Here is a 72,089-nt window from a genome sequence, read left to right as displayed (position 1 = left end):
GGGGGGGGGGGTTCATCGTCCCTCCGCCGCGGGTCCGCCTCCTCCTCCGTCTGATGGGTGTCTCCGTCGTCCTCCTCCGTGTCGAGCACCGTGGGGCTGTCGCTCCACGCCCGTTGCTGGGGTGCGATGTGGGGCGCGGGGTCCTCCGCTGGTTTCGGAAGTCGTGCTGCTCCCTCCCGCGGTCGGGTTGCCTCCGTCGCCATCTCCCCTTGGGGTTGGAGCTGAGGCTCGGGTCGGGTGGGGCGGGCGTCCATGGCTCCGGGAGTCCGCGGTGCCTCTGGCCTCGGTCGGTCCTCCTCTGTCTCTTGCCGCGCGGCTCGCCCTCCTTGCCCGCGCCGTTCCGGCCTCATCTTGCTGGTCTTCTCGCCGTCTACTCCTCCCGCGGCTCGTTGTCGTCCGGTGGGGCTCGGCGAGGCTGAGTTTATGACTCTCAGCTTTATGTCATGCGCTGCCTACCTCTGAATAACGTTCAGACACTGGGTTGCAAAGCAGGCTCTGGTTTATTTCAGGATAGGTACAACGTTGTTAGAAAAAGCTGAGAGTGACAGGAGCGCGCCGGTGCGGGGTTTAAATACCCCGCGCCGGTCAGCGCCCCCTCGCTCTCGGTCACGTCACCCCCCTTTGTCCCATGCGTTGCCCTGCCATTGGTTGAGGGTTTCTAGGATCGCCCATCCTCAGGTTTTCATTCTTCTGCTGATTGCTTTCAGCTGGGCGATCCCCGTGGTATTGCTGCTGATGGCTTGGGTGGCTCCGTGATCCGTTTATCTATTGTTTGTTAGCCGTTAGTCGTTGTGGGTTGATGGCTACTTAACTTGTACCCCTTCACCTATTTCCTTGTCATTGTCATGAGTGCCATTGCGCTGATTACTTTAGCTCAACGGCACTCATGACAGGGAGTTATGCCCAATTAGATGCAAAATTCCAGAGGTTAGCCAGAAGAGATAAGGAATTATTTTTAAACAAGCAACGTGCGGAAGTGGAAGAAGACAATAGAATAGGAAGGACAAAGAGACCTCTTCCAGAAAATTAGAAACATTGGAGGTAAATTCCAGGCAAAAATGGGTATGATCAAAAACAAAGATGGCAAGGACCTAACAGAAGAAGAAGAGATCAAGAAAAGGTGGCAAGAATATACAGAAGACCTGTATAGGAAGGATAACAATATTGGGGATAGCTTTGACGGTGTGGTCAGTGAGCTGGAGCCAGACATCCTGAAGAGTGAGGTTGAATGGGCCTTAAGAAGCATTGCTAATAAGAAGGCAGCAGGAGACAACGGCATCCCAGCTGAACTGGGATCATCTTGCGAGATGATGCTGTCAAGGTAATGCATGCTATATGCCAGCAAATTTGGAAAACACAAGAATGGCCATCAGATTGGAAAAAATCAAGTTATATCCCCAATACCAAAAAAGGGGAACACTAAAGAATGTTCAAACTATCAAACAGTGGCACTCATTTCACATGCCAGTAAGGTAATGCTCAAGATTCTGCAAGGTAGTCTTCAGCAATTCATGGAGCGAGAATTGCCAGATGCACAAGCTGGGTTTAGAAAAGGCAGAGGAACTAGGGACCAAACTGCCAATATCCGCTGGATAATGGAAAAAGCCAGGGAGTTTCAGAAAAACATCTATTTCTCTTTTATTGACTATTCTAAAGCCTTTGACTGTGTGGACCACAACAAATTGTGGCAAGTTCTTAGTGGTATGGGGATACCAAGTCATCTTGTCTGCCTCCTGAAGAATCTGTATAACAACCAAGTAGCAACAGTAAGAACAGACCACGGAACAATGGTTTAAGGTTCGGAAAGGAGTACGGCAGGGCTGTATACTCTCACCCTACCTATTCAACTTGTACGCAGAACACATCATGCGACATGCTGGGCTTGAGGAATCCAAGGCTGGAGTTAAAATCTCTGGAAGAAACATTAACAATCTCAGATATGCAGATGATACCACTTTGATGGCTGAAAGTGAAGAGGAACTGAGGAGCCTTATGATGAAGGTGAAAGAAGAAAGTGCAAAAGCTGGCTTGCAGCTAAACCTCAAAAAAACCAAGATTATGGCAACCAGCTTGATTGATAACTGGCAAATAGAGGGAGAAAATGTAGAAGCAGTGAAAGACTTTGTATTTCTAGGTGCAAAGATTACTGCAGATGCTGACTGCAGTCAGGAAATCAGAAGACGTTTAATCCTTGGGAGAAGAGCAATGACAAATCTCAATAAAATAGTTAAGAGCAGAGACATCACACTGACAACAAAGGTCCGCATAGTTAAAGCAATGGTGTTCCCTGTAGTAACAAATGGCTGCGAGAGCTGGACCATAAGGAAGGCTGAGAGAAGGAAGATCGATGCTTTTGAACTGTGGTGTTGCGAGGAAAATTCTGGGAGTGCCTTGGACTGCAAGAAGATCAAACCAGTCCATACTCCAGGAAATAAAAGACTGCTCACTTGAGGGAATGATATTAAAGGCAAAACTGAAATACTTTGGCCACATAATGAGAAGACAGGACACCCTGGAGAAGATGCTGATGCTAGGGAGAGTGGAAGGCAAAAGGAAGAGGGGCCGACCAAGGGCAAGATGGATGGATGATATTCTAGAGGTGACGGACTCGTCCCTGGGGAAGCTGGGGGTGTTGACGACCGACAGGAAGCTCTGGCGTGGGCTGGTCCACGAAGTCACGAAGAGTTGGAAGCGACTAAATAAACAACAACAACAAGTTAGAAGGCTGCTGGAATTGAGAGACTATCTAAAGAAATATGGCAAGGAAGAGAGGAACAACCAAACTATGCCAACAAATCTGGAGAATGACACAGAGGCCAAAAGATTGGAAGAGGTCAGTTGGCATCCCAATGCCAAGGAAAGGAGCCTTAACAGAGTGTGCAAACTACTGTACAATCTCCTTCATTTCACATGCTAGCAAAATAATGCTTAGGATCATCCAAAGCAGACTTGAATGCTATGTGGAAAGGGAGATGCCAGATGTTCAAGCTGTCTTTAGAAAAGGACAAGGAACACAAGATGTTACTGGTCGTGCATGCTGCGTAATTGAGAAAGTCAATGATTATGAAAAAAGTCAGTATGTACAGGTAATACTCAAATTAACAACCATTCATTCAGCGACTGCTCAAAGTTATGACGCTGCTGAACAAAGGGATTACGACTGGTCCCTGAAGTTACAGCCATTACAGTGCCCACACAGTCATATGATCACAATCTGGGTGCTGGGCAGCCCATTTGCACTTCGAAGAGGTTGCCAAGCACCCCGCGATCACGTGGTCACCATTTTCAACCTTCTCTGCCTGCTTCCCCAGAAAGTCAATGGGGAAGCTCACAGGGAAGGTTGCAAGTCACTGGGGTAAGTCCCCTACCTGCACACCCTCCCCAGCCCCTCTGCGCTCTAATTTAAAAGATATTTAAATGCTGCAGTGTGTCTATACCTACAAAGATCAGAATAATGCAGATAATTTTTCCCTGTGACACTCTATGGAAGCAAAAGTTACTTTGAAGTAGCAGGAGAGAAAATGTATTGACGCTTTGGAACTCCTGACCAATACCATGGATAGCCAAGAAAACAAACGAACAGAACTTTGAACAAATCAACCCAGGGTTCTCACTCAAGGCATAAATGACCAGGCTTAAATTATACTTTGGATATATTATTTATTTTATTTATTTCTCAGATTTGTGCTACCACCCATCTCCCCCCAGAGAGGGACTCTGAGCGGTCTACAATAAGTTAATCAATCAAGCATTAAAAACAGTAATTATAATAAGCATAAAATATAATACAATACAATATAAAATTAAAAAATTAAAGTCCAGATGGCTACAAAAGATCACAAAGATGAAGGGAGCACTCTAAGGTGCCACCCACCCCCAGGAATGACCACCCCACTCCCCGCCCCAGGCATGGCGGCAGAGCCAGGTCTTCAGGGACTTCAGAAGGTCAGGAGGGATGGAGCTTGCCTGACCTCCAGTGGCAGGATGTTCCAGAGGGCAGGGGCCACTGCAGAGAAGGCCTGTTTCCTGGACCCCGCCAAATGGAATTCTTTTACTGACGGGGTCCATAACATGCCCTCTCTGCATGACCGGGTGGGATGGGTTGATGTCGTGGGGACAAGACGGTCCCTCAGGTAACCTGGACCCATGCCATAGTATGTGTCATGTTTCCCCTTTCAATGTTCTGTTAACATTGTAACGTTTCACATGTCAAGTCATTTTCCGTGTATACTCGCTTGGCTCGTTCGGGGTTTTTCCATTCCTGCGCTCTCCTTTGTTTTGGATCTTTGGAATGTATGTTTGGGTTTGCAATCCTGTTCAAGGTTACTTTCCCAGGCGCGTGTAACGGTTCCTAGCACCTGGGAGGGGGTGCGTGCTGACGGGTGCTTGGGGCGGGACTGGATTGAAGGCAAGGCTTTTAAGTTTGTATTTGGCGTGCTTTTGCTCATTCTCAGCTTTCTCTGTATTTGCATACTATTCCTTCAATAAATCAGTTATCTTTAAGCCCGAGCTTGTGAGACGGAGTATTTGGGATTAGGCAACCATTACAGTATGTAAAGACCTAGCTCTCTCATATAGACCTAGTCTATAACACTGGGAAAGGTGGAAGGAAACTGAAGAGAATGACTAGCAGCAGGGTAGATGGAATCAGTTACAGTGGTGATGGGTGCACTGTTGGGAGAGCTGAAGGGCCAGGTTGGGGACAGAACATTTTGGAGAAGGTCACTAAGTGTCAACACTGACTTAATCAATATAATCAATAAATCTATAAATTTTCCTCTTTCAACAAGAGGGCAGGGAGCAGCTAAACAGCAGTCCAGGGCTCATGTGGTATCTGTGATTTTACTGTACTCTGGAAAGAAATTAATGTGACAGGTTTTGTCTTGGAAAGCAATGTTCCTCCAACTGTTAAATATTTACCCATCTGATGAGGTGACAAGAAACAGAATGTACAGTAAAGTGCTCTGCTTTCCTATGTGAAATGAACTCTTGTCACCAAAAAATGAAAATAGTTCCGCAGACAATTATTCACAACCCTCCCACTGAATGGATTGGCTCATAACTGCATCTGACACTGAGTCAGAAGTCAAGTCTTACAAATGAAAAGGTCAGAGTACATAATTATGGAACAGGAACTGCAGCATTCCATAGTAGCAGTGATTTCAGGAGAAGCAATGTGTACTTACATTTGTATAAAGCTGCCCACTCTGGTGTTCTTTTTTCTTTTATGCAGATATTTTTAAAATGCATATTGCATTATTTCTTGGCATCTTTCAGTGCTTTTTAGCAAAAGGCTAGAATGGAAATATCTTGGGTCTAGTGACTTAACGTATATACAGGTGAGTGTAACATGTAGAACAGTCTTCCTTAACAGGTAAAGAAAGAAAACCCAGAGACCATTGGTCAGCCTGGATTAGTCGTCGTAGTGTCTGTAGCATAAATTATTTGACATGCTGTCCAAATCTTTGTTAAAAATTAAAGCTATTTCTAGGCTACACTGTGTCAATAATAGTAACAAATGCATGTCAGCAATGACACACTTAAATGGTTCAAGATGGATGGAATGGAGTTTGGTAGAACAGCTGAACTTAGAGCCTCTGTCATTATGGCAGGTTAAAATGTGGTGACTTGGTGAATAATTTAATAAACAGCACATGGCATGTGAATGGGAGAAAGGATTACTAATTTTAAAATATTGGAACAACTGTATATTTAAAATGCAAGTTTCAGCTCTACCCCAATACAGACTTACTCTTTAATGTTAACTCTAACCCTAAGGACAACATTAAATTCCAACTGTAAAGTTAGCATTAATATTAATCATGAAAGCTACCATAATGTTAACCCTACATCTAGTTCTTACATTGAACCAAACAAAATTGCAACCCTTAAATTAAGTTTAACACAATAAAATATTAAACCTAACCTCAACACTAAGTCTGAACCATAAATTAGTACCAGCACAATCATAAAAATTAACATCAATGGTAGCTGTAAACCTTACAATTACCCCTAACTTTGTCCCAAACTAAACCTAACACTATACATGTCTTAAGGGACGCGGTGGCGCTGCGGGTTAAACCGCTGAGCTGTCGATCGGAAGGTCGGCGGTTCGAAACCGCGCGGCGGGGTGAGCTCCTGTTGCTCGTCCCAGCTTCTGCACACCAAGCAGTTCGAAAACATGCAAATGTGAGTAGATTAATTGGTACCGCTTCGGCGGGAAGGTAACGGCGTTCCGTGAGTCATGCTGGCCACATGACCCGGAAGTGTCCTATGGACAACGCCGGCTCCAAGGCTTTGAAACGGAGATGAGCACCGCCCCCTAGAGTCGGACACGACTGGACTTTACGTCAAGGGAAACCTTTACCTTTACCTATACATGTCTTAACTCTAATACCAATACAAACATGAAACTTAACCCTAACCACAACACTAAATCCTAATGGTTACCGAATGTTGGTAGGTTGGTTGGTTGGTTGGCTGATTGATTAACTGATTATGTGCCAATCATAATGCACAATCACATACTAACCCATATGCAAGACAAATCCAAAGCTGACATAATACATTAACTCTAACCCCAACCCTCACACTAAATAGAAATTGTAATTTAGTATTAAGAATAACACTATCCATAGTAACTATCCCAAACGGTAACTTTAACACTAATCCTAACCTTGCTTTAAATCTAAGTACTTATAATGATCAGAGTTGGTGCAGGTGGTCACCTCTAGCATGAAACTAGAGAGCAATTGAAAGGACTGAGGTAGACCTAGTTCACGCCCAGGAGCAGAAGACAACTTATATGGGAGCCGTTGCCTGGCAGCCATGCCAAGACTGCTAGACAATGCCATGGTTAATTATGTAGCCAGTGAACCTGTATATTCTGTAGTTCTTATCACACAATAGCAGCACTAATCCTAATCTAATTGAACTCTAATACCAACAGAAAATTTTACCCTGAGCCCTATACTAAAACCCAGCTGTAATTTAACGTTAAGTATCACTAAGCTAGGGGACATGGTGGCGCTGCGGGTTAAACTGCTGAGCTGCTGAGCTTGCCAATCAGGAGGTTGGCGGTTTGAATCCGTGTGGCCGGGTGAGCTCCTGTTGCTAGTCCCAGCTCCTGCCAACCTAGCAGTTCGAAAATGTGCAAATGTGAGTAGATTAATAGGTACCGCTTCGGCGGGCAGGTAATGGCGTTCCGTGTAGTCATGCTGGCCACATGACCACGGAAGTGTCTACGGACAAACGCCGGCTCTTTGGCTTTGAAACGGAGATGAGCACCGCCTCCTAGAGTCGAACATGACTGGACTTAATGTCAAGGGAAACCTTTACCTTTACCTATCACTAAGCTAACACTAATGCTAATCTTAACTCCATGGTGCTAGAAACCCAATTTTTCTTCTAAACATCATCTCTGAATACAGACATTCACTTGCTATATTCTTCTGTTTCCAGACCTCTTTCATGGATTGCACATCTGGAAATACTATCTCTGCTCTCAGGTTTGCGGGTTCCCTTCCTAGAGTTCCAAAGTCTAGAATGATTGTAGCTGCTTTTAGCATGAACCTTTGTCAGCGTGCATGGATGAGTGGGAAAGGATAGCTATCAGCGGAGTTCCCAGAACATCTGATCAGACTCTCATGCATGAATGAAGTCAACATGTGTCAAGACTTGCGAGTCAGTAGAAGCAGGAGGGGGCATGCCAGGAGTGTGAAATCATAATGTTTGGGCTATCTCTGGCATCCAAGGTTAAGCTGCTGAGCTGTTGGAGACATCTGCACAGAACTGAACGAACTGGCATGAGAAAGGGGGGCTGCATACTGAAGAAGGGGGATGGGGTTGTTTAACTGAGAGAAAGTGTGGGAACTTCTATTCGCAACTTTTTCCACTGTACTGCATACTACACTCCATTAAAGAGATTTCTACTTAACCATGTATGAATCAAATTTAATGGCAAGCTGAGTAAGGCAGTCATCACATAAAGTTGCGAATCCAAGCCTGACTCTACCTGGAGACGCAAGTACCCAGAAGAGAGTCCAGATTCTATAAGCATGTCAAAGGGAACAGCTGGAGATCCAACTCCATTGATGGAGAAAGAACCAGAGGTGATGGCTGAATCGATAGCTGGATCTGACGGAGATTCGGAAACAGAAGGAGCTGTGGGAAGCTTCCTCCCTCCACAAAGTTGTACTGTGGAGTTAGACATGGAACTAATTACTCTAGATGTCACACAAGGTTCTAGAGCAACTGCATCTTAGCTTCAGCTGTCAGGCCACCTGGATCTCAAGGGAGTGGAATGGACGCCACCTGGAGATCAATGACAAAGCACCCGAGCCTGGGAGGAAGGGATGGAGGGCGAAGTCACACCAACTCCTTGCCAGTCAACAGATGTGCGAACAAAGAGTGTGAGATCCAGTTCCAAGGACTCTGAAACTGAATGAGGAACTACCCCAGATCGAATGCAAAACTTGGAAGCTTGGGTAGCCTCCATGGAAACCATACTGCAGATCATCTCACTGTCACTGTATTGGGTGTTACGCCAGACAGAGGTGGAATCCAGTGTGTCATCCAAAAGATCAACACCCGAGCCAACCCCAGGGTCAAGACAACCATCTCCAACATCAGAGACCAGGAAAAGCAGCCAGCCTTCAGTAACCTGGGGAGAACTGCTGACAGGGCATGTAAGTCTCCCCCCCCCCCAAAGGTGGGCACCACAAGCTGCATGTAAAGTTTAATGGGGACCCCCAGAAATTGTCTTTCTTCATAACTAATGTGAGACCCTACATGGACATCTTTCCATGTTCCACCTTTGGGGACACTTTCCCACAGAATATTTTAAGGTGAACTTAGTGGGTCCAGGCTGAAGTGGCCAGCAGCAGACTGGCTGGTGCAGTTGCACAATGCAGCAGCTCCTGAACTCCACAATTTAGATGACTTCATGAGAGTACTGAGAGAATGCTTCGAAGACCCACTGGTGAAGCTACAGGTCAAAAGAGCAATCCAACAACTCAGACAAGGGTCCAGAACTGTGTCTGAATATGCTATGGAATTTAAAGCCTTGGCTGGGAAGGTGACTGATTGGTTGGAATCTACCAAGGTGGAGTACTTACTACTACTTTGACTGCAACCAGAGCTATTACACTGGGCATTGGGATGAGGAGACCCCAGCACGGTGAGAGAAAGGATCTGCTTAGCAGGAGAAGTAGAGAACACTCAATTCCAAATCAGATGGCAGGTGTGAGCTCAAACAGTGGGGAAGAACACAGGTGCTCCAGCTAATTTACAGGCAGTGATGAGAAAGCCAAGCCAACCATGGGAGGAAGAAAGAGAGCGATGAGTTAAAAAGGGACTATGTTTTAAATGTGGGAAAGACAGACCTCAGATTGGCCTCGTGCAGGATCAGCCACAACCACCAAGCCCAGGACTAAAGTGGTGAAATCCCCATCTGTCAAGTGCAAGAGCACAGAGGCTAGTGCGACTGCCCGCAAAGAGGAGTCCTTGCTGTTTTCAGAGGATTCCGGAAGGAACTCTGAAGATGAAAACCCCCAACCAGTGGGAAATGAGGCACGCCTGCTCTGAAACACACCAACAGGCAGGCAGGGAATGATGGGCACGAGGACCCACTGGTAAGTGATGATTGTCCAACGTTGTTAGTGGGGGTTCAGTTAAAGAACTTAAGAACTAATCACAAGGCTGACTTAATGGCCATGTTGGACTTGGGGTGCACAAGATGTTTAATTCATCCTGTTATAGAAAAGGGACTAGACTTAAATCTGAAGAAGCTAAAGCAACCCATAGTCTTTATACAATTGGATGGATCAGAAGGCCATGGGGGTCTAGTGGAATATTATACAAAGAATGTAGCCATGAGGATAGGCAGCCATACAGAGACTTTACAGTTCATCGTGGTGCCTATTGCTAATTGTGCTATGATTTTAGAGTTGCCGTGGTTATGGAGCCGAAAACCCCATGTAGATTGGGAAGTGGGAAGCTTGAAATTCAAGGATAGATTTTATCCAGGTTTACCCCAAGAGAGTCTGGCTGTAAGGAATGCCTAAGACTAAATAAAAGACTCAGACTCTAAATCAAGGTTAAGCTCTGGCTTTTATTTAGAATAGAATGCACACCAATAAAAAGCTGAGAGTGAGGGAAGCGCGCCAAAAGTTGAATTAAATATTCTCGCGCCAAACAGCGCTCCACCCCACACTCTCCGGGTGTGCCCCACGAGTTCTACGGAGTGACAGGTCATCCAGACTTGATAGGTGAGAGGTCATCCAGCCCCATTCACCCCTGGCATTGCTCCGTTTATCTTCCTGCGAGGTAATGGTCCATTACCGGGCCATTAGACTTCGATATTCCTCGAAAGCCGGCCGCGCCCTTCCGAACCTCGCCCTGGTTATTTCTTTGACAATGGTGTCAATGGTTGTGAGACCTTGTTGTTCAATAGATCTCCCAAACCCATTACCTTATTTGTCCGGTTTATCGCCCGCACCTCTCCAGTCATTGACACGCATCTGTGCTTTGTCATGCAAGCCGTTATGAGAGGTGCAACTTTGCAAATGAGAGGATGCAAATGAGAGGATCAGAAATTTGACATCAGGATTCAAAACAGGACAGAGTAGTATCCGAGCATTTCAACCTCCTAAGACACTATTGCAGATCTCAGAGTGAATATTTTGGAAAAACAGGACTAATTTCACTATTGAGTAACAGGTTGCCAAAGTCACATACATCAGTGTGCTTCAGGCAAACCTAGAAGGTCTCAACATACCAACAGGTTTTTAACATAATACAATTCTTAATTGATAAAGTACTTTTAATGTGTCTCACATGTAACTCTGCATAACCAACTTGTCTTCCCTTCTCCTCACCCCCTGCCTCATCTAAAACAAAATCCTACATCAGCCTATCTATTCTATGCACCCATTGAAGTGAGTTGCAGCTCACAGAAGCTTTTGCCCTTTAATAAAACTTTGCAGGTTGATTTTTTGCCACCATTGACTAATATGGTGAGTCTCAGTTTTAGTGACACTGGCATTGCAGAGCAAAACTGTATTAGAAATGCATCCTAGAACTTGAAATATGTTAAGAATTTAGATTGTACCCTCTTCAAGAGGGTGAAGATGCTATACAGTCCCAATTGGGCTCTGAGCAGAAATTGTGCCCAGACTTTAGCCAAAAATACTTTTAGCACAGCAGGAATGAATAATGCACATCTAGAATAAAAAAAAAGATTGCACCATAATTTATTTATTCCATTTATATCCTGCCACAATCCAAAGAGACTCTCAGCATGATATTAAAATATTTTTAAAGTTAAAAACAAACAAACAAAAAATCCAAATAAAGAATAAAAATCAGGACTAAAAAGATGAAAGATGGCCACGTCTGACTAGAATGCTCTCTGGAACAGCTTGGTCTTCAGCATCCTCCTGAATGCCATCCAGGAGCAGGGGTACTCTGAGCTTTATGGTGAGACTAGGCAGAGAACTGTTGCTGCTTCCAAAAAGCAGCACCACCTGGCCTCAGCTCTTGTTACTTCCCAAGGTAACCTAACAGGTTGGGCCAATTCTGGTTGGAGCAAGCGGTTTTCTAGGTACCCTGATGCCAAATAAGAAACAGCTTTATGAATCAAAACCAGCACCTTAAGTTGCACCCAGAAGCCAACTGATAGCCAGTGCAAGGCCTAGAGCATGAGTGTAATGTGCTACCAGCACTGGATGCCAGCTAGCACAGTAGGCCACTGCATTTGGAACTAACTAGCTTCCAAGTGATCCTTAAAGACATCTCATGTAGAGCACATTGTGGCAATCTAATTGGGTGGAAATGAGGGCATGAGTTACTGTAGTTTCCCCTTCCCTGTATTCTTACCCAAATGCTCTCAGCTGAGACCCCTCCCAACTAATTCATAACTCTGAACTAATAGATAAACTGCTTGGCCATTCAGACCAATGGCATTTAGAATTTTTCATAAAAGTTAAGCATCCTGAAATCACCTGGCCAATAGCTAAATTGTGAGTCCAAGCCATAACATAAATAAGTGACTGACTGACTTAATGAGATTTTGTTGAATTTTTAAATTGTATTTGGTTGTTGTTTTAACTTGATCTGTTCTAGTTTTAACCAAGATCTGGGCTTGGATTGTAAGAAAATGTTCATTAATTCATTCTCTCCATGATCAGAAGAAAAAGAAAAAGAAAAAGAAAAAGAAAAAGAAAAAGAAAGCATCCCTCTTGATCTCCCCCTCCAAAGTCCTATTCATCTGCTTAGGGAAAGTATTCATTGCTTTCCACTGGCCCACAGGTGAGGGCAGCGAGTTTTCTGGAAGCAAAAGAAGAATCCTTATTTGCCCTAATCAGTGTTACTTTGCTAAGGACAGCTTGTACTTTGCCACTCCTTTGGCATGATTAATCAGATTAGACTCCCATAAAAGCAATGAATGGGGAAATAAAAAGAATATGATTCTAGGTATACAGCAATTTTCTTATCGTAAGGTACATTATTGAATGTTTATGAGGAACAAGGGCCAACGTTGCCTTTCCAAAGCTATGGTATACTCCTCCCCCCTCCTTCCCTGTCATAGATATCTAATTTGGCTCATAGATATCTTAGGCCTTTTGTAGCAGCTACAAATTTGCAAGAATAACAAGGATGGAAGTTGAGAAAACCTCCATATAGAAAGGAATTTGGGAAGGGTAAAACTTCTAATTCTACTGAATGTACTGAGAGTTTAAAATCAACTACAGAGACATTAGAACTTCTGTTTATTTCATTTCTATATCAACCTTCTTAAATAGCTGAGAGTGGTTTACATTAAAGTTTAAACAATTTAACTTCATTAAAGCTAAATTGAATAGATTAATATTGATGCAGAACTCATATTAAAGTCATTTACTAGTTTTAAAAGCTAGACTGAAAAGTTGGGTCTTGCATGCTATTTTTAAGGAGTGCATTCCACAACCTTCTAACCTTCTAAAAGTAAATTAGAGATCTTTATTTCAGTCAAAATTATATAAGCCACCGTTCTTACCATTATCTTATGAGCAATTAGGCAAGTCGGTCTTGAACAATCCAGGTCCCCATCTGAGTGGGCATATGGATACCCATCTTAAAAGTCAGCAGTAACTCAGGTAGTGAGATGGGCAGCACCTAACAGAAACTGTTTTGACTTGCAATGATGGACCAGCATTTGCTATCCTACCTGAGAGTCAAGTAACCTATACAGTATTGACTTATTCTGATTCCTGTGCATCTATTGCTTAGGTAGTTATGCTTGATGGCAGGGATGGCTTTGTGTTGAAAGTTGGTGGGTTTTCTCCAGAGCCTCTTGCACGTGGCTCAGATGATGATGATGTCATCAGTGGATCCCAGATAGTGGGATACATCATCTATGTATTTGATGATAAACAGAAGAAATATTACTTTAATTTTACAGTTGGTCATGCAAATAGCCTTTGCAATCTCATTGACCTAATGGTACAAGCCACTTCTAAATCTGAAATATTTGTGGAAGTGGACAACACGATAAAGGCTGGTGGCACATTTCAGTATGGAAAATATTTAACTTTGTAGCAGTTGTTTTATTTTATTCAGTTATAATCTTTCTCCCAAGTAGTTTGATGCAGCTTTCTAATATAGTTTCTCAATGTCTGAATTCCCAAATCCAAGTTTCAGGAAGGGAACAAATGTCCAAAAAAGAAGTTGAGGCTTCTGGGCATGAGAAGGCCACAAGGACCTCCCTCTAAGACAGGGGGAAAAAAGTACATAGGGGAAATTAGAAAGCAAAAACTGAGGTGACAGCTGTTTAAAAGATTTCCAAGGGAATAAATAGGAGCATCCGCACCTTTTCAAAGGGAGGATACCTGCCTCTAGGTGGGAATATTTTGATGGAAAGTCAGCAAAGAACCCTGGGCTCATAATAATAAATTTTGATGGTAAAGTAATATCCTGATTCTTTTAAAGTATGAGGGACATTTTGATTTCTGGTGGGGACATGGACTGAACAGCTGGGCCCGCGGGCTCAGCAGGCAGAACTGACAATGCGGCAGTTTTTTCAGGCTCAGGCAGGTTTTTCCTGAAGCCCAGGAGTGTTTTTCTGGAAAAAGGAAAACACCTGAAATCACCCCATTTGTTCTCCTGACAGCTGCTTGCAGTGAGAGGATCACAAGCAGCGTTCACGTTCGACTGGTAAGAGCTAGCCAGGAGGCTGGGATGTCACCATTTCCCAAGCTGCGCTGTAGCCTTAAAGGGACACTAAGACTGGCCACCCCATTTCTAAACCACCCAATTTATATTTCTTTTAAGTACGTGTGCCTTAAGAGAGGCTTTCTACAGCAAGGAGCTTGCTTATCATTATTTTTGGGATTAATTTTTTTTTAAAATTCTTTTAAGATTTGGGACTTTGTTTTCCATCCAAATATTAAGGAGGATTGAGAATAAATAATTGTCTCCTTGTTACTATTTTTGGACTAAATTTGAAGATATTAGCATTTTCCTACACATTGAATCAGCTGTTTTGAACCTTCAGTTTTCTGCTTCTACTGTGCCTGGGGAACTGTCTGCATATCTCACTTTCACTTGTGCAAACACATTCTGGAATTTTTTCATATCTTCAACTTTCACTGGTTAAACTCTTAGGGGGCACCATAATCTACTGCATGAGACATGGAGGATTTTAAACAGATTTTCTCTGACTTCCACCAAGATTTTAATCAGATTCTTTCTGATTCCTACCAAGTTTTTATGCAAGACATTCAGGACATTATGGAAAATATGAGGTCTAAAATGTGTCTTCTGATTGGGGATGTTGGGGGTGAAACTGAGGAATTGAACAGTGACAGAAATGTCTCTTCTAAGAGAGATCGGGATTTCTGTTGAAATGCTGGATGAAGATCAGATAGTCGAGTTGGAGAAATTTAAGGGAGAGATCAAGTTGCAAGCCATAAGTGAAATTGATCTTCTGATGGAACACCATGGAAAAAAAGGGGTTATTATGTATGGAAGTTCTCCTGAAGAGAAGTCGGAGTTTTTGAGGGGGGCAGTTGGGCTGTTCGATTTTTTAAAGAGAAAAGTTCTGTGTGCACTGTGGGGATATGTAACTGCTCTGGTTTCTTTTGAAGTGGGATAAGGGTTGAAGAATGTTTATCTGGATTGCTTTTAGGGTTTGGCTGATTTCATTTATCTTTAACGATTTGGAGTAAGATTATTAAGGTATAATAAAAAATAATAAATGTCTATTTGGATGGTATGATTAAGATTATTAAAATTGTTGTATTATCAAGTACAATGGCAGACAATTTATATGTTTTTTTAGTTTGATCTTTATTATAGGAGACAGAAATTTATAGAATAGTAGGAAGGAGATAATAAAATAAGTGTTATCTTTGGGAGGGAAGTTGATTAGGGGGTTTATATAATTATTCCTTTTTTTTTTCCTTTAATATCAGGGGAGGGAGCAACTGTATTTAGTGATTTTTATAATGTGCCAATGGAATGATTATAGAAATAATGTGATCTTGGTTTAATATAGAGTAAGGGATTGATTATGGAAATTTTTGTATATCCTTGCTGTTAAAAGTTGGGAGTCACCTCTTTTTGTAACTTTGAAAAATTTTTCTCTTGTGTTTCCACAATTCTTTAGTTTTTTCTCTTTTTTTGTAGTTTTTTTGTTTTTCTGTAGCTTTTATCTTTGCTTGAAACTTAATAAAATTCTTATAAAAAAAATAAAGTATGAGGGACATTTTAATGAGTTTGTTGTTACATAGATATCACATCATTTGATCCTCAGCCCAAAGCAGAGGGAAGCAGGATGCTCCGCTAGCCTTAGAAATATAGGATGGCAACTGTTCTTTCCGACACCCGTCCCCTTGCCTTGCTAATGGTTGTAGACCAGATGGAGGTGAACTAATGTGGTTTTTTTTATAAAACATACACAATTTTTCCATTTTTTATTCAACAGAATCATGCACATTGGTTAGACTGAGAAACAGTGGCTGACAAAGGTCAACCATTAAGCTTCATGGCTGAGTTGATTTGAACCTGGGTCTCCTTGGGCTGAGTCCAAAATTCTTAATTACTAAACCACGCTGGCTCTTTAAAGTTGATCTTTAACAAAACTTTCACATAAGTGTGAGATGGCTGTAAGTAGCTAAAACCTATTTTAGGTTTTAATAGCAAATGCTTTGCCATCCTAATATCCCATTTTCTGCCTATGTAATGGCAGCTGATGTAACAATTGACTGCCTAGCTTTGCTTACTAAGATTGCTCGGATCTTCTGACTTACTGGACGTAACTTGTTAGTTACGAGATACTATGCAATTGCATGGCTGTTAAGTAATGCTGACATCATGGCCTGCACTGGACACTGCTACTTAGAAACAGCTACAAAGCCACAGCTCCTGCATTTTTGCAACCATCTGATAATATTTTAGGGAAGAAAACTACCTTCTGAATTGTTGTAATGCTCAGTAACAGAAATGTTTATTTTATTTATTTATTTATTTATTTTCTATCCCGCCTTTATTATTTTTATAAATAACTCAAGGCAGCAAACATACCTAATGCTCCTTCCTCCTCCTGTTTTCCCCACAACAACCACTCTGTGAGGTGGGTTGGGCTGAGAGAGAGGGACTGGCCCAAGGTCACCCAGCCGGCTTTCACACCTAAGACGGGACTAGAACTCCTGGTTTCTAGCCTGTTGCCTTAACCACTAGACCATACTGGCTCTCCAAATGTTATTCACATAAGCTTTGGAGGTGGCAGTGCCCACACCTGAAGAGACCCAACTGTCTTTGTCAGCTATCACCTATCTCTAACCTTTACTTTGGGAGGAAATTTATTGAGACAATGCTCAGAGACAGCATGGGTTGCTCTTGTCAGGAGCTGGACCTGATCCCTGGTCCTCTTTACACCTCCTGATGGCCTTTGGTACCACTGACCATGTTATCCTTTTGGACCGACTGCACGGGTGGAAGATTGGAGGCACTGCAAGGGTTAGCCCTTTTATCCTCCCCTTTCTTAGTAGAGAGTTCCAGTTGAGGGGGGGAGGGGAGGAGAGATCAGTGGCTGCTCCCTTGTTTCCCTCCTCTACTGGCAGAAGCTATCCACTGCTTTGGAGTACAGTATCATCAATATACTGATGATACCCATCTATATAACCAGCCCAAGCCAGGATGCCATGGAAATCTTGACCTGATATCTGGAATCTGTTAAGGTCTGGAAGGGATGAAACTGGCTGAAGTGGAGTTGCTGTTCATCAAGGTCCTCTGACAGTCCCAGTTTTGTCAGTGGGATAGTATTACCTCAAGAGAGCAGGCCATGATTATAGCTGGATAGCCAGGTGGAGGCCATGGCCAGGGTGGGCCTTTGCCCAGCTCTGGCTGGTGTGCAGTTGCAGCCCTACCTGGAGTGGAAGGACTTCTAGATGGAGATTCACAGTCTCATCATCACTCACCAGAACTACTGTAATGTGCTCTCTATGAGGCTGCTTTTGAAGACCACCTAGGTGCTATGATTAGTCCAGAAAGCAGAAGCCCAGGTGTTGGCCAGTATACACAACCACTTCACACTGGTGCTGTGGGTCTTGCACTGGCTCCCTATGAGTTTCAAAGCATAAAGTTGGCACCAAGGCACCTGCAGGAATGTTTTCTCTAACTGGATTTGACTCATCTGAAAATCCAGGGGGAACTGTTGCTGTTCCCCCATTTTTATGAGGTAAGGGGGAGCTGAGGAAATGTGATTGGCCCCAGCATTGTTGACTTTCTGTAATCTTTTAAAAGCAACTATTCTGAAAAACCTTTGAAGTAGGTATGATCAGTTTCTTAGATTTGTAGGGAGGACTTTGTTGTTTTTATTGCTTCTGTAATTTGTTCTGTGAAAGTTTTATTGTTGGATGTTTAAATTATAATCTGCCAAGACTCTGACTGGGCAGATACAGGTTGAATGAATGATGAATGGATGAAGCCCAAATGTCTCCTTAAAGCACACAGGACAGATAAGGAGAGCGAGTGTTGGGCTTGTGCTGCATCTTGGAGGGCTGCCAGCCTTGTTCCCTGCTGACCTTACTTGGTATCAGAGCAGAACTTTGCTCTTATAAGGCAGGAGGACACATGACAGGGTTGGAGAAGGGTCCTCAAGCCTTCACTCTGATGTCGGCCACAGCGGCTTGAAGTGGCCTGGGAGAAAGAATCAGAAAATATGTATTGCGATTATTTATAATCCAGTATTTCAGGACAGAAATCCCGAAAATAAGAAAAATAACTGGAAGCAATTTAAGTCTTTGTCCTTCCCCAGGCAGCTGCTGGCAAATGACTCCATGATGGGAGAGCCGCAGGAGCAAGTGCAGAGTGGGGCCTTCTCTGGCTTGCCTCCTCCCCAGAGGGCAGGGGATGGTAGTTAGCATTGTGGGAAGGGAAGGTCTATTGGAGCAGATCTTCCTCGGGCCTTTATCTTCAAAACATGGAATGCATACTTTATGAAAAGTAGTGGTGGAAGGAAGAGGGCCTACCAGTGGTACAATTTTGCATATTGCTGATCTTTAACTTTGTTTTTAATGTCAGTCAGTCATTTTATTTCGGGCATTGAGCAGCAAAACAAATCTTTGAAAAAGAAGTCACATTTAACTCACTGAATATCAATGCAGCCTATACAGCACAGAAATTGACTAGAATAAAACAAGCTACAAAATCATATAACAATACAAGTGAAATTGTAAGTTTAAGAATTTTGGGCATAGAAAGTAATATGGTAAAGCATTATGCAATTTGAATGAGGCAATTACTGATTATTTAGAATAATAGAATAATAAAATTACTGATCTAAACTATAGAACCATTATAACGCTAAAATCCATGTGAAAAATTGTAATTAATATTAATATTATATCTAGAGAAAATGCAGTGATAGCTTCCAGGTAGAAACATGGCAGACTAGCATATCTCCGTGAAACTTCGGGGTTGACGCAGAGGCAAAGACCAACAGCCAGGCGATATACCTGAACTAATGGAGCCTCTCCAGACAAGGAGAAGCCATGAGACCCTGCGGGTGACCTGCGACTAGTGGGCCGGGAGCCGCGGAAGAAGGCACCATGCTGACAGCCTTGGGCCAAGCCTGTTTAAAGGACAGTGGGTCTGACTGATCCACTTTCTGAAGGATGTTTAAATGGAGCAAATTTGAAGTGTAAAGAGACCTGCAGAGCAGCAGAGCACTTAAAGCTACCTGGGTAAGTATACCTTTGATCTGGGAAAGATGAAAGTAAAAAGGAAGGAACCAGTTATAAAGAGCTAAAAGAATTAAATGAAAAATTAATTCTAAAAGAATTAAATGCAAAAAGCTTTTTCTTATTTTGGAATAAGAAAGTTAAAAAAACAACTAAAGGGACAGTTAAATTTGGAATATTGCCTCATTTAAAGTATTTTGTGAATTAAGTAAACAGATAATATATATCTCCATGGGAAAGAAGAATGTTTAAATTTGTTAAGGAAGCGGATTGGCTACGTGAAACAAAGATACTGTGAGCAGAAAAAGAAGGGGAACACAAAGTTCAGAGAAGACCGTGTGATTACAGAAGTATGAAGTGCTGAAAGGGACTAAAGTGTTATGGACATGGAGAGGAAAGCCTCTCTTCTATTTTTTACTCCCCTTTTAAGCTAGCTGGGTGACTTTGGGCCAGTCACTCTCTCAGCCCAACCCACCTCACAGGGTTGTTGTTGTGGGGAAAATAGGAAGAGGAAGGAGTATTAGATATGTTTGCCACCTTGAGTTGGCCAAATATATTTAAAAGGGGGGGGCACAATAAAGATCTAGTAATAGAGAAGAGTTTTGCTGCTTTCTTCCTCTTTTATTCTAGTTATGCTTAGCCTAAGGAAATATTTTTTTCCTATTTAAAAATCCTATTTTGTATGATTCCCATCAAATACTTAAAAGGATGCCACATGGAACATCAAGAATGATTCTCTGCCATTCAAGAGTGCAGGGCCGGGAGTACATCATGATTACTGCAACAGCTGGAGTTCTACAGCAGAGAAAACTATTACCCAGTGTGGTGGGGCACTCCCCTTCAGACCTGCTGCTCCAACTGGATCCAGGCAGCCATCTGCCTGGGATGCTTTCATCTGGATACTTGAGCAGGGAGTTAGACCTGATGGCTTCAGAACCACCTTCCAAACCTTTATGAGTCTATCAAAAGAAATGGTTATCTGAGCAGTTGCTAGGATACACATGTCGGAATGTTTGTATCTTTTGACAATGCCACATTTTAATACAACGCAATTAGGTAAAGCTTATATTCTCCATTTCTTGGAAGATGAGAACCCTACACTTTCAGATGTGATACCAAAATATGTAGAAATATATGCTTGTTTTATAATGTTTATAATAGATTTATCATATACCTATATGATTCCAGCCTTTTCTGGCTAGAAATAAATTCCAATTAACATTATTCTATAAAAGAACATCAAAGAAACCTCAGTAATACATTGTTCCAGATTCAGTCTGGACATTTTCCCCCCCAGATCCTATGTTCTTGATATACTTTCTCTAAATTGCTCTTTTATCCAAATTAAAAGTACCCAGACACATTTTATGCAGCTGATTTTATACCCAGAGATTAAATTTAGGTTTAAATATTCTTCATGTTTTCACAGGATCCTGTACAAACAATGCAACATTATTACCATAGACATCTGAATTAAAGTCACAGTTACTATAATTTCTCTACTTGAATGTAAGGTAACTCTCTCTGATTCATTTAGAAAGATACATTATATCAGATTTTATCTCAGCAATTGATACTGATGCTGTTGGATTTGCAAAAATCATTTTTCTCAATCTTGCAATATCTATATCTATCTATCTATCTATCTATCTATCTGTCAATCATATTTGATATTGCTGCAACTGATCAAATGCCTTCTTCTAAAAAGTCCATGAAGAGTGAAAGAATCGAGACAGAAAAAAATATATTTTATTTATTTATATTTAATTTATACATCGCCCATCTCACTATAAAAGTGACTCTGGGCAGCTTACAAATAAAAAAGTCATTAAAACATAAAAATACAAAAAATAGAAGATAAAAGAGGAAAACTAAAAGGCAAAGAGAATGTCTTTAAGCCACCAACCACCCCCAGGGCTGCCTATCGTGCGTGGATCCCCAGGCTAGTTGGCAGAACCAGGTTTTGATGCTCTTCCTGAAGGCCAGAAGAGTGGGGGCCAACCTCACTTCAGGGGGCAAGATGTTCCACAGGGCGGGGCAACAGCAGAAAAGGCTCTCCTCCTCGACCGCACCAGTCAGAATTCTTTAGCCAACGGGATCCGCATTCCTACAAGAAACCTGGCCCCCCGCAGTATAGAGCTTTAACACTGACAATCAGCACCTTGAAATGTACCCAGAAGCCTACTGGAAGCCAGTGTAGCTCTTGCAGCAGTGGTGATACATGAGCATATCATGGTACGCGCAATACTGCATGTGCTACTGCATTCTGGACCTGTCGAAACTTTTGAATGCTCTTCAAGGACAGTTCCATGTAGAATACGTTGCAGTAGTCCAATCAAGAGGTGATTAGGGCATGAATGACTGTAAGCAGTGCCTCTCGATCTAGGCATGGGTGCAACTAGTGCACAAGATGCATTTGTGCACCTGTGTAAACACCCTCCTGGCCAAAGTGGCCATCCGCTCCTCAAGGAGTTACAAGGAGCAGGTGGCAGTTGTGGCCAGGAGGGCATTTGCACAAATACAACTTTTTGCCAGTTGCACCCGGTTCTATTACCATCATCATAAAAATAATTCCTTGAGTTGAAAAACAGTTGGCTTAAGCTTTAAATACTAAATAACTGGATAGAATAACTGGATCCCTTGACTTTCCTCTGCAACAGTCTGTACACATAATCTCCAGCCCAATTATACAAATCAGTAGATTTATACAACAGAAACTAACCTGCAAAATTGGGATTAGTACACAATTCTTTGAATTTCAGTTACCTTATGTTTATAGACGTCTTTTCTGAAGAACTGCAGTTAAAGAACACCAACTATCAGGTCTCTGTCATGACATATTACATGTATTATTCAACTACTAGTTTAAAAGTTACCATGTTGCAATGTAATCTAATATTAATCATGTTTTATGCATTTTGTTTTATGCATTTTACCCTTGATAAACAATTTTATGAGTATATTTTTCCATATTTTGTAATTGAGGTTCTCTATTTTCTTGAATTCTGAGCACACTGGGAATTTTGTGAACATGTTTTCAGCAGCTATGACTGCAACAGGAGGCTTAGCCACGTGCACGGCTAGTCAGAGAACACCCAGTGACTAAAAGACTGTTTCCTGCAACCGCTTAGGATGCTTCCTGTTACCTCTAGCTTACCTGCCTTTTTTCTAGACAAACAATATAATCATCCTTTCATTGTGACAGAACTCTACAAAGATTTATTGTTTTATACAGCAGTACAACACAGATCAATTTTCTCCAAAAAGTGAGTTATTCCTTCCTCGTGAGGCCTTCTTCTAAATGCAGTGTATGCTAACACACACAAATACATGCAATAAGTGGAACAAAAAGATAATTGTAAACGTATGTGGGCATTGTTTAGCACTGATTCAAGGATGGATAGCACTTCATGTCCATAGTGGGGAAAGGCCCCCAGTGAGTCTATTGATTCTCATTTGTTCATTCCAAATGACAGTGAGGATATAATCTTTTCTCCACACTTGTTGGTTTTATCAACAAGAGCCTTTCCAGCTGATGAAACCCTCAGGCTCCACTGCCATATCAAGCTATGGTATGTTAAAGTATGGCTTATTGAATAAGCTATAATTAATTGGCTTTGCATTACACATTCAACCATTTATGTATCACAGGAGATAGATTTGCACAATATGCTACTGCAAAATTAACCAAATCTAATTATAACCTAGAGTACCTGTGAACTCAGTCAGTAAGACGCTCACACAATACCTTTAGATGTTTAATTAGACAACTGTTATTCTTGTTGCATAACCACATATTGAATTGGTTCACTCTCTAGAATATTGTCTAAAAGTTCCATGAAATGTGGAGTTCAGAGGTTACAAAAAAATATTCAGTGAACACACAAACTCTCTCCCCCCACCCCCAAAAGGAACTTCTAGTTTGTGAGGGTCTCAGTTTGGACAGATCGTCGACTCCTGAGTGTTGATGACCATACGTGGCTATACTAGAATTACCAGATGGGAGTTACAAGAATCTGAATGACGACCAGCAGATCTGGAGCCTTACTACTATTGCTGTAAAAAAGTTTCTGTTGCTTTAGAGATTAACAGATGGCTTTAAATACTCTGCCTCATCCACTGAGTGTTATGGGGAGAACAGAGAACATCATCTTCTGTGTTCAACTGTCCCATATTCTGACAATTTTTTTAACCAGAGAGAAACTCCCAAAGAGGAAGAAGTGGGAGGCTGTGCAATGCCTTTGATTTTGAAATGCTAGGGGCACTCTGTCTGGACTCACTTCTGGTCAGAGCCTTCCTTGACTCAACAATGATGAGCCATTTGAATGACATGTGACACAGCATGTCATTTGGCAGGATGGATGGTGTGAACTCTATTGCAGATGCCCTGTCCTGTGGCTGAACTGATGAAATTTCAAAAATTAGAAGACAAGAATCAGCTGAAACCCCAAGAAGCCTCTGCAATGTTGGATAAAAAATGGAGTGATGTACCTCTGAATTTCTGCTTTTGAGGGAATTTCACCATAGAAGAACAAAAATAGCGATTTATGTGGTATGCCAAAAGAAAATGAGGCTATATAGCACTGAAATGTTGTACTACAGCCTGCCTGCAAGCACTTAGAAAAGAATGCCACCTTTATCACAAGCTAGCATGAGCTCCTCAAGAATAGGTTTGTCAGACAAATATTTTATTATTTTATCACTGATGGGCCAAATGAAGTTTGTGGTTGTAGCATAGCCTGATCTTAGTAAAGCATTTGACAGGGTTTTTCATGATATCCTTGTGGGCAAGTTGGATAAATATGAGCAAGATGGCATTTCCTTGAAGAATGGAAGGGAGGGGATTGTGCAGTAACTTTGCAGAGGAAACCAAACACCTTAGAGTTCAGAATACCTTGACAGGTTTGAGTGTTGGGCCAAATCCAACAGGATGATGTTCAGCTGTAATAAACATGCAGTCCTGCATCAGGGTAGGAAAAATAAAGGGTATGGATATAGGATGGGAGAATATATATAAGAATAATCAAGGAGTACTAATGGATCACCAGCTGAACATTAAAAAGGCCAATGCAAGCCATGTCTGCATTAACAGCCAGCTCATGGGAAGTACTAGCTCCCTTGCACTCTGTAGTAATACAACCACGTTTAGAGGTCTGCATCCAGTTCTGGCCATGGCCCTTTAAAAGACACATGGAGAATCTAGAAGAGATTCACAGGAGAGCTGCCAGGACAATAAGTGGCCTACAAATCCTAAGGAGAACCATTAGAATAGCAGAGCCTGGAGCCTGGAAAAGAGAAGACTAAGGGGGCATACAATAGCAGTCTGCAAGTGTCAAAAAGGTTGACACATGCAAGCTGAGCAAGGGACCTGTTCTCTCTTGAAACCAAGGGCAGGACAATAGATTGAAATTAAAAGAAAGGAGATTAAGCCTGACAATAAATTCCTATAGGAAGAATGTCCTACCTATAACAGCTGTCAAGTGGTGGAACTCCCTTACTGTAGTTCTCAGGTGGGGCTGGATGGCAACCTATCAGGAATAGGTTACTGCTTTCAGCAGGGGGCTGGAATAGATGATCTATGAGGTCCCTTCTACATTCTACGATTCTCTTTCTGTTAAGGGCTATGCATTAACCTCCCATAAATTCACTCTTGTGGAATGTAATGAGCTCAGTTCTCATTCCTAGGGATTGATTTTGTTTCAAGGGTTTCACTTTTGCTTTAAAAGCCTTCCTGGCCCTCGAAATACTGCAACGCCACTGTGAATCCAGCCTTCTGCAAGAGTCTGCTCAGAAGCCTTGCACTAGCCAGTTTCAAAATTGCTCTTTTGGATATAAGGACCTGCCAGTCTGAGGAAACCACTTCTTTATTTACCCTGCTATCACCTATTCCAAAACTCTGCAGATCTACCAGCTGGTCTGCTGAGATTAGGAAGAAATCCAATACAAAGTAAAAGCATTTCCTTTGCCTGAGTTAACACTGTATGGGCTTGGAGCCTGATACATGATAGGGCACCCTGTGCTAGCTCAGGGCATGCCATCTGCCTCGGGTTGCACGCGAGCAGGCAGTGGCTTTCCCGGTGCTAATGAGAAGGGAGAGGCCTTGGCTTCGTGTTCCGCTGAGGAGGTCAGTCCTGGCATCTGGGGCTGCCAGCTCAGTGCACAGCCAAATGTGTATGGGCTTTGTGAGGGAAGGTGGTGTGGAGCATGAGGCCAAGTCACCTGATCCCTAACTGACCTATTCTTCTAAACTGTACCCTTGCAGCATGGCAACAAGCAGCTTCACTGAGGTACAGAAAAGAACCAAGCTCTTTGTCTGAGCAGTCGGAACAAAGGCCGTCCTGTGTGCACGTGGCTCCCTGTCAGCCCGCAGGGATCAGCTGGCCTGCAATTTGTTGCACAGCAATTCCTCAAGGCATCATTAGCAAAAGGCAGAAGGGTTATGGAAGCTTTTGAGATGTGGAATGAACACTGAGGCCCTGGATTACATCCCCATTTAAGCTATACAGCAAATGTCTTCTGTCTTCATTCTCCTTTGGTCCCTTATACACCCCTCTCCCTATTTTGCATTTGGGGAGGTACTGGGGATGTTCTTTAAAAAAATCTTTTTAAAAAAGGTTAAGTCAGCTCCAAAATTCTTAATTTGCAAGTTGTATAGAAGGTATGAGAGCCAGTTTGGTGTAGTGGTTAAGGCATCAGGCTAGAAATGGGAGACGTTCGTTCTAGTCCCGCCCTAGGCACAAAGCCAGCTGGGTGACCTTGGGCCAGTCACTCCCTCTCAGCCCTAGGAAGGAGGCAATGGCAAACCACTTCTGAAAAACCTTGCCAAGAATGCTTCAGGGACTTGTCCAGGCAGTCTCTGAGAATCAGACACAACTGAACGAATTAAAAAAAAAAAGGTATACAGTATGTATATACATTAACTACTCTGTCAGGGCCAGCCTTGCTTCACAATAAGACACAGACTCACTTAATGGGTATTAAGGATTTCTGGTTTATTGGAATGATAGCTGACAGAACGAAAAACGGGAACGGGGTAGGTAGTGTGGGGGTGCCCCTTTTATACCCTCCTGTATTGCCCCGGGCTTCCCCACCCCTCAATGCCTCGATCCCTCTTGATGGGACCCTTGATGTCTCGCGCTTCCTCTGGGGTTGCCTGCGGGCCTGGAGAGGGTCCCCTCATCTCACCCCCGGTGCCTCGCGGGCTCCGGGGCGCCGGGGTGGGTCCCTCCCCCGCCGCTTCTCCCCAGCTGGGTCCCATACTTACCGGGGCGTTGCATCGCCTGGACCTCAGCTGCATCCCGCCTGCGAGAGCGGGGCTTCGTCGCTGGGCGCCGAAGGGTTGCGCCTCCTCGGTTCCTGGTTCTCCATGCCTGGCTGGGTCCCTCACAAGCTTGTTGGATAGGTACCAGGTGAAAAAAATTTTGGGGGGGTTCCCGTTTTTATGTCAGGGCCAGCCTCGCTTCACAATAAGACACAGACTCACTTAATGGGTATTAAGGATTTCTGGTTTATTGGAATGATAGCTGACAGAACGAAAAATGGGAACGGGGTAGTGTGGGGGTGCCCCTTTTATACCCTCCTGTATTGCCCCGGGCTTCCCCACCCCTCAATGCCTCGATCCCTCTTGATGGGACCCTTGATGGCTGCCTGGGCGTTTTCCCCAGTGTCTTCTTTTGTCTCCCTGCGATGGTTGTGTCCTCCGGGGCACCATGTGCGTCTTATCTTTATTCCTCTGACGTCTCTCTTTTCAGTTGCTTATGGGTCCATGGGTGTGGGTGCCTTTGGGTGTTTGTGTTAATCCCTGGTTTGATTATCTCCTTCCTCTTTTCCTTAATGATCATGATCCACGTTGTGAGGCTCTTTGTGCCTTGCAATGAGGTCATGACATACTCTCATACAAAATGCCCATCTAACTTCTCTTTAGCTTCCAGTCAGCCATAATTCTTTCCCAGAATTATGCTGTTATAGAATATTTATAAGCTGTAGCTACTATAAGTTTATATGCATATATAAAATTGTTATATATTGTTTACCACCAGCCTGCTTCAAAGCTGCCTAGATAGGAAACAAGGGATTCATCAACAAGATCTCCCACATTAAAAAGTGATGAGTTTGAAAAGGCTATTACTGTAATCTCTGCTTCGTGCAGGAATCCAAATTAAAGCAATCTTGGCTTCTCCATGTAACAGCTAGTGAGAGGGGACCCATCTCCTATCTAGATAATTGGTTTCACATCTGCTTTTCTAAACCTTTTTTAAAAAAACATTATTCCTTGTCTTGCACTTTGGAACAAGAGAAATCTTGACATTCTGTATGACTTTCAGATATTTGAGAAAGTACTATCATATTCCCTTCAATCTTCTCCTCTCAAGCCTAATCAATTCCCAATGCCTTCTGTCTGAGCAGCCTAGTTATTCAAATCTCCACTTTCCCTGTATGGATTACATCTGCCCTTGTCCAGTTTTCCACAATTTTACAAACTGGATAGAGGTTCAGCTGGACCACCAAGAAGTTCCTTCAGAAGCTTAGCTTGCAATTTATCCAGTTCCGGAGAGTGGAACTCATCCATGGTAAATACTAATTTTCTATTATCCACAATGAGCAACATCCCTTCAATCTGCTCGTTAAAACTGCCTAGTTTAGCACATGCCTTTTTGTTGAAGACTGTTCCAAACTAAAAGCCAAGGTTGACTTAATATTTTGCCATTTCCAGTGAGCAGCTTCTTTTATTTTGAACACATCTAAAGAAGTATCCTTTGCTGTTGTTCTTAGCATCCTTCATTAATCCCAGCTTCTGAGCTTTAACTTTCCTGTTATCAGATCTACAACTTCAAGCAACTTGTATGTATTCTGTGGTGATGAATCTCCAGTTTGACCTTGCGCATGTGTCCTTTTTAATTTCACATAATTGAATCAGAGTTGGAAGGTCTAACTCAACTCCCTGCTCCCTCCCTTAGGTTCTGCTAAAGCATTTTAGATAGCTACCCAGTCTGTTTGAAGGCCTTTAGTGAATGAGAACAGACTACTTCATAACGTAATCTATTCCACTGGTTGATGGATCTTACCAACAGGAAATGTCTCCTACTATCTAAACTGAATCTAACTCCCTGTACTTTCCACCCATTGGTTAAGGCAACAGAGAATAAATCCATTCCCTCCATTACATGACCCTTTAAGTTTCTGAAGAATGCTTCCTCTAGGCCAAATACACCTAGTTCCTTTAACTGTTCTTCATGGGAGTTGATTTCTAGTTCCCTATCTTGATAGCTGTCCTCAGAACACACTCTAATCTGCTTTTTTTTTTTTTTTTTTTAAAGATTTGGGGCCCAGAACTTCAGTGTTCCAAGTTTCCTTGATCAAGGCAGAATACAATGGAGCAATTGCTTCCCATAGTAGATTTTATTTATTTATCAAATTTATCACCGTCCATCTCCCAAAATTTTACCTTTTCAGTAGCTGCACTGATGGCTCATCTTCAACTTGTGATCTATTTGAGCACTCTGATCCTTTTCCTATGTATACTGCCAAGCCAGGTCTTCCCCATCTTGTGCCTTTCTTTCTTCCCAGATGCAGGATTTCATATTTCTCCATTAAGTTCCCTATTATTCATGTTGGTTCACTTTTCAAGCCTGCTAGATAAGTTAGTCTGGCATAATTTTTTTGTGACAAACTCCTGTTGGCTTTTATTGATGCATTCATGTTGATGCATTCCCATCCAAGTGCTCACAAACATTTAATAATCTGTTTGAAAACCTGTCCAGTATTGATGTCAAGCTGACAAGTTTGTAATTTCCCAAGTCCTCCTCCTTTTTTTGAAGGTAGGGACATATGCTTTTGGGGCCTTACAGTATTCCAGGTCTCCAAAATTACTATTGTTAGTTTCTTCATTAGCACTTTGTTATTCGTTTAGTCACTTCCGACTCTTCGGGACTTCATGGACCAGCCCACGCCAGAGCTTCCTGTCGGTCAACACCCCCAGCTCCCCCAGGGACGAGTCCATCACCTCTAGAATATCATCCATCCATCTTGCCCTTGGTCGGCCCCTCTTCCTTTTGCCTTCCACTCTCCCTAGCATCAGCATCTTCTCCAGGGTGTCCTGTCTTCTCATTATGTGGCCAAAGCATTTCAGTTTTGCCTTTAATATCATTCCCTCAAGTGAGCAGTCTGGCTTTATTTCCTGGAGGATGGACTGGTTTGAACTTCTTGCAGTCCAAGGCACTCTCAGAATTTTCCTCCAACACCACAGTTCAAAAGCATCTATCTTCCTTCTCTCAGCCTTCCTTATGGTCCAGCTCTCGCAGCCATATGTCACTACGGGGAACACCATTGCTTTAACAATGCGGACTTTTGTTGTCAGTGTGATGTCTCTGCTCTTAACTATTTTATTGAGATTTGTCATTGCTCTCCTCCCAAGTATTAAGCGTCTTCTGATTTCCTGACTGCAGTCAGCATCTGCAGTAATCTTTGCACCTAGAAATACAAAGTCTTTCACTGCTTCTACATTTTCTCCCTCTATTTGCCAGTTATCAATCAAGCTGGTTGCCATAATCTTGGTTTTTTTGAGGTTTAGCTGCAAGCCAGCTTTTGCACTTTCTTCTTTCGCCTTCATCATAAGGCTCCTCAGTTCCTCTTCGCTTTCAGCCATCAAAGTGGTATCATCTGCATATCTGAGATTGTTAATGTTTCTTCCAGAGATTTTAACTCCAGCCTTGGATTCCTCAAGCCCAGCATGTCGCATGATGTGTTCTGCGTACAAGTTGAATAGGTAGGGTGAGAGTATACAGCCCTGCCGTACTCCTTTCCCAATCTTAAACCATTGTTCCGTGGTCTGTTCTTACCGTTGCTATTTGGTTGTTATACAGATTCTTCAGGAGGCAGACAAGATGACTTGGTATCCCCATACCACTAAGAACTTGCCACAATTTGTTGTGGTCCACACAGTCAAAGGCTTTAGAATAGTCAATAAAACAGAAATAGATGTTTTTCTGAAACTCCCTGGCTTTTTCCATTATCCAGCACATATTGGCAATTTGGTTCCTAGTTCCTCTGCCTTTTCTAAACCCAGCTTGTGCATCTGGCAATTCTTGCTCCATGAATTGCTGAAGTCTACCTTGCAGGATCTTGAGCATTACCTTACTGGCATGTGAAATGAGTGCCACTGTTTGATAGTTTGAACATTCTTTAGTGTTCCCCTTTTTTGGTATGGATATATAAGTTGATTTTTTCCAATCTGATGGCCATTCTTGTGTTTTCCAAATTTGCTGGCATATAGCATGCATTACCTTGACAGCATCATCTCGCAAGATGATCCCAGTTCAGCTGGGATGCCGTTGTCTCCTGCTGCCTTATTAGCAATGCTTCTTAAGGCCCATTCAACCTCACTCTTCAGGATGTCTGGCTCTAGCTCACTGACCACACCGTCAAAGCTATCCCCGATATTGTTATCCTTCCTATACAGGTCTTCTGTATATTCTTGCCACCTTTTCTTGATCTCTTTTTCTGTTAGGTCCTTGCCATCTTTGTTTTTGATCATACCCATTTTGGCCTGGAATTTACCTCCGATGTTTCTAATTTTCTGGAAGAGGTCTCTTGTCATTCCTATTCTATTTTCTTCCACTTCCACGCATTGTTTAAAAATAATTCATTGTCTCTTCTGGCTAACCTCTGGAATTTTGCATTTAATTGGGCATATCTCCCCCTATCACTGTTGCCTTTTGCTTTCCTTCTTTCTTGGGCTACTTCTAGTGTCTCAGCAGACAGCCATTTTGCCTTCTTGGTTTTCTCTTTCTTTGGGATGTATTTTGTTGCCGCCTCCTGAACAATGTTGCGAACTTCTGTCCAGAGTTCTTCCGGAACCCTATCTACTAAGTCCAGTCCCTTAAATTGATTCTTCACCTCCACTGCATATTCCTTAGGAATATTAGTGAGCTCATATCTAGCTGATCTGTGGGTCTTCCCTAATCTCTTTAGTCTGATCCTAAATTGTGCAATAAGAAGTTCGTGATCTGAACTACAGTCAGCTCCAGGTCTTGTTCTTACTGACTGTATAGATGTCCGCCACCTTTGGCTGCAAAGGATGTAGTTAATCTGAACTCGTTAGCACTAGTTCTACCAAATGAAATTGCCACTAAAGTTTTTGTTGAAGCCACATTAGTGGTCTTTCTTCCCCTTCACTGGTGTCTATTCAGTTTGAGCTACTTTTCCCATCAGCTTCTTCTGCCATGGAATCCTATTTATTGATGATCTGAGTTCATTAAAATCCATGAAAATTCACAAAAAGATATACATTTGACATTGTTCTAACTTCTTTAAATTAAGAATTCCGGTATTAAACAGAAAAGTGTATCAGACAAGTCGCTTGAAAAATTAGTAATAATAATAATAAAAAAAGAATTACGGTATTAACACAGTTGCTTTCTCCCAAATTATAGACTTGTTGCTTTCACTATCCTGCTGCTTCAACAGTGGTAGCCACTGTGGAATGCTGGATTAAATGGAAACCTGCTGATTTAACAAGTCACATCACTATTGCAGGTAGTATTAAAATAATCTGAGATCCCCAATCCCATTCTATAAATCCCACTCAGTGCAGGGGGGCTCACCTTCATTTAAATGTTTATAGGATTGTAGCTTCAGTATTATGACTATATTTATTTTAAACTTGATCTCTTCTTGCTATGGGAAACAAGTCCTTTAAGTCTGTTTTGGTTTCACATGTGACAGGTTTGCAAAGCTTGACTAGATGGTATCTTATGCTCATGACGTTCATACAGCTGTTCTATTAGTTCCCTGTGGCATTCTACAGATTACCAACAAGATAGGAAAAATAGCCACATGTTGGATAGCTGTGCAGGTTTAAGCGGAGAGGTATTGCTGCTCATAAAATGAGTAGCAAAAAATATCTTAAAATTCATTTCTCTAGCTTGCTGATGTTCTTTCACCCTTTTCTGAAGTATACTTACGAACAGGAGGTGTTTATGTTAACTAAGAAGCAAGTATAACATATCAGCTTGGAATTTAAGGTGAGGGTGATTAATACCACAGGACCTGCTACTGCATGAAGATGTTCAAGGGGAAGGCACAAGAAACTCTTTTATCCAGACAATTTGCCTTGATGCACCATGACTTATTTTGGGGTGCCTATTGTCTCACACACCAAATTAGGGCAGGACTTCCACACTGTCCATTTTGCTGCCATTATGTATCCTTTAAAGAAATCTCAAAGGCCTCCTGACTCTGGTCCACTTTGCTTGCCTTTCGGCTGGCCGACGTTCTGCTCTTCCATGGTGCACATGCCTACTTTCTTCTGAACTACCATGAATAAAAGACACAAATTCCTCTTCTGATCCATCTTTATTTGTAAAAGTCCAGATATAAAATCTTATCATTTCTTTAAAAAACCTGAAAAGGCACATTAAAAACTTGTATTTTTCACCCCAAAGCCTGGACTATATTAACACTACCCATTTTTTCCATTCCATTATTTTTCTTGCACTCTCCACTTGCTTTCATCCTCCAAAGCTTCCTTCTTCCTGCCTTTCAGGAGCAAAAGCATGGAAGAATGTCAAGAGTGCAAGTACATCTGGTCCTGCAGTCCTTTAGTAATAGGTTTCTTTTTCCACCCAGCCTACAGAGAAGAAAAACAAACACATCAAGTTGTATCTGCCATTGCTTAATGCAAATCCTTGATATCAAAGGCAAGTTAGAGAACAGAGAAGTACCGAGCTCTGAAAGCACAGGTGGGTAAGTTAAATATAATGTTATAATGTAAATTCATGCCACACACTAGCATGAACCACCTGGCCTTCCAAAGATGCTAATAGGAACCTGCCTCATTCATAAAGTTTATTATTATTATAAAACATATTTATGTTTCATGTCTGAATCCCTAGATAGCTTTCTAGATTATCACAATGAATCTACTACGCGCTAGAATGCTGTTGAGTATATAGTTGCTTACCTCCAGGGCTGCGTCTGAGGATTAGTTTTCTAACTTCATCATATACAAAGATGAGGAGAGAGTAGGGGAAGGCACAAAACCACCACAATGGTCTGCAAGGTTAGAAAAATCAGTTGTAGTACATAGCTGTATACGTCACTGAAGGAATTAAAAATGATCAAAATTATGCTAAATCCAGTAATAGCAACTGAGGGATAGTTGAGCTAATTATCAGCTTCAAAGACGCAACATTACTCAGTTTATTACTCACTTCAGTGGGTACATTCTCAAGGCAACATCCATTCCTGGGCAGTAAGAGAGGAAGGCAGCCAGAGCAGTTTCTTCAAAGAGACCAAATATTAGGATCTTGTTCCTGTGGAAGCATTAAGAGATCAAAGTTGATCTTAGATCCTAAGTGGAAGCACAACCTACTAGTTCAGCTTGTTAATTTTTTTCCCAAAGTTACTGGCCTATATTACTCCCAACTTTTGTGATATTCAACCAGGCAAAGGCCACAGAAAAAAATGTCCTTGTTAAGAGCCAGCTACTTACTTCATTCCTTGCTGGAAGACAGAATTCCTTCTGGTCTTACAGATAACTAAGTCTGCCCACTGTACCACCACAATGCTGACAAAGAATGCTGTGTGGCAAGTGAACTCTACGATTTTCCTTTGCTCATAAGTCTAAAGAAGATTCAGAGAGAAAGAATTGGTTATTGGGCTTGCTCCTTACTGCCAATGGGACAGAAATCCATCAGGAATGGGGTTTGTAATGTCTGGTAGCAGTCCCTTTAAGCTAAAGAGAAACTTACCCATTGCTGTCCATAGCTGTCTTCCACATCATTTACCCATCGGTCATCCCACATCACTCTAATCCCCAATAAGGAGGATGGCAAGAAGCCATTCTCTGCAAGGATTACAAAGTATGTGAAGAAGCCACCAAGGGCTTGGATCATCCCTAAAGGAACAGATGTAGGTGAGCAGATGTTAGAAGTAGTTTATGTTTAGTTCATACATATCTCTTTTGTGCCTAATTTTAACCCAACTTTTGAAACTGAAAATATTTCACCATCTCCCCCGTTGACATAAGAGTAGTCATATTTGTAGTGCACATTTATTCAAACGATTCATAAAAACAGTTACTAAGGACGAAATATCAGCTACTGCTGCACTTATCTCTGTAATAAAACACAAGACTGCGCCTTTCCAATTTTCAGCCAAGCCTATCTTCATCTTGTTGAAGGACTACAGTTTTGTTGAGGCCTCTTGCAAAGTAACTGTACAGAGGGGCATGCAAGATGGCCATTCCAGGAACAAGCACAGCCTTCTTAAAGGTACCTCCCACCCAGTTGCTAATATCTGGCCCGAATATCCAGTTGCTTCCCTTTTATCCCCTTAAATTCTTACCTCTTCTCACCTTTCCTACTGAAGAATTCACCTGTCTCTTTCCCTAGGCGTACAATACAATGTTCCTTCTTTTGCAGCTTCCCTTAGTTATGTTGGCTTTCAGTATTACTAACAAAACTAGATTTCCACAGTATGCAGGTCATGATTAGTGAATGTCTTTATCAGCCAGAATCCTGCAGATACTAACTGGATTGCCACTAGTAATTGTGTTTTTCCATGTGAGAAGTGCAAGAGGGCACACCTTCCCTAGCATGTGAGGAAATACAGAGACTTGCATGCCTTATCAGTGGAAACCGATCTCTGAAAACTGGTCCAGACTGCTCTGGATACTTCCACAATTGTGGCATCAAATTTCAAGGTGATAGGAGCAGCATTCTGTATGTGAGGTTAGAAAATTTGTCACAGTAGATATTTGGGGGGTTCACTGTTTCCCCCGTCCCCAAGAGTTGGATTCCAACGTGCAAAACAGAACTGGGGGGAGAAAATGTACACAGATGGAGGAATGCAGAGTAGTATGAATGGCATGTCCTGTGCCTATTTTAGATTTTATGTTCGCTCTTCCAGCATTCCTGCTTACCCTCCATTAAGGGACTGAAGTACTTTAAAAGGTCTCACACAAGGCATTTGCCATACTTCTGAGCAATTGCCCTTCCACAGAAAGCAGCCACATCCATTCACCGCAAAGAGGTACAGGCAGGTGCCTCACCGCTTACCAATCTGACCATAAGCCATGCTAATCAGCCTTTCGTTCACCAGTTTGTCTGTCTTGGGGTTTCTGGGCTGTCTCTTCATGATGTCACTTTCTGCTTGCTCATACGCCAGAGAGATTGCAGGAACCTTTGGGGCAGGAAACAGAAGTTGCAGGATTAATCAGACTTCACAATCTGTAAGCTGATTCATACATGAACCAGTATCATCCACACTGAAAAAACATTTGGACTCACCACAAATCATTTGTGCAACAGATCTGTGCAACTAATTTGTGGAACAAATACATCTCATTCTATGGGGTCGAGGGGGTTAGTTGCAGTGTGAATTAATAAAAAACCTGCCACATTTTACTAACCATATCAGTGCCCAGGTCAATGCATAAGATGGTGACTGTCCCCAGCGGTAAGGGGATGTTGGCAATTATGAAGATAAGGAAAGGCGTAATCTCAGGGATGTTACTGGTCAAGGTATAGGCAATTGATTTCTTCAGATTATCAAAAATCAGGCGACCTGCAAATAAAGAGCACTTTAACATAAAAAGAACCAGAAGATTGTCATACACCTGAGGCCAACCTTCCTTCCTGCACAAACTCCTTAGAATACAAGATTTAATTCACTCTGATGAAGGAAGACAAAAAGCCTCCATAGCAGAGCATACATTAACCAAAAGCAGAGGGAAAGTTAGCCAACTGACAGGTGGAGAACACGTCCACTTTTCCAAGTGCTAAACAGGGAGTTTCCTGGTCTTGTACCAACACACACAGTTCCACCCACAGAAACCTCTGGCACTTGGAATACAACATGGGGGGAGGGGAGGGAGACGAGTTCTTTTTCTCAGAAAACTGAGCTAGGAATTTACCTTCTTCAACTCCAGTAACAATGGAAGCAAAGTTGTCATCCAGCAGAATCATGTCAGCTGCCTGTTTAGAGACATCTGACCCAGCAATGCCCATGGCAACACCAATGTCTGCCTTCTTCAAAGCAGGGGAATCATTCACACCATCGCCAGTGACAGCTACAATAGCACCCTGGAGGATTAAACAAACCCTCTTTGTTTCTAGCCAATTTATTTCAAGGACAGTCTAAAATGATATGAGTTTTTCCTTTATGAGCAACTCCACCATTCCCTCCACTGCCACAGAAAAGGACAACTTCCACAAATATCAACGGTTCAACATCCAACAGTGCTCTCCGTTATTCCCCAATGGGGTGGGTATGTAGGTTCAGTGTTAAAGCACGTGATTGACACTGAGAGAGCAGACTGAATCTCCAGCTAAGAGTATTTTGGATCAGAACGGAAGAGACCTCCTGCCAGACAGTAATGGGCCACCAGATATGCAGTGAGGCATCAGGAAGTTATGCAAAGAAGATCAATGAAGGGAAAAAGCCCTGCAGATTTGCAGTGGATAGAAATGCAAGGGACGTATATTTTGGCTATACATTGAGGCAAGCTTATTAATTAACAATAGAACAGACTGCCTGGGGAAGTCATGGCCTCTCCATTACTGAAAGTAAGTAAACAGAGACTAGACACCAACAGTCAGGGTTTCACTTCACACTGACAATCAGCAGGTGGAGAGGGCAGATCATTTTCCAAGTCTCTACCGCTCTAAGATTTTATGCAGAATGGGCTGACTGACATTGTAGGGATCCCCCCTGCTTACCTGCCGTTGGCAGCCTTCTACGATAATCAGCTTCTGCTGTGGAGAAGTTCTAGCAAAGACTATTTCTGTATGGTGTTGCAGAATATCATCTAGTTGTTCACTGGTCATGTCCTTCAAGTCAGACCCATGAATCACACAGGCTTTGGCATCTCTGCAATTTAAAAGATTGGTAGGTTGAAAACTGCAGATTATTCCTTCAAACCTTGCTTTCCAATGAAAATGAAAAGACATCCTTGAACTTAGCTCAGGTCCTAGTGACTGTGCCCATGCAGTTTTCTTGGCAATACAGTGGAAGTACTTTGCCAACTGCCTTCTTCCAGTATCTCAATTTCTTACTCTAGCCAATAGTCCTGAACTTATCAGGTGATCCCTCAACCAGGTGTTAACCAGGGCTCAACCCTGCTTAGTTTCAGAGATCAGCCCCACATTGCTACATGCTGCCATCCCATGCAGCAATGTAAGCATTGAGCTTGCTTTGCTTTAGGGCTCTGCAAATCATTCTGTGCATGCAGAGTCCATGCCCAAACCCATTTCATGCATTTTTTAAATCAGAGCATGGAATGAAACAGAGGCTGTTTTTATAGGTAGAAGTTGCTTAGTGGCAGGGAGGAACCAGGGACCTGGGAAGCTAAAAGGGAGATTGAGGGCAAATGGGCCAGTGGGATATTCTGCACTGAGGTAACAGTGGTGATGGCAACTGAGATGGGAGAGGGGGAGTGGGGCCAGTGGAAGCTCCTGAGGGAAGGATTGTAGAGAGGGAGCCTTGCCCTACTTGCTCATCCAAAGTTTGCTTCATCTGAAACCTAGAACAGCCAAAGTGGTCCATGTTTTGGCTCTGCCAAACTGGCTGAACTGAAGCAATTGGTAGAACCAACACAAAGCATTTGTTTGCTCTGGGTTCAAAGCAAACATTTTCCCTTTGCATGCACACACCCTACTTTGTTTCCAAGTCTTCAGAAGGACACAGCTGCCTAAAACAATTAAATATTGTAAACAGCTCTTAATTTGACAAAAAAAGGGAACTAAATAAGGAAACAAAACAATATTGAAGCCCATTTTGGGTAAACAGTGTTAACAAACTTGTAGGCTTCAATGTTGTTCTGCTACTTTTCCTCATATCCTACCAACAGATATTGTTAAATGTTAGAATAAAGAAAATAATTAGCAGGCTTGCTCCAATCTCTCCCAGAAATGCTCTACATTTTTTGCTCCAGCTGGTCCAGTACCTGGGGTTGACCTGGCTGACAGGGATGTTGAGACGAAGAGCAATATCTTCCACAGTCTCATTTCCTTCAGAGATGATGCCTACGCCCTTGGCAATAGCTTTCGCCGTGATGGGATGGTCTCCTGTCACCATAATGACCTACGTGATGAAACAAGTCAACCTCAGCCAGTGGCAATGAAGACAAGGCCCAGAAGTCTGTTCAAAGGTCACTTGCCTGACCCCAAGCAGTGACAAAGAAGCTGGGGCTGGTGTCAGTTGTTTGAGAGAGAACCTAACCCTTTTGAGATGGAAAGGGAGGCTACCAATAGGCTTAATCTCAGTCTCTCTCTCTCTCTCCACCACTCTCATCCTTTACCTGTAAAGCTATCAAACAAGGGCCCTTTTCAGTTATTTGATGCTATGCTTAGCCTTAAATATTTGAGGGGATGGGTTAGTGATGCAGTTTTACCTTTATTCCAGCACTTCTGCATTTGCCAACAGCATCAGGCACAGCAGCACGTGGAGGATCAATCATAGAAATTAAGCCAACAAAGCATAACTTCTCTACAGGGAAGTTCACATCATCTGTGTCGAACTGGAAGCCTTCAGGGAACTGCGCATCAGGCAGAGCCAGGTGACAAAAGCCTGGAAGAAATCCCATTTCCATTATTTGCAGACAAACAGACCAGGGCAAGCATTTAGCAGGGATTATTGATGGCTAAGCCACCCAGCTCTGTTTGTGAAGACTTTGTGTATTTGACATGGGCACCTAGGAAGTCCATAGAAAATGTTCAGCTAGACACCCTCTCTGCCACGATACTGCAGTGAGTGCTGGACAGTTACATCAAAGCCATGCCATCATTTTAAGAGACAGTTCAAGTGCTGCTCACCCAGTGGCTAAGTCCCTTCATCATAGTTTACAAACATTTCACGCAATCTCTTGGCTATATAAAGGTGAGTCAGCAGGCAATGGAGTCCGGGCGGGAGGAGCTGTCTAAAGAGGTAGGCTGTCAAAAGAGGCAAGGTAATGCAACTGAAGCCCCACCTCTTTTGTACACATACCAGCATATACAAAGGGGTGGAGCTTTAACTGCACTGCCACAGCCACCAACTTACCTCTTGGGGGGCCCTGCAGACACCATGGCTGGCTGGCAGATTAGTCTAAGAGGAGGGGACCAAACAAAAATTCCGTCAGGCATCTTACCCAGAACTCTCTCCCCCAAGCCTCCCAATTCAAGATAGGCATTTTGAAATGCATCTTTGGCCTCCTCATCCAAGGGAACTTCTTTTCCATGCATCAGGATGGTACTGCAACGGTCTAGAATTCTCTCCGGTGCACCTTTCATCACCAACAGGTATCGTGATTCTGACGTGTTTGAATTCTTGTGGATTGACAGCTGCATATTTTTAATAACAGTGTTAGTTAACTGTCTTTTTGGATGGTGTTTCCTATACTGGTTTGGAATATGCTTTGCAGATGACAAAGATAGAGCACAAAAGAAGAGATCCCTCATAGCCAAAGCCATAAACTGACTGATCCATAACTTAGTCTGGCTGGGTCTGAAGAAAACAACAACACAGCCCAACATAAAAGATGCTGAATTTGTTCCCAGGAGTTGCCTCTGTGCAAAAAGCGGGGATTTCTTACTTGGTACTTATTGGTAGAGTTGAATGGGATCTCCACCACTTTGGGGTTCTTGTCCCTCAGTTCCTTGACAGATCCACAGCAAAGTTCAATGCATTTTAAGAGTGCAGATTCAGAAGCATCTCCTGCCACCGCTCTCTGGCAAATGACACAGCAGTTCACAATAAGGATTTAAGGTCTTTTGAAGGCAATCCCCCCCTCTTCCAAATAAACATAACTTCATAGACAAGGCGTGTTTCAGTATTCTGTGAAAGAAAATTAGTTAGGCTTCTCGCTTTTAAAGAGGTTACTGTTAGGTAGAAACTAACAAAGGTAAATATTTTTGCAGTAATATAGTAAACAGCAGATAGGCAGGCTTGATAATAACTACAGAGTGGAACACAATGTACTCAGTGCTAAGAGAAGGCAAAAGCCATCTGCAAATAACTTAACAAACACATGATGCCTCAAGTCTCTTTCTACAAGTTACTTTCAAGTTGTTAACATGCAAGTTCTCTTATTGCTGATGATACATCAGACTTGTTTCATCTCCACTTCAGCTAAATTTAATGCAATCCAGCAGCCATATGTGGTGGAGTATTATGGGACTGATATGCTGCCTGTGCTACTAGCAGAAACACATTATTTTCCAAGGTACCTTTTCTTCACGCTGCTTCACATTAACTCTAAGACCACCGATAGTAGGCAAACGTGTGCAGCTATGGCAACTAAACCAGGGGATTAACTCACCTTCAGAATGGGAACATTTTCTTGGTTAGCCTGAAATACAGCCCGGTTACACAGTCCTGCAATCTTGGCTAAAGCAGTCCATGTTGGAGATGTTTTGTCAAAAGAAGCACCTAAAGGGAAGCAGTCCAGATGTTCTACACAGTTCCATGCTCAAATAAGCACACAGTTCATTTCCTCTGCCACGCTTTCTCCTTATTTAAGCACACTATCATGCCAGACACAGCAGAGCAAAATTCCCTCCCGCATCTTCTTAATTACAAGCTTAGATGCAGAAGAAAGATCCATTCCTGCCCCAGTACAGCCATTAACAATAGCTGTAGGACTTCAGTCTTGAGTAACTGCCACTTTCTACATTTTCAGATGAACTATGACCATTCCTTGTGCATTTAGAAGGAACAATTTAAGGTCCATTCTACTAGACATAACCACTCAGGTGATGTGTGAAGAACTCCCTGGGTAATCATGGCTATTTTTATTTTTATTTACACCATACATACTTTATCCCATCCCATCTCTTTTCTTTTTTAACAGTAGTCTGTGGAAGGAATTTATGAAACTTCTAAGTTGGTTCTTCAACACTGCAATTTTAGCTGGTTACAGTAAAAGCAAGATGCTATGCTGCTGCTGCTGCGAAAATACTTATTACAATAGATTTATATAACTTCAAAAAATCTGGAAAAATACACTCTCTGAACAAATATATTTTCTCCCCCCCTTTTTCCCTTTTAATTAAAAATGTTGGCCAAGCAGAAAGATAAATATTTAGTGATATCTTTTTAATAGACCAAGTAAGAGTGGCGGATAAACTCATAACTTGACAGGGTTTTTTCCTTAATTTTATGGGAAAAGTGGGGGAGAATCTGAAAAAAGTCTCTTCTGCTCCATTGCATACAAAGAATACACTACTCTCTATTACACAGGGATGAAAATAGTTGGAAAAATGTCTATCAGCCTTCAGAAAACAGGATGAAAAGTCCTGCAAATTCTGGTGCAGGCTCATTCCCAGCTCTTTATCTTTCATTATAGTGACTTGGTTGTCTCCTTTGTCCTTGGAAGCGGAGGGAAATATTATAGCTGCTTCAAATGACAGGATTTCAGAATTAAAGGAATTTAGAATTTATTTTTTCTCTGCAATTAATCAACAAAATAATACCTCTTAAAAGGTGATCAAATTTCTTTTCAAATATATTTTATGCTTAATATTGTGCTTTAACATGAGGCTTCCTGTGGTAACCTAAGATGCTTCAGATGAGTCTAGACTGACTTTAATCAGTATGCGAAGCACTGCGAATGTATTCTTTTTGGCTATTCTGGAGACAAAGCAAAGTTTTTACATAATGATAGAAATTCAAGCTGCAGGTCTGGGCAAGTATTATCTTGACTACGAGCAGAGATCAGTATCAAATTATCTCTGACAGAGATCAGCCAGCTTACCACTCTGGTTTTCTGTCGTGTCAGCTTCATGGATCTGGTTATCGAACCACATGTGAGCGACCGTCATGCGGTTCTGGGTCAGGGTGCCTGTTTTGTCAGAACAAATGGTAGAAGTAGAACCCAGAGTCTCCACAGCTTCTAAGTTCTTCACAAGACAATTCTTACGAGCCATGCGCTTGGCTGTGAGTGTCAGACACACCTACAAAGTGAGGACAAGGGAGATGAAGGCTGCCTTCTGTCGTGATCCATTTCCTCAGACGTTTTGTTAAAAGAGTGTGCTGGCAACCTCTTTATGGCAACTTACTGTCACTGTAGCAAGCAGACCCTCAGGGACATTGGCAACAATGATGCCAATAAGAAAGATTACAGCTTCTAGCCAAGTGTACTCGAGGATCAATGAGAGGATAAAAAAGGAAACACCAAGGAACACGGCCACACCAGTAATGATGTGGATAAAATGCTCAATCTCCACAGCAATGGGAGTCTGTCCCCCTTCCAACCCAGACGCCAATGTAGCAATGCGGCCCATCACAGTGCGATCACCGGTGTTGATGACTACACCACGGGCAGTACCTGAAAGCAACAAGAAGGACTACAATTAAATTACCAGTTATCTCTACACTATGTGCAATGCAGACATAATGCATATAAAACAATGCTGGCTTTCAGCGCAAACTAGGACATCCTTCAGATGCTTCCCAGTCAAGTAGCTCAACGACATTGCAAATATCATCAGAATGGTGGTACATATGTTTTCATCTCTATCTTATTAAGAATGTTATACAGCCTTTTATTTATCCTTGTCTGTAGGTTGAGTCATGGCAACTGGATTTCTTTCTTTTTGGTTGAAACATTTCGCTGCTTGTCCAAGCAGCTTCTTCAGTCATCGTCTTCTTCAGTCTGAAGAAGCTGCTTGGACAAGCAGCGAAACATTTCAGCCAAAAAGAAAGAAATCCAGTTGCCATGACTCAACCTACAGACAATTCCATCTGGATGACTGAGAATCTTCATCGACATTTATCCTTGTTCTTTGTCCTCCTTGCAAAAATTGTCCCCTAATGTGACAACATAACAGCCATATAGGAATGATAGAAGATTCTTTAACAAAGCTTTCAAGTATGGCTACAGAAATGATGTTCCAGCAATAACACATTCATGCTTCAGTTCAAAGAGACTATATAGACAAACAACCACAACCACTCTTATACAAATTAACATCTATCAGTTCTAATATGTGCTGACAGAAGAGATACTTTGCCAACAGTTTTCCTAATTTTTCCTTGGTTTGAACAATCTATCATTTCTAGATCTGAGAACTGTTATATCCTACGAGCCTTGTTAATCAAATATTGGAAATTATATTTACCTTCAACACAATTAGTGGAGAAAAATGCAATATTTCTAGTCTCTAGTGGGTTATCATTAGTACGATCCGGAGACCTTGTCTGAGGCTCTGATTCACCTGTGAGAGATGAATTGTCCACCTGCATGAGAAAAAGAAAAGGTACACATATGGTTGCAGGCACTGGATGATGCCACGCCTGGGTCCCCCACAGGTCCTCCAGTGCAGTCTCTTGGTTTTTATTGCTAGAATATATACATACCTTACATCCATTGGCTGAAATAATTCTCAAATCAGCTGGGATTCTGTCTCCTCCCTTCACCTCCACTAGGTCTCCAACAACTACACCTTCAGCATTGATGCTCAGCTTCTCCCCATTTCGGATTACCAGAGCTTGCTGCAAGAGGAAGAAACAATTTTCAGTGCTTGACTATGTAGGCCAGCTTCACCACCAATTTGTGACTGAAGATACATAAAGAAACTGTTTTTTAAGAAAAGCTGAAATCAGAGCACTTCCATACCTGAGGCACCATGTTTTTGAAGGACTCCATGATTTTTGAACTCTTTGCTTCTTGGTAGTAAGAGAAGCAGCCAGTTATGATGACAACAGCAGCCAGCACAACACCTAGATACAACTACAAGCAGATGCAAGTATATGTGAGTCAGTTTTTTAAGTGATATTACTCACACATACACACACCCCACAATAAATTCTGCTCTGGGTTTGCAACATTAGTTGTAGGCAATCATTTTTACAACAGTGCCCTCAAGGATTATATGTTGCTGATGAAAAGAATACGTGAAGAGAAGAAATAAAAAAGGAAAAGAAATAGGGATGGCAAACTGTTTTCAGGTCAGAGGGAGAAGGGGCCAGTAACCTAATTCAATTCTTAAACTAAAGAGTTTGAGAGAAACCTGTAGTGAAATTTTAAGATTTTGGTGTCAAAGTAGGCCCAGCCTAAACTTAGCAGGCAAAGTGCACTAGAAACACACAAACCAAGCTTTTAAAAACTTCAGCAGGTACATAACAGAAGAATAAAAGTCAACATTCTTCAAACTCATACAGATGACAATAATGAAGTTCAGGCAGATCACAGGCTATGCAGAAACCTGAGTTCAAAGGGCAAAATGTAATTTGAGCATGTGTAGGTACACATGTAGCACCTGCTGGAACCACCTTAAAGCAACTGGGCTTGGATCGCTGAACTCAGCAGCTGCTACATAATCTTGGGAAAAGATGCATCTAGTTTAAGGTGTCCCTTATGGGTGATATATGTACACTCTAAATCACATTTTGCCACTCCAGTCTGGATTGCTGCATAGCTTTAGATCATAGCCACCATGTTTATACTTAGTCCAAGCAGAAAGGAAAGCCATGGCGAACAATATGTCAATGAAGATTCTCAGTCATCCAGGTGGAATTGTCTGTAGGATGAGTCATGACAACTGGATTTTTATTTTTGGTAGAAACGTTTTGCTGCTTGTCCAAGAAGAAGCTGCTTGAATGAGCAGCGAAACGTTCCTACCAAAAAGAAAGAAATCAAGTTGCCATGACTCAACCTACAGACATGGAGACCGAGGACAATTCAAAGCTCAGTTCCTTGATTTTTCACTAGAATGTACCTCCCTCCAATTCTGGATACTGACATTCTGGGCAAGTGTGAGTAGCTCTGAAGTAAATCTTCCAATAGCCTCTTCTGACAGACATATAACACTGAGGCCCACACCCAATGTGTTGACATATTGGGGCATCTTGATTTCCTGTTATATCTGAACTGAGGTATTCAGTAATACCTCCCATTCACCCTCCCCACCCCACCCCACCCCACCCCACTCACATTGTCATTATTAGCCTCTTCCCCTGTTGCAGCTTGAATACCAAACGCCAGAAAGCAAAGAAGAGCTCCAATCCAAAGCAGAAGAGAGAAGCCTCCAAAGAGCTGTCGGCAGAATTTAACCCATTCTGGGGTTGTGGGTGGGGGAGTCAGAGCATTGGGGCCATCACGGGCCAAGATTTCTGCAGCCCGTGCAACAGACAGTCCCTAAGATACAGAGAGGGAATGAGGAATTCAGTTACAGAAATGCAACATGGCAGTCAGTGTAGAGTAGCATAGTGGTCAACTGCAGAATAGCAGAGTTGCTTTCTTAAGTGACAGATAAACATGTTAGTTTTTCACTGATTCATATTTTCAAACAACATTTTCCAAATAACTTCTTAGTTGTTGAAAAATATGCTCCATTATGTTTATCTGTTACAATTATTTGTATGTGGCCTGCTTGAGCAACTCTTGGTAGCTAATAATATTACGTTAAAATCCATAAAATCCAAAATATTAAAACATTAAGTCTTAAAAAAATGTTGTGTTCCAATACTTTCACTGATAAAAGACTGCAGTCCATAATGTTATAATTACCCTATTGTTATCCATTTCAAGTATGCAACAGTCACAACCTCTGGATGATCTTCTAGCACCAGAATTTCACAACAAACGTTCAAGCCAACTTGGGGAAGGGAATATAACTTCTGAGAATTATAAAATGTAAAATAAACTGACATCCTATTCCTATTGGAAGCTGCTACCAGGTATATTTTCAAATCAGAAAATTCTTCCTTCTCCATCTAAAGCTGACCAACTTACCCGGCTGAGATCAGTTCCATATTTCCGATGAAGTTCATCAAGGCTGAGTTTGTGATCATCCTAAAAAGTCAAAAAGATTAGTGGAGCCTCATTTAGATATCCAAGAGTATTATCAGTATATCAATGAAGTTTAACCACAACAGCAGCTGGAAATAATTCCAAGCTGATAAACAATTTAAGTTTACCTGAAGTTTAAACCTGGGTGTGTCAAGGGGGAAGAAGGCACTATGTGGTGTCAATTATCAGAGTCATTTTTACTACCCATCAACCAGACTTTGACAACAATGAGATGGATTCTCCAAGTCCATTTGGAAAACCATTTAAATCCATCATAGACCCAAAATGGTCCAATCTGTATCAGGCAGCCAGCTTAAAATAGCTAGAAAATTGACAATTCATGCCAAGCCAAAAGTTATGTTAATTTCTTCGCCCCAATGTAGATAAAAATTGTTCTTACCAGTGAAACTTCCTTTTTTAGTTCATCCATATCCTTTTCTTTCTTTCCTTTTTTCTTCTTGGCTCCATTCTCAGACATAGCTGCAGGTTCATATTTGTCACGTCCAGTCTAGATGAAAATCAGAGACACAAGGATAAAGCGCTGCCTCACAATGAACCAGGCCACTGCTTTTATTTTATTTTACTTATTTATTTGAATTTATTAACCACCCAACTCCAATTGACTAGTCCATGCAGTTCGGTATTTTTAATTTCTGATCAGCTTTTCCAGAGCTTTGGGCAGAGGAGTTAATACTACATCTCCCCATCAGAGATCTTTGCTCTCCTATATAAGAATTCTAAAAACAGTCATTAAAGGATACCCAATCCTTGGGTCACAAAGCACATGTCACAAAACACAATCGTAAGAGTTTCATTTGTAAAGCTGATTTTCATCACTTGGGCCGGTCCCTCTCTCAGCCCAACTCACCTCACAGGGTGGTTGTTGTGGGGAAAATAGGAGGAGGAAAGAGTATTTGGTATGTTGGTATGTTCACTGCCTTGAGTTGTTTACGAAAATAATAAAGGCAGGATAAAAATTAATAAAAAAATAAAAAACGAAGCTGTTTGGAGCCTGAGTTTGGTTGAGGATGTTTAGCTATGCTTTGACACAATGTCTGTACTGATATGCCGTTGTTTGTGATCAGTTAGCAAAATAAATACTGCTTTTTAAGTGCTTGTTCTACTGGCTTGCTTCATACATGATACTACAGATAATGTAGTCTGCTTGACTATAGCTTGCTTAACTAATCATAGTTAAAACAAATAATAGCTTAATACAATTACAGTCATGGTTATTAGGCTACTCACTCTGGATATGGGAGTAAATTCATGAAAAAACAAATATAGCAGACAAGAAACCTTAGAAAAAGGTTTTGAAAAAAAAACGTTTCCATCTGAGGCTGGATGTTTACATCTGAGGCTGGAAAGATGACTCTTTAATCTTACTATGCCATTTGAAATTTATTTAATGTAATTGGTAAATCACTGTTATACATAAATACTTCAGTTCTAAAAGACTTCCCCTTTTCAGAAACTTCCTATTTTGAAAGGCAGCATGTGCATCTTTAAAATAAATAAAATGCAAATATTAATGAATGTTTTAATTAATTAATTTGTTTGTTCTGCATTTTATGAACTACAATTACTTCATGTATAATGCCTTTGCTTCAGGGAGGTTAAGTTATTTTTATCCATTTTTTTCCCCTAAGAATGTGGTAGTTTCTAAGATCAATATATGCAAATATTTACAAATCCTGTAACAAAGGAACTATTAAAACTTCAAACTAGATCATGATCTAGACAAGACATTCAAATACCTGTATTTTTTACTGTATCAAATGGACTGTGGGGAAGAAAAAAATGATCTGAGGTTGTACTGCTTGTACTCTTATTCTGCTCCAAGGAGCCTTCCCCTTCTCCTGACGGCTATTATTTGAAGAGCATGTGAAAATTCTTACATACAGTACTGACTGCATTCCAGGGGCTAGGCCTGTATAGATTAGGATGACCTCTTTTCCACTCCTCATCTCTCTGGGCATTAACTCCTTCCTCCAACTGCTGCTTGCAGGGTCCTACTTGGATCCTGCTGATAGAAAACTCCTCCTAGTCTTCACCCATTTGTGACTCCTGAGACATCTACATGAACATCCTATTTCACAAACAGAGTGAACAGTTCGATTAAGGTTTTAAAGTTTTATTTCATAAGCATATTCCTGAAAGGCGAAGCCTTAAGAATGGAAGAGCTGAGATTTAACATAGTAGAAAACTAACTTCAGTGCTATGCCTGTTGCCTAAGATGATAAACAGGGCCGCTCAGACTTTTTAAACAAGCTGTGTAAAATCTGGGTATGGTTGCCAATGGTATCCTTTCAAAGCTTTGCAGAGGATAGGATACTATCAGGAGAAAGCGGAGCCCAGCTACTTGTGGAAAGCATTATCAGCCATCCACATGCTTTGTTTTGATGTATTTCTCAACAACTAAATCAAGGAATAGTATTTTGTTCATGTTTTTCACAATATGCTCAGGTCTATGGAACATTTGGAATGGAGCTTTTGTTCTCTGCCTCTTATCTGTTAGAAGGTAAAGCAGAGCTGAACATTCCTGACATTCCCTTCACGGTACTATTTCCCTTCTAAAAAGTGGGGAAGGGGAAAACATTTCAGAAAAAGAAAACTACTACATTCTTTGGAAGAATGGCATTTCAGCTATCCCAGCTGCTTATTTTAAATACAAGCGAAATGCAAGAAATCTTAGGTTACAGTCAGGTAAGGGCACAGGAGACTGTTTCACTCAGGAGTGCTTTATTCCCCACCACCACTTCAGTTCAAACGGGAGCACAATCCATGAACAAGAATGTTATTTTTAATGTCCCCCAATTCTCTTCCTTCTTCACACCACTTTGGAACACACATTCCTCCTGAACTGCATGAACTACTGGCCTGAAGTGTAATATCATGGCTTTGTGTAAAATCACGGCTGAACAATTCCTTCCAACAGCCTCTCTATCAGAGGCTTCAGATATCTACATTGCAGCCTTACAAAATTTTCTATTTCGATATATGTAGATATTTAATTTAGATGCAGCATCGAGGTAGCACTTACCTACTTCCTTACCATGCATTTCAATCTGCAACAGGGCAGAGTTAATCAACAAGGTAAGGCCTCACTAAACCCACTAGTTTCTGGTAACTGTGCAAGAAATTCCTCCAATTAAGAGCAAACCTGAGCAGAACAAGGATTAGGATGCCTGCAACCAGGGCTGTGCATTCGAACAAACATTAGTCTATGATTGTATATGAGGAATGGAAATTGATCCAAGCATCCAATAAAATATCCAGATATTTTTCTTAGGGAGATACACCATTTTAAAGGACAGTAACGTTCTGTTTTCTGATGCCTAAAAAAAAACAACTGTCAAACTTCTCAAATATGAGCATGAAAAAAAACAAGAAAACCAAATTGCTGAATTACCAGACCCACAGTGCACTTGTTAATTATGAACTCTGATATTAAAGGGTATGCTTAGTCATGTGGATAGTCACCCAAATGGTAAAGTCTGCTCATACATGTAATTTCAACTAAAAGTCGGTACAGTCAAAACATTTACCTATGCAAAAATTATGCTAGTACTGTAACCCAGGCTATGCAAAACAGTATTATACACCCAGCCAAGCTGTATTTCAAAAAGATAGATACTATGAAAGTTTTAAAGATACCAAGAGTTCTTCCACATTTTATGATTTGCAAAATTAACACTGTGCCAAAACAAAAACCTGAGGAGTGCTACCCTTTCAATCTGGACAAGATAAGGGCAGAGAGGACATCGAACAAAGTCCCTGGGAATCTGTTCTGCTATTATAATGACATCATAAAAACAGCATCTCAAGGAGAGCTGGAGACACTACTGTTCTGTAGCCTCAGCCACTGATGCAGAACAATTATTTTCGTATGGTAAATCATGGGCAATGAACTTTTTCCCTAACAAGACTGGGAAGAAAAAAGCTACAGATGTTTTCTTGAAGTAGTGGCTTACACAGGGCACAGAGGAGGGAAGTGCAGCATTCCAGACCCAAAGCAGAAAAGATCTTGGGGGTGGGGGTGGGATGGCTATGTTGACAGTGCCTCCTTACTTCAAGCATGAATTTTTTTCCCCCTAGCATCAAATGGCTACCATGTGAAAAAAGGCACAGCGTCCCTTCCAAAGCACCTTTTCTGCTTCGGATCCAAAGGGCTGCATGTCCCTAACCCAGAGGATGCTATTTGAGAAGTCAAAACCAAAGATTAGCATTCAATCAGTCACAAGGCTAGTTTGCAATGAGGAAACGACTGGATACTGCAAACCTGAGAATAAAAAGGGATCTTTCATACAATCCAAGCTAATATTAACCTCTTCCTCTTTTTTTCTGGCCAAGAATAAACATACTTGGATCTTTATGCATACCATGATTTACTTCAGGGACAGGCAACTTACTTTCATTCTGGGAGCTAATTCCTCCCCACCGCCCCCCAAGCCTCTTCTGGCCTCCAAGGGCCACAAGAATTATAGAAATGACTTCACAGGAAAGTGAGCCAAGATTTCTTGCATTCTAGTGTGTGTTTGTGTGCTTACCACATCTATTTTCATGTTTTTTTAAACCCAACCCACCAAAAATTCTGTTGACAGGTATTTGTTATTTGCCACAGAATTTTTGGCAACCCAATCTTTGGGACTGCAAAACAGGCTGCATACCTCTAATTTTCCTCAGCAGAGACTTACACAGCCCTCTTGGCAGCCAGTCTTCAAAGCAGCCATGTCTTTTCCCAAGATTGCACAGCAGCTGCACAGGCAACCAGGAGATCCCAGGAAAAGACATGACTTCTTTAAAGAGCTGCAGATTGGGTCTCTATGCTGCAAAGCCTCTTTTTATGCTTCGATCCAAAGTATCACAGAGCCCTAAAGGTTAGTATCTGGAACTAGAGACCAGGGAATCCCAGGGTTGCAGACTAGACTAGGAAGTTGAGAAAACATCCTAGAAGGCAGTGGCAAATCACATTCCTACTGAGGCTGCAAAAAATACATTAAGGTGTCCATGAAGTCACCAGGAGCTTGATGTCAATAGCAGACTTCCTTTTTCTATCCCTACTTTCCTTGAATTGTTTTGGTTGCAATCAGGCACAATTTTTCCAGCTATTTCAAAAACAGAAACAAGTAATTTCCTTAGAATGGAGAGGCGTGACTCCTGACATGAGGTCAAAAACCACCGACGTGTACAGACTAGAAAGTAGGGATGTGCAAAGTGTTCTGCCTGAAACAACTTGTTTCAGGGAGCTGTGCCTAAACCAAAACATGCATGTTTGAGGTGTTTTGGTTCATGTACAGAACAAAAGAAGGGCTGTTTTGCTCCAGGCATGGACTGAAATGCAACGGTTCTGGGCAGAACTGGTTTGCAGGGTAAGGGTGGGGGGAAAGCCCAACCCCCTGGTGATGGCAGCTGAGGGGAGGGACAGAAGTGCCAGGAAGACAAGGGCATGGGGCCAGTGGGATATGCCCTGCTGCGACACTGCAGGTGGTGGCAGTGGCAGCAGCTGAGGGGATGGAAAGGAAGGAGCTGGGAAGGGCAGGGAGCAGTGCCAGTGGAATAGGCCGCTCCGGGAGCTGCTGAAGTAAGCAAGGGTGATACATGCCAGCCTAATCGACTTGCACCATCCAGATACTGCTTCACCTGAACCTCTGCACAACCAAGGCATTCTGGGTTTTTGGTTCTGCCAAACTGTGGCTAATCTAAAAGGATTTGGCAGAATTTTTGGGACACAATGGTTTGCTCCAGGTTCAAAACAAAATCAATTTTCCATTACGTGCACACCTCTACTGGAAATAAAGGACCTCATTTCCACAACAGGCTCCACTGCACCTGCTACAATCTTCTGTTTCAAGCACAATTGAAAACACTGGTTTTATATTACAAAGTCCTTACAACCTGAGAAGGCATTATTCTGAGCTTCATACAGTTCAGCAGCCACCTCACAAATGGCGCCTCCACACTGACTACTTTCTATTTCAGGACTTTCAGTTGTCTACTATAATATAATGCTACTGTAATTTCATCCAAAAAGAAGCCTTTGCTTCTACCTAATTTTTAGAACTAGTATTAGTAGCCACTGTCTACATGCAGCCTTTGCATTCATTTTTCTTTTAGTTCTTGAAGTCCCCAAGATCAGCATGGAGGAAACTAAAGTAAAACTGTGTTAAGCCTCTGACACATTTCACAAAACTGGAGTGCAAAAATTAATCCCTTTAAGCACCAAAAAGCCTACTCCAATTGTGGGACCTTGTGCAATTGTATCACCCCACTGCAATCCAATGTCTGCTCCCCAATAGTGCAATCCCTCCTAAAAATGGGCTACCTAGAGTACTTTTTGAAGATGAAGATGGACTGATTGCTGTTCAAAGCTCATTCCACTTCTCTTTCCTGTGTTGCCTGAAGTGGCATTTTTCAGATATAAATTGTATTATCAGCAAAGGATCAGCAACAACAATGAAATGCCACTTTTGTGTGCCAGGAAACCGAGGTGTGCAACATTTCTAGGCTAGGGGCCACACCTGGAGTTTGAGTGACAAGGAAAGAGGCACATGACAAAAAGCAGCAGGTGAGGTCAAGTTAAAAACAAATTCAATTTAGTATAAAAAGAGTCCCTCAAGCCATGCTCAATTCCTGGTGATTACATAAATATATGCATGATGTTTTCTGAGCAAGAAGTTGGAATGGTTCTGAGATTGTCATTCTATTTTTTTTTTTTTTTACTTCCCAATCTAGTCTGGGATTTCTTGATTGTCTCCCAGCTAAGTACTAATTATATCTGACCTTGGTTAGCTTTTTTCAGATCTGCCAAGATTGGCTAGGGTGGAACTGCTACTTATGTGAAATTTTTTCTCTTTTTCCAGCACTTCAGGGAAAGTGTGTCTTCCTTCATATGTTCCTTTGTGCCCTTCATGTCTTATATATGGCCACAGCTCTCCTCATGCTACTGTAACCATAAGCCAATGCTGGGTGCTCTCCATTTACATAAGCACAAAAGGGACCTGGGACATTCTTCCACAGCAGCAACTAGCTTGATTTGATTGATAATGGCAGGAAAAGCAAGACAGAATACTCCTCCTCATCTTGACATCCAAATCCTTTCCCCTAAATCAGGAGTGAGCAACTCACAGTAGTAAGAGGACCCCAACACTGCCAGAGAACAGATCAAGTGAACAGGGTCAATAATTTCAATTTGGTTATTTCTCACAGGGGGGCAGATCAAGGGACAGAATGGGAGCTTCCCTCCATCAGATCAAATTTCTCTGTTTCAGATGCTCTTTTTTCCATTTGGAGGGTTATGGAAGAAAAACAGGGGCTTAATGCAGCTATTTTGCCACTTAGATGCCTATGAAACATGTATGATCAAAATATCTGATTATGTGCAATCCAGATTTTTACAACTTGTTCAACCAATTGTACTTTAACAAATGTGGCTTAGTATTATATGTTAAAATCTCTGGAAGAAACATTAACAATCTCAGATATGCAGATGATACCACTTTGATGGCTGAAAGTGAAGAGGAACTGAGGAGCCTTATGATGAAGGTGAAAGAAGAAAGTGCAAAAGCTGGCTTGCAGCTAAACCTCAAAAAAACCAAGATTATGGTAACCAGCTTGATTGATAACTGGCAAATAGAGGGAGAAAATGTAAAAGCAGTGAAAGACTTTGTATTCCTAGGTGCAAAGATTACTGCAGATGCTGACTGCAGTCAGGAAATCAGAAGATGCTTAATCCTTGGGAGAAGAGCAATGACAAATCTCGATAAAATAGTTAAGAGCAGAGACATCACACTGACAACAAAGGCCCGCATAGTTAAAGCAATGGTGTTCCCTGTAGTAACATATGGCTGCGAGAGCTGGACCATAAGGAAGGCTGAGCGAAGGAAGATCGATGCTTTTGAACTGTGGTGTTGGAGGAAAATTCTGAGAGTGCCTTGGACTGCAAGAAGATCCAACCAGTCCATCCTCCAGGAAATAAAGCCAGACTGCTCACTTGAGGGAATGATATTAAAGGCAAAACTGAAATACTTTGGCCACATAATGAGAAGACAGGACACCCTGGAGAAGATGCTGATGCTAGGGAGAGTGGAAGGCAAAAGGAAGAGGGGCCGACCAAGGGCAAGATGGATGGATGATATTCTAGAGGTGATGGACTCGTCCCTGGGGGAGCTGGGGGTGTTGACCGACAGGAAGCTCTGGCGTGGGCTGGTCCATGAAGTCACGAAGAGTCGGAAGCGACTAAACGAATAAACAACAAAATTATATGTGACAATAGCTACAGTCAATGTTAGGAGATAACAGCTGCGGAAGTCTATTCCCCTGGCAAAAATGGTCCCTTGGTACAAGCCATTACCTTTAAACTTCTATGAAGAGTGAGATGCAGGAACAACTTACAGCACAAACACCTTGACTACGGTCTTGTTATTTCATGCCCAAATGCAGCAATTAAAGTGCTGCACTGGGTCACAACACAATGGCAAGTATACAGTATATATGCAGTATAATGCTTTTCTTTTCCTGCAATGAAATTAAAATTCACTCATAAGCATGTTCATTTTATTGAAGATAAAACGCATAGCTTTTACAATCTTTTTTTAAAACTTAATTTGAATCCTGTAAGAAAACAGACTAATATAGATCAAGGACTCTATCTCAAGATACAGTTGAAAGCACTCTTGAAATCAGGTGTTGCAAAAAATGCCCTTTAACTGGAAAAAATGAAAGGGAAGAGAAGGATGATTCTGTACATTTATACCATGCCTCTCCTACCTATTTCGTTTAATATATAGCAATTGTACAGATTAGAATAAATCATCTAAGGCTGCAAGATGTTTTGGCTACATCTCTCATCCCAGGCATGCTTGGCTAGGCCTGAAGAGACTTGTAGAACAGTTCTCCAGAACAAACCGTTTCCCTCTGAAGTAAATCCTATGTTCCAGGAGTGCTTCAAGGTATTCTGGACACAGTGTTGTGGGTAAAACATATCCATTCCTGGTTTCCATTTCCAGATCAACCATTCTTTTCATAGCCCTGCTTTTGATTACGTGTGAAAGCTTCCAAGATCATTTTGGTTTCTTAGATGGAAGTGAACAACTCTGTAGACATTAAGAGAGCTTTTCTGAGTATTTCAGTATGTTATAGGAACATCACTTGTGGAAATATTTCTCTCTGTACTTATGAGAGGTAGGAGGGAGAAGACGTTGGAGATCCTAAAAAGAACAGGCGCTATGGGTAGATGTTAAAAAATTCTTTACCTTTTTTTTTAAACTACAAGGATATACATTTGAATGAGTTCTTAAAATATGCTTGCTTTTAGAATCACCTCTTCTGTAATTTTTATGTACCATTAACACAACTGTTTTGTTTTCTCCCAAAGGGTACAAATACTTTGCTACAAAGGGATTTTAGTTACAAAAGGGGAGGGCTGTTCATTTATACGTCAAACCCGAGAGACATGAGCCATCCTGAAATGAGGCAAACATAGCTCAACTTCATAATGTTTCATAAAACTGAAAATAGTGCACTCAAGAAGAAAAAAAATTACTGGCTAATATCCATAACCCCAATTAGAAGGGAAAGTTCCCATTTACATTTACAGTAATAATCTGTGCAGGAAGGTTATGCCTTGCAACTATACTTGAATTGCTGCTTACATAAGAGCCAAACCCAAGGATCTAACCAGCTCAAAGAGCAACAAGATAGGTTCAAGTAATTTTCCATTTCTCTTGTGTTGAAATATATTCATCTGAGTCTTTAGTACAGCATTTGAAATCCAATCTGATTCTTCTGAATCAGAGATCCCTCTGTGATTTGCTTAACGAAGCCAGTGCTAACAAGGAGAATTCCCAAACTACAGACTCTCAACTTTGTTTATTTTACCAGGGAAATAACAGAGCATTCAAAAAAAGCTCTTACATTTCTTGCAATAAAGATACAGCTTCATAGCTGCAAGTTGCAATGAATTAAGAAATCTCGTTGTTACTCGTAGAAGTGAAGCCAGTTCAAAACCTATGTTCCTGAGCCTTAACTAATTTTTTTTTTCCTGGGAAGCTGCCAACTGCTAATATAAATCTAGAATCACAGAGGTAGGTATAGTTTATAAACATATTAAAATTTTTACAGGCAGGCCTCTGTGCTGAGATCTTTCCAGACTTTGCCATCGAGGACCATGCTAAAAGAAAAGCTGATCGAATTCTAATCAAGTCAGCCAATGCATACCTCCTTTGCCATTAACATTGCTTCTTCAACACAGCATAACTGCTGTGGACTACACAACAGAACTATCTGCAGTACTCAACATTATTTTGAGGCAGTAAATCCTATAAATTTGGTACATCTTGACTTTCAGTGAGGATTAATGGTGAACTAGACATCCCTGAAGGGATGGGGACAGCATTGTGGCAGAGATCAGTGGCCAGATGGTGAATTCCGGCCAGCGAAATCTCTCCAGAAAAAGGAGAGATTGTGAGATCGCCCACTTGTACTCCGGACAGCTGCTTCTTGTGAGTAGACTGCAGGAACTGAGGTTTTTGTGGTTGATTTGTGAGTCAAGTGACAGGGAGTTGAGGGATTTCAAACAAGCTCACATAAGGTTCACCAGAGCCACCAGAGCCTTCTTATTCACCTTTGAAAATTGCTTCTTAACTGATTTTTAGCTACCAGGAACCTTTGCAATGAAAAGTCTGAGTACTGGGTGAGCCTCCTTCAATCCTTAGTGAAAGGCATTTTAAATATAAGTTTAAGGACATACATACATACATACATACATATATATATAAACAAACTAACAAACAAACAACAAAAGGGTGATTATAATGTTGATTTTGGAAAGTGGGCTAAGGGTCCAGATGGATTTGAAATAAGATTTTTAAATTTATTTTTAAATTTATTTATTATTTAAATGTATATCACTGCCCATCTCCCCCAATGGGGGACTCTATTATAAAAATATATAGAAGGATTATAAAATCCTTCCCATAGGAAAATGCTGTTGTTTTGAATTCTTAAAAAAAAACATAGGATGGGACTTTGAAGGCTGGACACTAGAGAGAACCAAAAGGAAGTAAAGATTACAATTAAAGGAGAAGAACACTTAAATATGACTTATTAATATAGAATGGAGCAAAATACTTTAACATTGGACATATTGAAGGATATTTGTGAACAATGGATCCAGAAGTTAATTTTAAAAGTGTCTGCCATTATAGACTACGTTTAAAAGATGTTATGTAAGAGGAACAAGTTTTATTGTGCAAGACAGACTGATTTGAAAGTGGATTTAAAAATAACAGGCTACAGGAATCATATGGAAAAAGATGCTACCCTGGATATACAAATGAAAATGGCTGATATCTGAATAATTAAAAGGGATATACAAATAGCAAACCAAAAGAATGACCTGGATAACTTTCCTATATGGGATTTACAAAAGAGACTTTTTAATGTTTTGAAGGATTTTGTGAGAATAGACAAAGAAAAAATGAAAAGAAGTCAAGTTCTAGGACAGTATTTGAAGGGATTAAAGATCAAGATTGTTAAAAGTAAGGAAGGAATATAAAGTTGGTTTATTTGATCAAGGTTAAAATAGATATGTTATCTCTGGTAACACTTAATGCACTTTATTTTTTTTTTATTTTTTTAGTTTATATTAGTTTTTATCTTTTTAATTGTAATGTTCAATAAAATTACTATTTTAAAAAATCAGTACATCTTCAGAACCAGACTGGAAAAGCAAAGAGACTAAAAGCCTAAGAACACACTAGATGACTCTTCTGCTACTATAAATTGCAGTTATTTGAAAACCAACAAAAATTCCTAACAATCAATGGAAGCAGCTTAATTAGTCGGTTACATGATTAGGCTTTACACTATGATTCTTTAATGCACCAAACTTCACCCAAAAGGCATTAAAAATAACAGTATCCACTCTGTCTGAAACAATCACATAAGCATTTGAAAATGAAGCAAGCTATTGCATCAAACCACAGGATTTTGTAGAAGTTTCCACAATGTGGCAATAGCTTCTCTTGTTTCCACCTGCCCTTCTTAATAAACATTTCTAAACAGCAACCATTCTGCAAAACTAGGCCCTTAAGGCCTCTGTGGAAATAAAGAAAGCTGTTCTAACAAGACTCAAATATCCAAGTGCATAAACATGATTTCAGCATTATACACAAGGAAGAACACTTGCATTTATGCCATCTGAAACAGCCTATGGAGTGTCCTGTTAAGTGATAGGCTACTTCACTCAGTCACAGATCACCCAATGACCTTGGACCAATCTTTAGGCCAAGATAGAATCTTAACAGGCTGGGGCAAGGACATTTAGAGGCAGGGGTAAAAAGCCCCAACCCCAAACTCTTTGTGTTGAAGAAAAACATAACAGACCCAGCACACATTCAGGCCTAAATATTCCATGCTACAGACACAAATGGTAGGCTTCAAGCATAAATAGGCCAGCGCATTTTTCATTTAGGATACTTTTCCCAGAATTTTGTTTGTTCTTCTAGGCATGGACTGATCAGAAAAGCATCCAGATTTCCACAAAATCTGTTGATAAGCAAAATGGCAGCACTCCACTAGGATGTTAAATATTTTTCACCTATCAGTAACACCCCTCTTCCGGAGGAGACAACTGAAGTACAAGAAACACAAGCAACTTGTATGTTTAGTTTAAGAAAATCAAGTTACCCATTTTTTAAATCAAGCCAGCCATAGATCTTCACCTTTTTTAAAATCATACTGGTTATTCACTCCCCTTTTCAGATTGGAAGGTTGCTTAGAAATAGTTATGTCCAAGCTACAGAAAAGCTTGAAGTATCATGTCTGAACCGGCCTGTATATCTTTTTCACTTTTCTGAAGTCATGATTAACTCTTGCAACTCCATGGTTGCTAAGTAGGCAGTTATGCCTTTTAAAGGTTATTCAAGCGAAGGGAGTAATAATTCTCTCTACGGACATTCCTGACTAAAAAAAGATGAACGTTACGTGTGTGTCCATGTATTTTCAGTTTCCTCATATCAAATTTCCGCATATTAAATTGCTAAATTAACTAATAGGTAATTGTCGATTAACAAATTAAATCGAAGAAAGAGCAGGAACTGAATGGATTTTCCGAGCAAGAGAGGGAAGGCTGCGGGCCGAACGGCATGCCTTGAAAAGGCCAAAACGGAACTCTCCTTCATGTCTAAATTGAGACAGATTCGGCATTTCTTACTGTCTCTGGGACATAACCTTACCTAAGCCCCTATATGTAACTCAGAAAATAGTTTGCAACCTGTGGGATTGTTAGTTTTTTTTTCTTTTCTTTTTCAAGACAAGAGGTCTTTCCAAAAGTAACACCAGCCCTCCTTTCCGGAATTCGGAGAAGAATTCGATTCTTCCAACCTCCGGCGCGCCATTCTGACTGGCACATCCGCGAGCCTTTCCACCGGCTAAACCCACGAGACGGGAGGATATCGCCGCGGAATTGCCCGAACCCCTTTCCGGAGGTCGTCGGCCGGCCCGCCCCCTCCCACCAGCGATTCGCTGCTTCACGCTCCGACCGCCTGTTTGCGCACCGCGAGCCTCAGAGGGTGGAATTATCCGCCCCACGGCAAGATCCTGTTCCGCTTCTACAAGAACCTCGTGTTCGGGGTACATTCGCGGCTCTAGAGTTTAGGGCAGCGCTTTCAAGCCCTCTGCCTTTTCAGCCTCGATGGCAGCGCCTCTCCTCGATGCAAACGGCGCTGGACAGCAGGGATCGCGGCAGCGCGCCATCCATCCTCAGAAAAAGGCGCCCGTTCAGCAGCCGAGCAGGCGGGGGCTGCGCTGGCCGTCGGTGCCATTAGAAAAAAGAAACCTCCTTCGCTAGCAACAGGCGGGACTACCGCTGTTCGTACCGCCGAGGCCCAGGAGATTACAACCTTCTGGCCAAGAGGCGCGACCCTGTACCCGCGGTGCGCCCCACCCCGACCTTCTATTTTCCTCACCCCTTTGCTCATAGTGGCGACTGCCGACGGTCCTTTGCGGTGCGGCTCTTGGTCTCCGGGCGGGGGGGGCGGTCGGCAGATAGAGAAGCGGAGACTGCCACGTGTGCGCTGCAAGCAAGCGAAAAGCCCGGCAGGGGAACGCTAGCTGGGCCGCCCCCTCTTCACCGACCGCTTGCCGGAGCACCCGCAGAACGCAGCCGGAGTGACCGCCTAAGAGGGCCTGCGCCGCATAAACCCAGCTGGCTAGCCTCCTCCGCCCCGCCCTTGAGCGGTGCTGGCTCCGCCCCGATGAAGAAAAATGGGTAGGTGGAAGGGCCTCTCGGTCGGTGTACGTCGGTGGAGGGCCTGGCGGGCATTACCGAAGCGCTTCTCGGGTTCTCGTGTCGCCACTTTCAGGTGCCGGAGGAGGACTGCTAGGAAGGGGAGCGAGCCGCCGCTCGCCCCGTAAAAGCGAGCAAGAAATCTTGCTGTGGACTTACTCCCCGCTCTTTGTGCACCAGTTACTCGATTTGAACGCGATTCTTAACCGCGTAGCTAGCCTAGGAGAGCGAGCTGCAAGTCTCGACAATACAAGCCTAAACGGCTTTCTGGATAAGCGATTGAAGTCGAGGACAGGTTTAAACAAATGTGAAATAGAACGTAAACATTAAACTAGCAAAACATCTGGGATATTCTTTTAACTTTGTACAAATACACCACCTTTCTATTATACTGAAACATTAGAAATACAATGATGTACAAGATTTCATGAAACGTATTTCTTGGAAATGTCTATAAATTATTGCACTGAGAATAGCAAACAGTATGTTCTCTCTACGGACGTGAAGGTGCTCTCCAAGTGAATATTTGTTCATGTGGGCATGAATGGGGTGACTCCCAGTATTGGTTTGTTTGTTTATCAAATTTACCAAAGGGGGAACTCTGGGCGGTTTACAACCGGGATAAAACATTAAAATACCATAAAATTATAAATGCAAATATAATATTCAAATAAATACAGTATTTATTTACTAAACAAATGTATTTATATACTAAACAAATGTGTATATGGGACCATTTTCACCTTGCAGTATTTATTGGTAAGCAATTTATTTTTCTCAATACCAGTCTAACTTTGGAACTTCTGATTTCTTATCCAATCAAAGCGATCTGCCTTGTCTGTATGAATTCTTTTATCAGGGAGTGAAGAATCAGTTTCAGCAATTTAAATATTTTGTTTAAAGCTATGTGTCTTCATCAAATTGTAGGACACTGAAAGATTGTAGGACACATCATATTCTCCTTTTGTAGATGACGTAGATGTCAGAAAATACAAAGATATTCACTGTTCTGTGAAATAATCCCATTTTTCCTAATGTGTAATTATATATAAATGACACAAATAATAACATTTTAAAGGAAAATATTTCAGGGAAAAGTCTCACTGCATTATGTAAAAAGTAACCAGTATGGGAACAGAAATGAGAACTATAAACTTTAATCCTCCAGAACAGCATCTAATGCCCCCCCTTCCCAATATACACTCCCAATGGTGATTGCCCATAGAGACACTGTGCCACTGTGGGAAAAAATAGGAATGGTGTTTCCACCACTTATACTTAATAGAGTTCCTGTTTGTGAATGGTGGGTAGATGGAAGAATACTATTGGGGCGGGGGTGAAAGAAAGAGAGAATAAACAGGAAGGATTTTTTTGTTTTCTTTAGTATACTTTTAAGAAAAGAAAAGAAAAAACAATAGCGATACACAATTCTAAATATTTTCTATGCCAGGGACAAGGTTCATGGAACTGACAGGACAACTTTTAAAATTTATCAAGTTTGCTGACAATTATTCCTTCCTGCTAACCACATGGCGAGAAATCATACTGCAAGGAACCATGCAATATGCGCTTCAAAAATCAAGGAAGAATAATCAGAATCGTGAAGCCTCAGAAGCTTTCCCCATATCCGTCTTTCTAGTCGATGGATGTGGAGTGGAAAAGAAAATAATACTTGTTACACTGTTCTTGATGGGACTGATTTGGTTTCCAGGACCCAGGGCTTGATTGTCTAGATGATAGATCGTTGATATGAGATGGGTTGAACCTCATAAAAACTTGTAGAAGTGTGTTTGGCCGTGGGTCGGTGAGCTTGATCAAGAGCGTTTTAAAATCATTTGTGAGCTTGAGATGAAAACCTGAACCTCAGACTTGTACACTATAGAAAGATGTGGAAATATTGCTGTAATAGGGCTTATTAAGCCATTCACTAGAAATCAGGAAAAAAAACTCAGTACCTCATAAAGGCCGTGACCTTTTTTATACACTGGGGCTCAAGGTATGAGAAACAGCATGAGCTCAAACTCCTAGTTAACTAGCTAGTTACATGCCATCAAATTGAGCCTGATCTCTGGTGACTATGTGGACAATGCCCATCTTCTCTACTTGTCCTCAGCAACAGTCAGTAGCTTGTCTAAGGACATTCCACTGATCCCCCCGATCCTGTCTACCTATCTGATTTGTTGTCTTCTCCTCCTTCCCTCAACCTTGCCAAGTATAATAATTTTTTCTAATCCAGGATCCACTTGCATCACATACCCAAACTTAACCACATTCTTTTTGAGTATTATTGCTATTGAATATCTTTGCATGTTATTACCTGATTTTAAGTGGCCCATTCAGGTCCACCTAAATTTACTAAATGTCCATCTCTGTTCTGGCAATTTTAATTTTACCTTACTTTATGCTTCTCATATGTAAAATGAGGAATTAATCTTTCAATACTGACACTATCAGCAACAAAGTTTCCTTGTAGCTTTCGTCAAGCCATATCACCACCTCTGGATCTACTTGTGAAAGACTGACATTCTTCTCTAGCAACTAAAGGAATGCTTTCTGACCTGGGCACACCATCATTTGAACCAGTTTTCTTGGCAGCAATACAAAAGTGGTTTGCAAAGAGATTGAAAGGGTAGGATTGAAGCCAAAGATAGAAACTTGATCAAGGAATATATATATCCAGCTAACTAGTGGATTTGTTCAAGCAGAAGCCATACAACCACTTTTCAACAGATGCTTTAATTTGCACTGAGCGGGTGACTTAACTCAGCCTAAATGACCCTTTTCACATCTATCATATCTTGCCATGGGAATTTGAAAGAGGAAGACTTTATCCTTCTCCTTTTAGCTGATAAGTTAATGATGATTTCTAGGAAAGTTGCAAAAATCTACAGAGTCACTATTGCAGTTAGAAATAGAATTGCATATCTTTGTTGAATAGATCAATAAAGAGTTTTAATTTTATTATTGGAAGGGTCAGATTCCAGAGCAGTGCATGTTATGTAATCACTGACCAAACATAAATAAACTAAAATTTTAAAAGGGTATGATTCTCTAATTGTATATAATGACTTCAGATAAGATGTGATTTGCTGAATGAACCACAGATGGCTGGGATTGTATAAGGTAAGCCAGAAGCCATGGTTTTACAAACCATAGCAGCTGGGCTCACATAACAGGACAGGATGATGCCTGTGTGACCTCTCTTGCCCCACCCAACCCGACACTCCCCGTGGTTTACGGAGGAGTTGAGGGTTTTGAAGAGGGTTAAAAGATGTCTAGAGCACTGCTGGAGGAAGACTAAGACTGAATCTGACTGAACACAAGCTAGAGCCTCTATTAAGGCCTACCTTGTGGCGGCAAGAGTGGCGAAATGTCAATATTTCTCACAATGCCGCACAGCGGCCCTGTTTAAGATCACTTGATCCCTTTTGGGGAAGGTGGGCCCAGTGACCCACCTACAGGGCCGTGTGGAGGAGTTTTCTGTGCATCTTCAGGACAAAATTGCTCAGATGCATTCGAAGTTGGACTCCAAGTGTGAGGCACAGTCTGAGGAGATGCCGAGGGAACGTACTTACCCAGTTATCTGGGAACAGTTTGATCCTGTTGGACCAGAGGAAGTGGACAAGATCCTCCAGACTGTCAATGCCACCACTTGCCATCTAGATCTATGCCCCTCCTAGCTGGTGAAGGCAGCCGGGAGGTGACATGTGGTTGGGCCCAGGCAATGTTTAAGACATCCTTGGGAGAGGGAGTGTTCCTGGCAGCTTTTAAGGAGGCGCTGGTGCACCCCCTCCTCAAGAAACCATCCCTGGACCCTACTGTGTTGGACAATTTTCATCCAGTCTCCCACCTTCCCTTTTTGGGGAAGGTGGTTGAGAAAGTGGTGGTGTTGCAGCTCCAGAGGATCCTGGATGAAACGGATTATCTACACCTCTTTCAGACAGGTTTCAGGCCTGGATATGGGACAGAAACGGCATTGGTCGCACTTAACGGATGATCTCTGGTGAGAGCGGGATGGAGGGAGTAAATCCATCCTTGCTCTTCTTGACCTCTCAACGGCTTTTGATACCATCAGCCATGGTATCCTTTTGGGGCGGCTCAGGGAGTTGGGGGTAGGCAGCGTGGTTCTGCGCTGGTTCACCTCCTTTCTCCAGGGCCAGTCCCAATCGGTGGTGAAAGGGAGTGAGAGTTCCAACCCTCGGCCCCTCCTTTGTGGGGTGCCGCAGGGTTCGGTTCTCTCTCTGCTCCTTTTCAACATCTACATGAAACCGCTGGGTGAGATCATCCGTCACCATGGGATGAGGTATTATCTGTATGCATCTCTGTCCTGGGTGAGGTAAGTGATGCTGTGATTGCCCTCTCTCGGTGCATGGGGACTGTGGGGGTCTGCATGGGAAACAACAGGCTTCAGCTGAACCCTGGTAAGACGGAGTGGCTGTGAGTTAATGGCTCCTCTGTATCCAGGAAATTGTCATCTTTGATTCTGAATGGGGTTGCACTGCCGCAGACAGACCCGGTGCGTAACTTGGGGGTCCTCCTGGACTCACGACTCCTGCTCGAGGAGCAGGTGGCAGTTGTGGCCAGGAGGGCCTTTGCACAATTTCGTGTGTGTGCCAGTTATGCCCTTTCCTGGATTGGGAAGCCCTTCAAACAGTCACTCATGCCCTGGTCATCTCCCATATAGACTATTGCAATGTACTCTACATGGGGCTACCCTTGAAGAGTATCCGGAAGCTTTTGCTGGTCCAGAATGCATCTGCACAGGTTATTTTTGGCACCCCTAGAAGGGCACATATAATGCCTCTACTACACGAGCTGCATTAGGTGCCAGTCTACTTCCGGGTCCAATTCAAGGTGTTGGTTATCACCTTTAAAGCCCTACATGGCATGGGGCCAGGTTACCTGAGGGATCGTCTCATCCCCATGACATCAACCCATCCCACCCGTTTATGCAGAAAGGGCACGTTGTGGACCCTGTCTGTAAGAGAATTCCATCTGGCGGGGTCCAGGAAATGGGCCTTCTCTGCAGTGGCACCAACCTTCTGGAACATCCTGCCACCGGAGATCAGGCAAGGTCCATCCCCTTTGACCTTCAGGAAGTCCCTGAAGACTTGGTTCTGCTGCCATGCTTGGGGTGGGGAGGGGAGGGAGTCATTCTTGGAGATGGCTGGCACCTTACAGTGCTCCCCTCATATTTATGATCTTTTATAGCCATCTGGATTTCTATTTTATTTTTTTAATCTTGTATTATATTTCATGTTTTATTATCATTATTGTTTTAATGTTTTAATTGATTAACTTATTGTAAACCGCTCAGAGTCCCTCCTTGGGGGGAGATGGGCAGTAGTACAAATTTGAGACATACATACATACATACATACATAAAAATAACACACAAAGCCACTAGCCAATACGTTAATGAAAAAAGAAAAAAACTTGGAATATATAAAACTATAGATGAAACAAAAGAAGAAAAATTCGCTAAATTGCTCCCAAATACTACTCCTTACCCCTTTAATTTTTATGTACTGTATGTGGGAGGAATACTGTTTGAGAGAAGAAGGATTAAATCAATCAAATAATCTCTGTCCCTGCAAAATGTATAGATAGTTTCTAAATCTGTAATTCTTTAACTAGAAAATTTGGGTTCTCCAAACTCATGTCCATGGAGACTTTCCATTTGCCATCCTATTAAAACTGAAGTCTGTTCTATTACTGAGTGTGGACCATTCTTTAAATAACATGGCTGCATCAACCAAGCTTTCTGACGTGTCGGATTTCCTCTTCTCTGATTCTCTATTGACCATTATTCTTCTTTATACAGTTCTTCTCTCTCTCTCTCTCTTCCCCTTGAAGATGACCCTTACTCAGCCTAATTCTCTCTCTGCGTTCCTTGCCTAACCTTAGTCTATTTCTTAGCTTTACTGTTTTTCCTTTCTCTGATCCCTAACTTTCTATTTTACTATATAGGATCAAGTTTGTTATTTGGTGCTGAGATCCAGATGTAACATTTACCTTATATTTGCAAATTACTTTCCTTAGTGATTACCCAGAGTCTCTTGGCAACCATTTTACAATGGCTTTACAGTGAGAGCCATTTTATAATGATATCCATGACAGTTATTCTAAATATGCCCACAAGCCCACAAATGTGGGGGAAATTCCTAATCTATTTTGCCATTTCACTTAACTATGTAGGATTTGGATTTTAAAGTTTTCTTTAAAGTTTTAAATTTCGGCTTTAAAGATATCTGGCATGGGTTCTCCTGATTTGTAATCTAACAACAGTTTGCTGAATTCCAGGTTTGTAAAATCATTTGATGTCAGTTTTAGTCATTCTCTCTTAGATGGTGTTTTATACAGCTATTTAGCTGTTTAGCTATTGGGTATGTTGAAAAAAATAATGAAAACATTTCCCATCAGGTTATTATAAAGCAATGCTAAAATTATATATTGCTGACATGTCCTCTGAAACTTTTCCTTGCACACACCCACACATACATCAGTTCTAGGATCAAATACTACAGAGTAACATAATAGTTAATATGCTAACCAAAGATTAAATATGCACCAAAACCCATGGAAACTTTAAATTAAGGCACTAGGTTTAATTTGTATGCTCTGTAAGCAGTAAACATATTCACAAAATTGCCTTTGGTCTTTCAGCTATAATTTTCTGCTGCAGCATCAGGCTATCTACAACTCTCAAGTATACATGAGAAAGGGTATAAGGAGAAAGATGGTGGAGATGGAAGATGAAACCAGGGGCTCTGCTGTATGATAGCAGTTAAGTTTTGTCATCCAGTGCAAGTGCTGGCAGAAAGTATACTGACCTCAGTTTTGACTTACATTCTGCTTTAGCAGTTAATGTTCTTCTATCCTCACAAGAAGGGGGAGAAGAGAAGTGGGGTGAGAAATATCTCCTTTGGTGCCAGTTACTGACCCCAAATCTTTTATCACTCCAGGATTAAGTACTGGTGTCAAAATAACAATTCTACACCACTTCTCTCTTCCCTGCTTCTCCTGCCACTGATGGCAAGATTTATTTATTGGTTGGTTGAGCTTCTATACTGTTGAATGATGTGACTTGCAGTGGTTTCCAATAGTAAAGTAGCACAGTACACCATAATTGCAAGCAACTGCATCAGCAAAGTATTGTGTAAAAGCATTACGGTGGCTAGGCAATGTTCCTGCTCATCATTCCCAAGAAGGGTCCAAGTAACCTTAAACAAGGCCACTGGACAGTAGGCTGATGCAATATGGGTGAAAAACTACAAGTCCTTCACTGCCTTTATTGCCATGGGGTAGGCTCAGGCAAAAGCAGTTCTTACCCCCCCCCCCAGATATATATACACACACATTCTTTATTTTTTAATCTTGGATTTAAATGTAAATTATATTTTTAAATCATTTGTCATTATTTTTATGAATTGTTTTGAATATCTTTTCAGAAGAACAGTAGGGTTAAAATATTTAAAATGAGTACTGCAAAGATATAAATAGAACGTACCCTGTTGAACACTTCTAGTATGTAGTCTGAATGTTCAGAGTCACACTGGAGTTGGGCAGCCTATAAATGTAATAATAAATTAATAAAGTCTTCATGATGCATCTGAATGGATGTGAGACAACAGGAAGTAAATGCAAGAGACCATGTAATTCAAAAGATACTCAATATTTCCATTCAAAGTTCAAGCAGGATTGGCCATTACATTAAAGCATTGCCTACTTTCTGATGAAAACAGTATAGTACAATACATGTTTTTGTTCAATAAATGGACCGAATCATGGTCAGTTTGTGAAGATATGGCCATACTTCTTTGCTGGTTGCATTTATGAGGGTTACATTACAGTTAGGCAACTTGGTACCCTCCAGATGATTGGACTACAACTTCTGTATGTCCCAACCATCATGGGCGGAATTCAGGGATTCCTGAGAATGGTCAGGCCTAAGTAAGGGACCTTATTTTTCATCAGTGCTTTGAGTGACAGAGGCTTGAACCCATTTCATGAAAATATTTGGTAGTTTGTGTGTACACACTAGAATTTCCATTTAGGAAAAGTTGGAGACTGTTATTACTGTATTTCACTTGCATTCCCTGTTGCTTTGCTCCTCTTGAAGATGTTCTTTATCACAGAAGAACTGGTCAACAAACGCAGAAATCAGCTATGATATAAATTATATTCAAAAGAAGGATTTCTGTTTTTTTAAATAGTAATTTACCTTTGGGAAGCACAGAGAACACAATGTAATTATTTTTAATTCCATTGACCATCCACCTGTAATTATACTTGTCTCTCACACTCAGCTGGCTTGTTTTATGGATTTAATGACATCACCTAACAAGATTAATCTCCAATTCCATTAAAGGCAGCTTCAAGGCAATATGAAATCATGATGAGAAACAAAGAAGGAAAAACATAATGGTGAAAAGAGCAAGAATATACATGCATTACAGTACTGCACAAAAAATATTATGGGGGTTCAGAAGAACCTTTAGATGGTCAGTATTTGAATTCACCAATTACAAATGTCTCTTTATACAGAGATCTGGCTCATTAGACTCAGGAGTATGATACTCTTGATTTGTCAGGCTTGAACTGGATTGAACCAGACTGGACTCCAGTTGGAGGACTATTGGCAAGGTTGACAGCAGTTCAAGGCATTGTTCTTCTTCTCATAGAAGTCAAAATTATCACATGCCTGTCACACTTAGTAAGGCACCAGTCATTTCCATGAGTACCTTCTTGGGAATGGAGCAAATTTGTGCCTCTGTTATTTTATGTATTTCTTTATAAAATTTGTATATTGCTTTTCTACTTAAAACAGCTTTTTAATATATATTATATTGTTTGAACTTGCAGGAATTGGTGAAATACAATACATTTTACAAAACTGTCACATAAGAAAATTAGCAATTTTTATGCTCTCCATCCTGATTTTACTTATGTCTTCTATTTACAGTCTGTTTTTCCATCTAGAGAGCACTCAGGATCCATTTTCTAGTTTGTAGGGTCAACCTCTGAATGCAGCCATTAAGAGGAACACTAATATTGAGTATCCTGGAACAATACAAAATGCTGGTAATTAGGCAAATGAAGAAGGGAGAAATGGGGATAGGGTGAAGCAAGTGGCTAAATAGGAAGTTGTGGATAACCTGCATAGTTAGGATATGTTATTGATTCATGCACTGCATTTGGGAATCACACTGCATTGCAGGAGCCTGGGTGATTCAGATATTGCACTAAGCTGTAATGTTTTACTTTGGCTTAGCGTATAATCTGCTGGGGTGCTTGAGATCCCAACTTATTTTATCTTTAGGTTCTTTTAATTAAAAAATGGAAGTTAGCAGGCTGCAAAGAACCAGTCTCCAGCATAATATCTGTTTCTGAGTTAAGGTGATAAATACTATCTGGAAGGCTTAGAGGATGGAGTTGGGAAATATTCAGCAATCTGTCTTTTGGTAAATGGGTATTTTGTGACAGACCAAAACCACTATAACGTCATAGAATGTAAGAGTGAACATAGTGATCCAAACCCCAGCCCAGTGGAAGAATCTACTGTTACTACAACCACAACAGATGGCCATTCAGCCTCTGTTTAAATGCCCTCAGAGAAAAAGAGTCCACCATCTCCTGAGGCAGTCTGTTTCATTGTTGAACAACTCTGTCAGAAAATTCTTCCTGATTTCCAATCAAGATCTATTTCCTTGCAATTTAAGTCCATTGTTTGAATAATTCTGCTGTCGCCTACATGACAGTTTCCAATATCTGAAGGCAGCTATCATGTCTCCCCACACTCTTCTCTTCTCCAAGCTAAACATACCTGATACTTTAAACCATTTCTTGTAGGTTTTTCTTTCCAGTCTCCTTATCATCTTGGATTCTCTCCTCAGCACATGCTCCAATTTGCCAATGCCCTAAAATGCAGTGTCCAAACCTGTGGTGTGGTCTTAACAACAAAGAGTAGAAAAGAATTATTTTTGTGTTGATGCAGCCCAGGACTGCATTTGTTTTTCTGCAGCTATATCACATTATTAGTTCATATTCAGCTTGGGATCTACCAAGATATGCAAAACCTTTTTGCATGAGCTGCTCATGCCTTTAATTTTTCTTTGCATTTGTCCCTGCTGAAATTCATCTTACTGGTTTCTTCCCACTCTACCAACTTGCTGAGACCCTCCTGAATCTTGATACGGTTCTCTAAGGTGTTTGTTATCCCCCCCCCATTTTTGTGTTATTCACATATATGATAACCTTCTTTTTAACTCTTCAATCATAAGTATGTTGAACAAGCTCCAGAATAAAGATTGGAGTGCAACATTTTTGTCTAAAGCTTCAGTCCTGCTCTTCAACCAAAGTAAAATTGAGTAGCTCTCCCTTCTCCTTGTTACCTTCTACATGTGGTCTTATTCTTCCCATTTACTTTTATTTTGAATATATATAATTTTATGTTTTGCTGTTCTTGGCAGTCTGAGCTGTAGCTTCCCAGATTGCACCTCTACAGTTCTGGGATATCTGTATGTAGCCCTGTGCTGATCCGGTGTTCTGTATGCTGACCCACCCTGACTGCCTTTCTACATCCTATATATGTCCTTTTTTGTTAGTTTTCAAACCTTCACTGAGCTTTTCATGTGGCTATATTAGGTTCTTCTGTTTTTAATTCCTTTCCTCACTGAAATTATTTGCAATTGTGCATTTAGCATCATTGCTTTTAGGAACTTCCACTCATCTTGAGCTCTTCTCAATGGCTTTCCTGCGAGAAAAGCAGGAATTTATTGATCTGTTCATCAAAATCTGATTGTTTTAAAAGTCCAAAACACCCCTTTGAGTTGACTCAGCTTTACTTTCTGCTAAAATCAAGAACTCCCAGCACCACACATTCATTTTTCTGCAATGTCCCTTCAAGTTCCACATAAATCATTCATTTATGTAATTTTATCAGTGTACACAGTAAACAAATTATCTCGAGAGACAAAAATAAATGGTCCCCAAGGACTTTACATTCTAAAGTATATGGGGGGTGGGGAAAAGGCTTATCTCTTGTTTTCATCAGTTTCCCCTTCCTATCTTTTCACTGACTTCTCTTTCTGCCACAGTGTTTAAAATATTTTGATGGAAAAAGAAATATCAGGGCTGTGAACTAGACTGGGAAGTTGAAAACATCACAGAAGAGGGCAATGCCAAAACCATTTCTATTCTCCATGTCCATATATCACCAGAGTGAAGCATGACTCAGTCTGTACTTTAAATGGGCTCTTAGCTCCTGATCAAATGGCCTCAGTCATTAAGATTCAACCTGCATCCTACTGGAATGATTATAATGCACTTGGCTCTTGCTCCTGGCCAGGACTCCAACAGATCTTGATGGCAAATTAATCCATCCCTAGCTTCTGGCTAGGGAGAAAGAAAACAAAGGCCTACTCCATTATTTATATCTCTGAATAAAACAGGCACTGAAATTGTCCGGCCCTTGACTTATTAGCAGGTAGCAGATCCTGACAGCTAAGCAGGTTTGGGCCTTCAGAGAGTCCCAGAGTTATAAGCTAGTAAGTTTTTTTCTTTTTTTAAAGAGCAAGAAACCATTTCTGTAGTGTTGCCAAGAAAACTACAGGGATGTGTCCACAAAATCATTGGTGTCCAATTTGACTCAATTGACACTTCACTTTTTACATAGCTTTTTAGTTTCAACTTTAAGGTTTTACTGACAGATCTCTTCACCACCACCACCACCACCCCGCCCCTCCGATTTCTCTCTCTCTGACAAAATTTTGGCAATGGGCTTTTTTATATCATACATTTATAT

At 41.5% G+C, this 72,089-nt stretch overlaps 1 protein-coding gene across 1 annotated transcript; it reads right to left on the bottom strand.

Moving 5' to 3' along the window:
- Nucleotides 1-32,557: 32,557 nt before the first annotated feature.
- On the bottom strand, nt 32,558-60,166 carry ATP1A1 (ATPase Na+/K+ transporting subunit alpha 1). Its single transcript, XM_063294587.1, has 23 exons — nt 59,964-60,166; nt 46,394-46,501; nt 45,937-45,996; nt 45,136-45,339; nt 43,819-43,932; nt 43,560-43,694; nt 43,322-43,439; nt 42,260-42,528; nt 41,956-42,154; nt 40,522-40,631; nt 39,796-39,930; nt 39,352-39,544; nt 38,617-38,792; nt 38,170-38,306; nt 36,944-37,094; nt 36,139-36,307; nt 35,635-35,789; nt 35,282-35,405; nt 33,974-34,119; nt 33,715-33,845; nt 33,434-33,535; nt 33,184-33,275; nt 32,558-32,850 (listed from the first exon to the last, which is right to left on the bottom strand). The coding sequence occupies exons 1-23, from the start codon at nt 59,973-59,975 to the stop codon at nt 32,822-32,824; spliced, it is 3,069 nt and encodes a 1,022-aa protein (XP_063150657.1). The 5' UTR covers nt 59,976-60,166; the 3' UTR covers nt 32,558-32,821.
- Nucleotides 60,167-72,089: the final 11,923 nt, after the last annotated feature.

The sequence above is a fragment of the Candoia aspera genome, chromosome 2 (genome assembly GCF_035149785.1).
Source record: "Candoia aspera isolate rCanAsp1 chromosome 2, rCanAsp1.hap2, whole genome shotgun sequence".
NCBI lineage: Eukaryota > Metazoa > Chordata > Lepidosauria > Squamata > Boidae > Candoia > Candoia aspera.
The sequence above is the reverse complement of the archived record's forward strand: the minus strand, read 5'-3'. Positions and strand labels throughout refer to the sequence as shown.

What these genes read in the sequence shown, in the direction of transcription:
- ATP1A1 (XM_063294587.1), bottom strand. An exon ending in ATGGAACTGATCTCAGCCGG is followed by an intron (nt 45,340 to 45,936) that starts GTAAGTTGGTCA and finishes TCTGTATCTTAG; the next exon opens with GGACTGTCTGTTGCACGGGC. An exon ending in CCTCAGACGCAGCCCTGGAG is followed by an intron (nt 32,851 to 33,183) that starts GTAAGCAACTAT and finishes TCTTCTCTGTAG; the next exon opens with GCTGGGTGGAAAAAGAAACC.